This window comes from Lampris incognitus, chromosome 3 (genome assembly GCF_029633865.1).
Source record: "Lampris incognitus isolate fLamInc1 chromosome 3, fLamInc1.hap2, whole genome shotgun sequence".
Taxonomy (NCBI): Eukaryota; Metazoa; Chordata; class Actinopteri; order Lampriformes; family Lampridae; genus Lampris; species Lampris incognitus.
Window position 1 is genome coordinate 46,216,187 of NC_079213.1, and position 66,175 is coordinate 46,282,361.

A 66,175-nucleotide genomic window follows, 5' to 3' on the forward strand; every position below is an offset into this window, starting at 1 on the left:
GAGTGTGTTCAGTCAAAGGGAAGAGTGTGTGTTGTCAAAGGGAAGAGTATGCATTGTCAAAAGTAATAGTGTGTGCTGTCAAAGGGAAGAGTGTGTTCAGTCAAAGGGAAGAGTGTGTGTTGTCAAAGGGAAGAGTGTGTTCAGTCAAAGGGAAGAGTGTGTGTTGTCAAAGGGAAGAGTATGCATTGTCAAAAGTAATAGTGTGTGCTGTCAAAGGGAAGAGTGTGTTCAGTCAAAGGGAAGAGTGTGTGTTGTCAAAGGGAAGAGTGTGGGTTGTCAAAGGGAAGAGTGTGTTGTCAAAGGCAAGAGTGTGTGTTGTCAAAGGGAAGACTGTGCCGTCAAAGGGAAGAGTGTGCGTTGTGAAATTGAACAGTGTGCTTTATCAAAGGGAAGAGTGTGTGCTGTCAAACGGAAGAGCTTGTGTTGTCAAAGGCAAGAGTGGGTGTTGTAAAAACAAAGATTGTGGGTTGTCAAAGGGAAGCGTGTGTGTTTTCAAAGGGAAGAGTGTGGGTTGTCATAGCTAAGAGTGCTTGCTGTAAATGGGAAGATGGTGTTGTTCAAGGGAAGAGTTTGTGTTGTGAAAGGGAAGAGTGTGTGTTTTTGAAGGGAAGAGTGTGTGCTGTCAAAGGGAAGAGTGTGTGTTGTCAAAGGGAAGAGTGAGTGTTGTCAAAGAAAAGCATGAGTGTTGTAAAAGGGAAGAGTGTGTGGTGTGAATGGGAAGAGTGTGTTGTCCAAAGGAAAAATATGTGCGTTATCAAAGGGAAGAGTGTGCTGTCAAAGGGAAGAGTGTGTTCAGTCAAAGGGAAGAGTATGTGTTTTCAAAGGGAAGAGTATGTGTTGTCAAAGGGAAGAGTATGTGTTGTCAAAGTCAAGAGTGTGTTGTCAAAGGGAAGAGTGTGTTGTCAAAGGGAATAGTGTGTGCTGTCAAAGGGAAGAGTGTGTGTTGTCAAAGGCAAGAGTGTGTGTTGTATAAGGGAAGAGTGTGTGGTGTCAATTGGAAGAGTGGGTGTTGTAAAAGGGAAGAGTGTGTTTTGTCAAAAGCAAGAGTTGGTTTTGTAAAAGGGAAGAATGTGTGGTTTCAAATGGAAGTGTGTGTTGTCAAAGGAAAGAGTGTGTGTTGTCCAAGGCAAGAGTGTGTGTTGTCAAAGGGAAGAGTGTGTGTTGTCAAAGGGAAGACTGTGCCGTCAAAGGGAAGAGTGCGCGTTGTCAAATTGAACAGTGTGCTTTATCAAAGGGAAGAGTGTGTGCTGTCAAACGGAAGAGTGTGTGTTGTCAAAGGCAAAAGTGTGTGTTGTCAAAGGGAAGAGTGTGTGTTGTCAAAGGCAAGAGTGTGTGTTGTCAAAGGGAAGAGTGTGCTTTGTCAAATGGAATAGTGTGTGTTGTAAAACCTAAGAGTGTGCTTTGTCAAAGGGAAGAGTGTGCATTTTCAAAGGGAAGAGTGTGTGCTGTCTAAGGAAAGAGTATGTGTTATCAAAGGCAAGAGTGTGTGTTGTCAAAGGGAAGATTGTGGGTTGTCAAAGGGAAGCGTGTGTGTTTTCAAAGGGAAGAGTGTGGGTTGTCGTAGCTAAGAGTGCGTGCTGTAAATGGGAAGACGGTGTTGTTAAAGGGAAGATTTTTGTGTTGTGAAAGGGAAGAGTGTGTGTTTTTGAAGGGAAGAGTGTGTGCTGTCAAAGGGAAGAGTGTGTGGTGTGAATGGGAAGAGTGTGTTGTCCAAAGGCAAAATGTGTGCGTTGTCAAAGGGAAGAATGTGCTGTCAAAGGGAGAAGTGTGTTCAGTCAAAGGGAAGAGTGTGTTTTCAAAGGGAAGAGTATGTGTTGTCAAAGGGAAGAGTATGCGTTGTCATAGTCAAGAGTGTGTTGTCAAAGGGAATAGTGTGTGCTGTCAAAGGGAAGAGTGTGTGTTGTCAAAGGCAAGAGTGTGTGTTGTATAAGGGAAGAGTGTGTGGTGTCAATTGGAAGAGTGGGTGTTGTAAAAGGGAAGAGTGTGTTTTGTCAAAGGCAAGAGTTAGTTTTGTAAAAGGGAAGAATGTGTGGTTTCAAATGGAAGTGTGTGTTGTCAAAGGCAAGAGTGTGGGTTGTCAAAGGCAAGAGTGTGTGTTGTCAAAGGGAAGAGTGTGTGTGTTGTCAAAGGGAAGACTGTGCCGTCAAAGGGAAGAGTGTGCGTTGTCAAATTGAACATTGTGCTTTATCAAAGGGAAGAGTGTGTGCTGTCAAACGGAAGTGTGTGTTGTCAAAGGCAAGAGTGGGTGTTGTAAAAGTGAAGATTGTGTGGTGGCAAATCGAAGAGTGTGTGTTATCAAAGGGAAGAGTGTTCATTTCCAAAGGGAAATGTGCATTATCAAAGGGAAGAGGGCGTCTTGTCAAAGGGAAGAGTGTGTGTTGTCAAAGGTAAGAATGTGTGTTTTCAAAGGGAAGAGGGCGTGTTGTCAAAGGCAAGAGTGTGTTGTCAAAGGGAATAGTGTGTGCTGTCAAAGGGAAGAGTTTGCGTTGTCAAAGGCAAGAGTGTGTGTTGTATAAGGGAATAGTCTGTGGTGTCAAAAGGAAGAGTGAGTGTTGTAAAAGCGAAGAGGGTGTGTTGTCAAAAGCAAGAGCGGGAGTTGTATAAGGGAAGAGGGTGTGTTGTCAAAGGCAAGAGTGGGTGTTGTAAAAGGGAAGAGTGTGTGGTGTCAAATGGAATAGTGGGTGTTGTAAAACGGAAGACGGTGTGTTGTCAAAGCAAAGAGTGTGCTGTCAAAGGAAAGACTGTGTGCTGTCAAACGAAATAGTGTGTGTTGTCAAAGCGAAGACAGTGTGTTGTCGAAAGGAAGCGTGCGTGCTGTCAATGGGAAGACGGTGTTGTTAAAGGGAAGAGTGTGCATTGTCAAAGGGAAGAGTGAGTGTTGTCAAAGAAAAGCATGAGTGTTGTCAAAGGGAAGAATGTGTGCTGTGAATGGGAAGAGTGTGTTGTCCAAAGGAAAAATGTGTGCGTTGTCAAAGGGAAGAGTGTGCTGTCAAAGGGAAGAGTGTGTTCAGTCAAAGGGAAGAGTGTGTGTTGTCAAAGGGAAGAGTATGCATTGTCAAAAGTAATAGTGTGTGCTGTCAAAGGGAAGAGTGTGTTCAGTCAAAGGGAAGAGTGTGTGTTGTCAAAGGGAAGAGTGTGTTCAGTCAAAGGGAAGAGTGTGTGTTGTCAAAGGGAAGAGTATAAATTGTCAAAAGTAATAGTGTGTGCTGTCAAAGGGAAGAGTGTGTTCAGTCAAAGGGAAGAGTGTGTGTTGTCAAAGGGAAGAGTGGGTGTTATAAAAGGGAAGAGGGTATGTTGTCAAAGGCAAGAGTGGGTTTTGTAAAAGGGAAGAATGTGTGGTGTCAAATGGAAGTGTGTGTTGTCAAAGGAAAGAGTGTGTGTTGTCAAAGGCAAGATTGTGTGTTGTCAAAGGCAAGAGTGTGGGTTGTCAAAGGGAAGAGTGTGTTGTCAAAGGCAAGAGTGTGTGTTGTCAAAGGGAAGACTGTGCCGTCAAAGGGAAGAGTGTGCGTTGTGAAATTGAACAGTGTGCTTTATCAAAGGGAAGAGTGTGTGCTGTCAAACGGAAGAGCTTGTGTTGTCAAAGGCAAGAGTGGGTGTTGTAAAAACAAAGATTGTGGGTTGTCAAAGGGAAGCGTGTGTGTTTTCAAAGGGAAGAGTGTGGGTTGTCATAGCTAAGAGTGTGTGCTGTAAATGGGAAGACGGTGTTGTTAAAGGGAAGAGTTTGTGTTGTGAAAGGGAAGAGTGTGTGTTTTTGAAGGGAAGAGTGTGTGCTGTCAAAGGGAAGAGTGTGTGTTGTCAAAGAAAAGCATGATTGTTGTCAAAGGGAAGAATGTGTGCTGTGAATGGGAAGAGTGTGTTGTCCAAAGGAAAAATGTGTGCGTTGTCAAAGGGAAGAGTGTGCTGTCAAAGGGAAGAGTGTGTTCAGTCAAAGGTAAGAGTGTGTGTTGTCAAAGGGAAGAGTATGCATTGTCAAAAGTAATAGTGTGTGCTGTCAAAAGGAAGAGTGTGTTCAGTCAAAGGGAAGAGTGTGTTCAGTCAAAGAGAAGAGTGTGTGTTGTCAAAGGGAAGAGTATGCATTGTCAAAAGTAATAGTGTGTGCTGTCGAAGGCAAGAGTGTGTTGTCAAAGGGAATAGTGTGTGCTGTCAAAGGGAAGAGTGTGCGTTGTCAAAGGCAAGAGTGTGTGTTGTATAAGGGAATAGTCTGTGGTGTCAAACGGAAGAGTGGGTGTTGTAAAAGAGAAGAGGGTGTGTTGTCAAAAGCAAGAGCGGGAGTTGTATAAGGGAAGAGGGTGTGTTGTCAAAGGCAAGAGTGGGTGTTGTAAAAGGGAAGAGTGTGTGGTGTCAAATGGAATAGTGGGTGTTGTAAAACGGAAGACGGCGTGTTGTCAAAGCAAAGAGTGTGCTGTCAAAGGAAAGACTGTGTGCTGTCAAACGAAATAGTGTGTGTTGTCAAAGCGAAGACAGTGTGTTGTCGAAAGGAAGCGTGCGTGCTGTCAATGGGAAGACGGTGTTGTTAAAGGGAAGAGTGTGCATTGTCAAAGGGAGGAGTGTGTGTTGTTGAAGGGAAGACTGTGTGCTGTCAAAGGGAAGAGTGAGTGTTGTGAAAGAAAAGCATGAGTGTTTTCAAAGGGAAGAATGTGTGCTGTGAATGGGAAGAGTGTGTTGTCCAAAGGAAAAATGTGTGCGTTGTCAAAGGGAAGAGTGTGCTGTCAAAGGGAAGAGTGTTTTCAGTCAAAGGGAAGAGTGTGTGTTGTCAAAGGGAAGAGTGTGGGTTGTCAAAGGGAAGAGTGTGTTGTCAAAGGCAAGAGTGTGTGTTGTCAAAGGGAAGACTGTGCCGTCAAAGGGAAGAGTGTGCGTTGTGAAATTGAACAGTGTGCTTTATCAAAGGGAAGAGTGTGTGCTGTCAAACGGAAGAGCTTGTGTTGTCAAAGGCAAGAGTGGGTGTTGTAAATACAAAGATTGTGGGTTGTCAAAGGGAAGCGTGTGTGTTTTCAAAGGGAAGAGTGTGGGTTGTCATAGCTAAGAGTGCGTGCTGTAAATGGGAAGACGGTGTTGTTAAAGGGAAGAGTTTGTGTTGTGAAAGGGAAGAGTGTGTGTTTATGAAGGGAAGAGTGTGTGCTGTCAAAGGGAAGAGTGTGTGTTGTCAAAGGGAAGATTGAGTGTTGTCAAAGAAAAGCATGAGTGTTGTAAAAGGGAAGAGTGTGTAGTGTGAATGGGAAGAGTGTGTTGTCCAAGGGAAAAATATGTGCGTTGTCAAAGGGAAGAGTATGCTGTCAAAGGGAAGAGTGTATTCAGTCAAAGGGAAGAGTATGTGTTTTCAAAGGGAAGAGTATGTGTTGTCAAAGGGAAGAGTATGCGTTGTCAAAGTCAAGAGTGTGTTGTCAAAGGGAAGAGTGTGTTGTCAAAGGGAATAGTGTGTGCTGTCAAAGGGAAGAGTGTGTGTTGTCAAAGGCAAGAGTGTGTGTTGTATAAAGGAAGAGTGTGTGGTGTCAATTGGAAGAGTGGGTGTTGTAAAAGGGAAGAGTGTGTTTTGTCAAAGGCAAGAGTTGGTTTTGTAAAAGGGAAGAATGTGTGGTTTAAAATGGAAGTGTGTGTTGTCAAAGGAAAGAGTGTGTGTTGTCAAAGGCAAGAGTGTGTGTTGTCAAAGGGAAGAGTGTGTGTTGTCAAAGGGAAGACTGTGCCGTCAAAGGGAAGAGTGTGCGTTGTCAAATTGAACAGTGTGCGTTGTCAAAGGGAAGAGTGTGCTGTCAAAGGGAACAGTGTGTTCAGTCAAAGGGAAGAGTGTGTGTTGTCAAAGGGAAGAGTATGCATTGTCAAAAGTAATAGTGTGTGCTGTCAAAGGGAAGAGTGTGTTGTCAAAGGGAAGAGTGTGTTCAGTCAAAGGGAAGAGTATGCATTGTCAAAAGTAATAGTGTGTGCTGTCAAAGGGAAGAGTGTGTTCAGTCAAAGGGAAGACTGTGTGTTGTCAAAGGGAAGAGTGGGTGTTATAAAAGGGAAGAGGGTGTGTTGTCAAAGGCAAGAGTGGGTTTTGTAAAAGGGAAGAATGTGTGGTGTCAAATGGAAGTGTGTGTTGTCAAAGGAAAGAGTGTGTGTTGTCAAAGGCAAGATTGTGTGTTGTCAAAGGGAAGAGTGTGGGTTGTCAAAGGGAAGAGTGTGTGTTGTCAAAGGCAAGAGTGAGTGTTGTCAAAGGAAAGAGTGTGTGTTGTCCAAGGCAAGAGTGTGTGTTGTCAAAGGGAAGAGTGTGTGTTGTCAAAGGGAAGACTGTGCCGTCAAAGGGAAGAGTGTGCGTTGTCAAATTGAACAGTGTGCGTTGTCAAAGGGAAGAGTGTGCTGTCAAAGGGAAGAGTGTGTTCAGTCAAAGGGAAGAGTGTGTGTTGTCAAAGGGAAGAGTATGCATTGTCAAAAGTAATAGTGTGTGCTGTCAAAGGGAAGAGTGTGTTGTCAAAGGGAAGAGTGTGTTCAGTCAAAGGGAAGAGTGTGTGTTGTCAAAGGGAAGAGTATAAATTGTCAAAAGTAATAGTGTGTGCTGTCAAAGGGAAGAGTGTGTTCAGTCAAAGGGAAGACTGTGTGTTGTCAAAGGGAAGAGTGGGTGTTATAAAAGGGAAGAGGGTGTGTTGTCAAAGGCAAGAGTGGGTTTTGTAAAAGGGAAGAATGTGTGGTGTCAAATGGAAGTGTGTGTTGTCAAAGGAAAGAGTGTGTGTTGTCAAAGGCAAGATTGTGTGTTGTCAAAGGGAAGAGTGTGGGTTGTCAAAGGGAAGAGTGTGTTGTCAAAGGCAAGAGTGTGTGTTGTCAAAGGGAAGACTGTGCCGTCAAAGGGAAGAGTGTGCGTTGTGAAATTGAACAGTGTGCTTTATCAAAGGGAAGAGTGTGTGCTGTCAAACGGAAGAGCTTGTGTTGTCAAAGGCAAGAGTGGGTGTTGTAAAAACAAAGATTGTGGGTTGTCAAAGGGAAGCGTGTGTGTTTTCAAAGGGAAGAGTGTGGGTTGTCATAGCTAAGAGTGCTTGCTGTAAATGGGAAGATGGTGTTGTTCAAGGGAAGAGTTTGTGTTGTGAAAGGGAAGAGTGTGTGTTTTTGAAGGGAAGAGTGTGTGCTGTCAAAGGGAAGAGTGTGTGTTGTCAAAGGGAAGAGTGAGTGTTGTCAAAGAAAAGCATGAGTGTTGTAAAAGGGAAGAGTGTGTGGTGTGAATGGGAAGAGTGTGTTGTCCAAAGGAAAAATATGTGCGTTATCAAAGGGAAGAGTGTGCTGTCAAAGGGAAGAGTGTGTTCAGTCAAAGGGAAGAGTATGTGTTTTCAAAGGGAAGAGTATGTGTTGTCAAAGGGAAGAGTATGTGTTGTCAAAGTCAAGAGTGTGTTGTCAAAGGGAAGAGTGTGTTGTCAAAGGGAATAGTGTGTGCTGTCAAAGGGAAGAGTGTGTGTTGTCAAAGGCAAGAGTGTGTGTTGTATAAGGGAAGAGTGTGTGGTGTCAATTGGAAGAGTGGGTGTTGTAAAAGGGAAGAGTGTGTTTTGTCAAAAGCAAGAGTTGGTTTTGTAAAAGGGAAGAATGTGTGGTTTCAAATGGAAGTGTGTGTTGTCAAAGGAAAGAGTGTGTGTTGTCCAAGGCAAGAGTGTGTGTTGTCAAAGGGAAGAGTGTGTGTTGTCAAAGGGAAGACTGTGCCGTCAAAGGGAAGAGTGCGCGTTGTCAAATTGAACAGTGTGCTTTATCAAAGGGAAGAGTGTGTGCTGTCAAACGGAAGAGTGTGTGTTGTCAAAGGCAAAAGTGTGTGTTGTCAAAGGGAAGAGTGTGTGTTGTCAAAGGCAAGAGTGTGTGTTGTCAAAGGGAAGAGTGTGCTTTGTCAAATGGAATAGTGTGTGTTGTAAAACCTAAGAGTGTGCTTTGTCAAAGGGAAGAGTGTGCATTTTCAAAGGGAAGAGTGTGTGCTGTCTAAGGAAAGAGTATGTGTTATCAAAGGCAAGAGTGTGTGTTGTCAAAGGGAAGATTGTGGGTTGTCAAAGGGAAGCGTGTGTGTTTTCAAAGGGAAGAGTGTGGGTTGTCGTAGCTAAGAGTGCGTGCTGTAAATGGGAAGACGGTGTTGTTAAAGGGAAGATTTTTGTGTTGTGAAAGGGAAGAGTGTGTGTTTTTGAAGGGAAGAGTGTGTGCTGTAAAAGGGAAGAGTGTGTGGTGTGAATGGGAAGAGTGTGTTGTCCAAAGGCAAAATGTGTGCGTTGTCAAAGGGAAGAATGTGCTGTCAAAGGGAGAAGTGTGTTCAGTCAAAGGGAAGAGTGTGTTTTCAAAGGGAAGAGTATGTGTTGTCAAAGGGAAGAGTATGCGTTGTCATAGTCAAGAGTGTGTTGTCAAAGGGAATAGTGTGTGCTGTCAAAGGGAAGAGTGTGTGTTGTCAAAGGCAAGAGTGTGTGTTTATGAAGGGAAGAGTGTGTGCTGTCAAAGGGAAGAGTGTGTGTTGTCAAAGGGAAGATTGAGTGTTGTCAAAGAAAAGCATGAGTGTTGTAAAAGGGAAGAGTGTGTAGTGTGAATGGGAAGAGTGTGTTGTCCAAGGGAAAAATATGTGCGTTGTCAAAGGGAAGAGTATGCTGTCAAAGGGAAGAGTGTATTCAGTCAAAGGGAAGAGTATGTGTTTTCAAAGGGAAGAGTATGTGTTGTCAAAGGGAAGAGTATGCGTTGTCAAAGTCAAGAGTGTGTTGTCAAAGGGAAGAGTGTGTTGTCAAAGGGAATAGTGTGTGCTGTCAAAGGGAAGAGTGTGTGTTGTCAAAGGCAAGAGTGTGTGTTGTATAAAGGAAGAGTGTGTGGTGTCAATTGGAAGAGTGGGTGTTGTAAAAGGGAAGAGTGTGTTTTGTCAAAGGCAAGAGTTGGTTTTGTAAAAGGGAAGAATGTGGGGTTTAAAATGGAAGTGTGTGTTGTCAAAGGAAAGAGTGTGTGTTGTCAAAGGCAAGAGTGTGTGTTGTCAAAGGGAAGAGTGTGTGTTGTCAAAGGGAAGACTGTGCCGTCAAAGGGAAGAGTGTGCGTTGTCAAATTGAACAGTGTGCGTTGTCAAAGGGAAGAGTGTGCTGTCAAAGGGAAGAGTGTGTTCAGTCAAAGGGAAGAGTGTGTGTTGTCAAAGGGAAGAGTATGCATTGTCAAAAGTAATAGTGTGTGCTGTCAAAAGGAAGAGTGTGTTCAGTCAAAGGGAAGAGTGTGTGTTGTCAAAGGGAAGAGTGTGTTCAGTCAAAGAGAAGAGTGTGTGTTGTCAAAGGGAAGAGTATGCATTGTCAAAAGTAATAGTGTGTGCTGTCGAAGGCAAGAGTGTGTTGTCAAAGGGAATAGTGTGTGCTGTCAAAGGGAAGAGTGTGCGTTGTCAAAGGCAAGAGTGTGTGTTGTATAAGGGAATAGTCTGTGGTGTCAAACGGAAGAGTGGGTGTTGTAAAAGAGAAGAGGGTGTGTTGTCAAAAGCAAGAGCGGGAGTTGTATAAGGGAAGAGGGTGTGTTGTCAAAGGCAAGAGTGGGTGTTGTAAAAGGGAAGAGTGTGTGGTGTCAAATGGAATAGTTGGTGTTGTAAAACGGAAGACGGTGTGTTGTCAAAGCAAAGAGTGTGCTGTCAAAGGAAAGACTGTGTGCTGTCAAACGAAATAGTGTGTGTTGTCAAAGCGAAGACAGTGTGTTGTCGAAAGGAAGCGTGCGTGCTGTCAATGGGAAGACGGTGTTGTTAAAGGGAAGAGTGTGCATTGTCAAAGGGAGGAGTGTGTGTTGTTGAAGGGAAGACTGTGTGCTGTCAAAGGGAAGAGTGAGTGTTGTCAAAGAAAAGTATGAGTGTTTTCAAAGGGAAGAATGTGTGCTGTGAATGGGAAGAGTGTGTTGTCCAAAGGAAAAATGTGTGCGTTGTCAAAGGGAAGAGTGTGCTGTCAAAGGGAAGAGTGTGTTCAGTCAAAGGGAAGAGTGTGTGTTGTCAAAGGGAAGAGTATGCATTGTCAAAAGTAATAGTGTGTGCTGTCAAAGGGAAGAGTGTGTGTTGTCAAAAGGAAGAGTGTGTTCAGTCAAAGGGAAGAGTGTGTTCAGTCAAAGGGAAGAGTGTGTGTTGTCAAAGGGAAGAGTATGCATTGTCAAAAGTAATAGTGTGTGCTGTCAAAGGGAAGAGTGTGTTCAGTCAAAGGGAAGAGTGTGTGTTGTCAAAGGGAAGAGTGGGTGTTATAAAAGGGAAGAGGGTGTGTTGTCAAAGGCAAGAGTGGGTTTTGTAAAAGGGAAGAATGTGTGGTGTCAAATGGAAGTGTGTGTTGTCAAAGGAGTGTGGGTTGTCAAAGGGAAGAGTGTGTTGTCAAAGGCAAGAGTGTGTGTTGTCAAAGGGAAGACTGTGCCGTCAAAGGGAAGAGTGTGCGTTGTGAAATTGAACAGTGTGCTTTATCAAAGGGAAGAGTGTGTGCTGTCAAACGGAAGAGTGTGTGTTGTCAAAGGGAAGAGTGAGTGTTGTCAAAGAAAAGCATGAGTGTTGTCAAAGGGAAGAATGTGTGCTGTGAATGGGAAGAGTGTGTTGTCCAAAGGAAAAATGTGTGCGTTGTCAAAGGGATGAGTGTGCTGTCAAAGGGAAGAGTGTGTTCAGTCAAAGGGAAGAGTGTGTGTTGTCAAAGGGAAGAGTATGCATTGTCAAAAGTAATAGTGTGTGCTGTCAAAGGGAAGAGTGGGTGTTATAAAAGGGAAGAGTGTCTGTTGTCAAAGGCAAGAGTGGGTTTTGTAAAAGGGAAGAATGTGTGGTGTCAAATGGAAGTGTGTGTTGTCAAAGGAAAGAGTGTGTGTTGTCAAAGGCAAGATTGTGTGTTGTCAAAGGGAAGAGTGTGGGTTGTCAAAGGGAAGAGTGTGTTGTCAAAGGCAAGAGTGTGTGTTGTCAAAGGGAAGACTGTGCCGTCAAAGGGAAGAGTGTGCGTTGTGAAATTGAACAGTGTGCTTTATCAAAGGGAAGAGTGTGTGCTGTCAAACGGAAGAGCTTGTGTTGTCAAAGGCAAGAGTGGGTGTTGTAAAAACAAAGATTGTGGGTTGTCAAAGGGAAGCGTGTGTGTTTTCAAAGGGAAGAGTGTGGGTTGTCATAGCTAAGAGTGCGTGCTGTAAATGGGAAGACGGTGTTGTTAAAGGGAAGAGTTTGTGTTGTGAAAGGGAAGAGTGTGTGTTTATGAAGGGAAGAGTGTGTGCTGTCAAAGGGAAGAGTGTGTGTTGTCAAAGGGAAGATTGAGTGTTGTCAAAGAAAAGCATGAGTGTTGTAAAAGGGAAGAGTGTGTAGTGTGAATGGGAAGAGTGTGTTGACCAAGGGAAAAATATGTGCGTTGTCAAAGGGTAGAGTGTGCTGTCAAAGGGAAGAGTGTGTTCAGTCAAAGGGAAGAGTATGTGTTTTCAAAGGGAAGAGTATGTGTTGTCAAAGGGAAGAGTATGCGTTGTCAAAGTCAAGAGTGTGTTGTCAAAGGGAAGAGTGTGTTGTCAAAGGGAATAGTGTGTGCTGTCAAAGGGAAGAGTGTGTGTTGTCAAAGGCAAGAGTGTGTGTTGTATAAAGGAAGAGTGTGTGGTGTCAATTGGAAGAGTGGGTGTTGTAAAAGGGAAGAGTGTGTTTTGTCAAAGGCAAGAGTTGGTTTTGTAAAAGGGAAGAATGTGTGGTTTAAAATGGAAGTGTGTGTTGTCAAAGGAAAGAGTGTGTGTTGTCAAAGGCAAGAGTGTGTGTTGTCAAAGGGAAGAGTGAGTGTTGTCAAAGGGAAGACTGTGCCGTCAAAGGGAAGAGTGTGCGTTGTCAAATTGAACATTGTGCGTTGTCAAAGGGAAGAGTGTGTTCAGTCAAAGGGAAGAGTGTGTGTTGTCAAAGGGAAGAGTATGCATTGTCAAAAGTAATAGTGTGTGCTGTCAAAGGGAAGAGTGTGTTGTCAAAGGGAAGAGTGTGTTCAGTCAAAGGGAAGAGTGTGTGTTGTCAAAGGGAAGAGTATGCATTGTCAAAAGTAATAGTGTGTGCTGTCAAAGGGAAGAGTGTGTTCAGTCAAAGGGAAGAGTGTGTGTTGTCAAAGGGAAGAGTATGCATTGTCAAAAGTAATAGTGTGTGCTGTCAAAGGGAAGAGTGTGTTCAGTCAAAGGGAAGAGTGTGTGTTGTCAAAGGGAAGAGTGGGTGTTATAAAAGGGAAGAGGGTGTGTTGTCAAAGGCAAGAGTGGGTTTTGTAAAAGGGAAGAATGTGTGGTGTCAAATGGAAGTGTGTGTTGTCAAAGGAAAGAGTGTGTGTTGTCAAAGGCAAGATTGTGTGTTGTCAAAGGGAAGAGTGTGGGTTGTCAAAGGGAAGAGTGTGTTGTCAAAGGCAAGAGTGAGTGTTGTCAAAGAAAAGCATGAGTGTTGTAAAAGGGAAGAGTGTGTGGTGTGAATGGGAAGAGTGTGTTGTCCAAAGGAAAAATATGTGCGTTATCAAAGGTAAGAGTGTGCTGTCAAAGGGAAGAGTGTGTTCAGTCAAAGGGAAGAGTGTGTGTTGTCAAAGGGAAGAGTATGTGTTGTCAAAGTCAAGCGTGTGTTGTCAAAGGGAAGAGTGTGTTGTCAAAGGGAATAGTGTGTGCTGTCAAAGGGAAGAGTGTGTGTTGTCAAAGGCAAGAGTGTGTGTTGTATAAGGGAAGAGTGTGTGGTGTCAATTGGAAGAGTGGGTGTTGTAAAAGGGAAGAGTGTGTTTTGTCAAAAGCAAGAGTTGGTTTTGTAAAAGGGAAGAATGTTTGGTTTCAAATGGAAGTGTGTGTTGTCAAAGGAAAGAGTGTGTGTTGTCAAAGGCAAGAGTGTGTGTTGTCAAAGGGAAGAGTGTGTGTTGTCAAAGGGAAGACTGTGCCGTCAAAGGGAAGAGTGTGCGTTGTCAAATTGAACAGTGTGCTTTATCAAAGGGAAGAGTGTGTGCTGTCAAACGGAAGAGTGTGTGTTGTCAAAGGCAAGAGTGGGTGTTGTAAAAGCGAAGATTGTGTGGTGGCAAATCGAAGAGTGTGTGTTATCAAAGGGAAGAGTATGCATTTCCAAAGGGAAATGTGCATTATCAAAGGGAAGAGGGCGTCTTGTCAAAGGGAAGAGTGTCTGTTGTCAAAGGCAATAATGTGTGTTTTCAAACGGAAGAGGGCGTGTTGTCAAAGGCAAGAGTCTGTGTTGTCAAAGGGAAGAGTGTATGTTGTCAAAGGGAAGAGTGTGCGTTGTCAAATGAAATATTGTGTGTTGTAAAACGTAAGAGTGTGACTTGTCAAAAGGAAGAGTGTGCGTTATCAAAGGGAAGAGTGTGTGTTGTCAAAGGGAAGAGTGTGCGTTGTCAAAGGCAAGAGTGTGTGGTGTTTCAGGGAAGAGAGTGTGGTGTCAAATGGAAGAGTGGGTGTTGTAAAAGGGAAGGGTGTGCGTTGTCAAAGGCAAGAGTGTGTTGTCAAAGGGAATAGTGTGTGCTGTCAAAGGGAAGAGTGTGCGTTGTCAAAGGCAAGAGTGTGTGTTGTATAAAGGAACAGTCTGTGGTGTCAAACGGAAGAGTGGGTGTTGTATAAGGGAAGAGGGTGTGTTGTCAAAGGCAAGACTGGGTGTTGCAAAAGGGAAGAGTGTGTGGTGTCAAATGGAAGAGTGGGTGTTGTAAAACGGAAGAGGGTGTGTTGTCAAAGCAAAGAGTGTGCTGTCAAAGGAAAGACTGTGTGCTGTCAAACGAAATAGTGTGTGTTGTCAAAGCGAAAAGAGTGTGTTGTCGAAAGGAAGCGTGCGTGCTGTCAATGGGAAGACGGTGTTGTTAAAGGGAAGAGTGTGCATTGTCAAAGGGAGGAGTGTGTGTTGTTGAAGGGAAGACTGTGTGCTGTCAAAGGGAAGAGTGTGTGTTGTCAAAGGGAAGACTGTGCCGTCAAAGGGAAGAGTGTGCGTTGTCAAATTGAACAGTGTGCTTAATCAAAGGGAGGAGTGTGTGTTTTTGAAGGGAAGACTGTATGTTGTCAAAGGCAAGAGTGTGTGTTGTCAAAGGGAAGAGTGTGTTGTCAAAGGCAAGAGTGTGTGTTGTCAAAGGAAAGACTGTGCCGTCAAAGGGAAGAGTGTGCGTTGTCAAATTGAACAGTGTGCTTTATCAAAGGGAAGAGTGTGTGCTGTCAAACGGAAGAGTGTGTGTTGTCAAAGGCAAGAGTGTGCGTTGTCAAAGGGAAGAGTGTGTGTTGTCAAAGGCAAGAGTGTGTGTTGTCAAAGGGATGACTGTGCCGTCAAAGGGAAGAGTGTGCGTTGTCAAATTGAACAGTGTGCTTTATCAAAGGGTGGAGTTTTTTTTTTTTTTGAAGGGAAGACTGTGTGTTGTCAAAGGCAAGAGTGTGTGTTGTCAAAGGGAAGAGGTTGTTGTCAAAGGCAAGAGTGAGGGTTGTCAAAGGGAAGACTGTGCCGTCAAAGGGAAGAGTGTGCGTTGTCAAATTGAACAGTGTGCTTTATCAAAGGGAAGAGTGTGTGTTGTCAAAGGCAAGAGTGTGTGTTGTCAAAGGGAAGAGTGTGCTTTGTCAAATGGAATAGTGTGTGTTGTAAAACGTAAGAGTGTGCTTTGTCAAAGGGAAGAGTGTGCATTTTCAAAGGGAAGAGTGTGTGCTGTCTAAGGAAAGAGTGTGTGTTATCAAAGGCAAGAGTGTGCATTTTCAAAGGGAAGAGTGTGTGTTGTCAAAGGGAAGATTGTGGGTTGTCAAAGGGAAGAGTGGGTGTTGTAAAAGGGAAGGGTGTGCGTTGTCAAAGGCAAGAGTGTGTTGTCAAAGGGAATAGTGTGTGCTGTCAAAGGGAAGAGTGTGCGTTGTCAAAGGCAAGATTGTGTGTTGTATAAGGGAACAGTCTGTGGTGTCAAACGGAAGAGTGGGTGTTGTATAAGGGAAGAGGGTGTGTTGTAAAAGGCAAGACTGGGTGTTGTAAAAGGGAAGAGTGTGTGGTGTCAAATGGAAGAAAGGGTGTTGTAAAACGGAAGAGGGTGTGTTGTCAAAGCAAAGAGTGTGCTGTCAAAGGAAAGACTTGTGCTGTCAAACGAAATAGTGTGTGTTGTCAAAGCGAAGAGAGTGTGTTGTCGAAAGGAAGCGTGCGTGCTGTCAATGGGAATACGGTGTTGTTAAAGGGAAGAGTGTGCATTGTCAAAGGGAGGAGTGTGTGTTGTTGAAGGGAGGACTGTTTGCTGTCAAAGGGAAGAGTGTGTGTTGTCAAAGGGAAGAGTGTGTTGTCAAAGGGAAGAGTGTGTTCAGTCAAAGGGAAGAGTGTGTGTTGTCAAAGGGAAGAGTATGCATTGTCAAAAGTAATAGTGTGTGCTGTCAAAGGGAAGAGTGTGTTCAGTCAAAGGGAAGAGTGTGTGTTGTCAAAGGGAAGAGTATGCATTGTCAAAAGTAATAGTGTGTGCTGTCAAAGGGAAGAGTGTGTTCAGTCAAAGGGAAGAGTGTGTGTTGTCAAAGGGAAGAGTGGGTGTTATAAAAGGGAAGAGGGTGTGTTGTCAAAGGCAAGAGTGGGTTTTGTAAAAGGGAAGAATGTGTGGTGTCAAATGGAAGTGTGTGTTGTCAAAGGAAAGAGTGTGTGTTGTCAAAGGCAAGATTGTGTGTTGTCAAAGGGAAGAGTGTGGGTTGTCAAAGGGAAGAGTGTGTTGTCAAAGGCAAGAGTGAGTGTTGTCAAAGAAAAGCATGAGTGTTGTAAAAGGGAAGAGTGTGTGGTGTGAATGGGAAGAGTGTGTTGTCCAAAGGAAAAATATGTGCGTTATCAAAGGGAAGAGTGTGCTGTCAAAGGGAAGAGTGTGTTCAGTCAAAGGGAAGAGTGTGTGTTGTCAAAGGGAAGAGTATGTGTTGTCAAAGTCAAGCGTGTGTTGTCAAAGGGAAGAGTGTGTTGTCAAAGGGAATAGTGTGTGCTGTCAAAGGGAAGAGTGTGTGTTGTCAAAGGCAAGAGTGTGTGTTGTATAAGGGAAGAGTGTGTGGTGTCAATTGGAAGAGTGGGTGTTGTAAAAGGGAAGGGTGTGCGTTGTCAAAGGCAAGAGTGTGTTGTCAAAGGGAATAGTGTGTGCTGTCAAAGGGAAGAGTGTGCGTTGTCAAAGGCAAGAGTGTGTGTTGTATAAAGGAACAGTCTGTGGTGTCAAACGGAAGAGTGGGTGTTGTATAAGGGAAGAGGGTGTGTTGTCAAAGGCAAGACTGGGTGTTGCAAAAGGGAAGAGTGTGTGGTGTCAAATGGAAGAGTGGGTGTTGTAAAACAGAAGAGGGTGTACTGTCAAAGCAAAGAGTGTGCTGTCAAAGGAAAGACTGTGTGCTGTCAAACGAAATAGTGTGTGTTGTCAAAGCGAAAAGAGTGTGCTGTCGAAAGGAAGCGTGCGTGCTGTCAATGGGAAGACGGTGTTGTTAAAGGGAAGAGTGTGCATTGTCAAAGGGAGGAGTGTGTGTTGTTGAAGGGAAGACTGTGTGCTGTCAAAGGGAAGAGTGTGTGTTGTCAAAGGGAAGACTGTGCCGTCAAAGGGAAGAGTGTGCGTTGTCAAATTGAACAGTGTGCTTAATCAAAGGGAGGAGTGTGTGTTTTTGAAGGGAAGACTGTGTGTTGTCAAAGGCAAGAGTGTGTGTTGTCAAAGGGAAGTGTGTGTTGTCAAAGGCAAGAGTGTGTGTTGTATAAAGGAAGAGTGTGTGGTGTCAATTGGAAGAGTGGGTGTTGTAAAAGGGAAGAGTGTGTTTTGTCAAAGGCAAGAGTTGGTTTTGTAAAAGGGAAGAATGTGTGGTTTAAAATGGAAGTGTGTGTTGTCAAAGGAAAGAGTGTGTGTTGTCAAAGGCAAGAGTGTGTGTTGTCAAAGGGAAGAGTGTGTGTTGTCAAAGGGAAGACTGTGCCGTCAAAGGGAAGAGTGTGCGTTGTCAAATTGAACATTGTGCGTTGTCAAAGGGAAGAGTGTGCTGTCAAAGGGAAGAGTGTGTTCAGTCAAAGGGAAGAGTGTGTGTTGTCAAAGGGAAGAGTATGCATTGTCAAAAGTAATAGTGTGTGCTGTCAAAGGGAAGAGTGTGTTGTCAAAGGGAAGAGTGTGTTCAGTCAAAGGGAAGAGTGTGTGTTGTCAAAGGGAAGAGTATGCATTGTCAAAAGTAATAGTGTGTGCTGTCAAAGGGAAGAGTGTGTTCAGTCAAAGGGAAGAGTGTGTGTTGTCAAAGGGAAGAGTATGCATTGTCAAAAGTAATAGTGTGTGCTGTCAAAGGGAAGAGTGTGTTCAGTCAAAGGGAAGAGTGTGTGTTGTCAAAGGGAAGAGTGGGTGTTATAAAAGGGAAGAGGGTGTGTTGTCAAAGGCAAGAGTGGGTTTTGTAAAAGGGAAGAATGTGTGGTGTCAAATGGAAGTGTGTGTTGTCAAAGGAAAGAGTGTGTGTTGTCAAAGGCAAGATTGTGTGTTGTCAAAGGGAAGAGTGTGGGTTGTCAAAGGGAAGAGTGTGTTGTCAAAGGCAAGAGTGAGTGTTGTCAAAGAAAAGCATGAGTGTTGTAAAAGGGAAGAGTGTGTGGTGTGAATGGGAAGAGTGTGTTGTCCAAAGGAAAAATATGTGCGTTATCAAAGGTAAGAGTGTGCTGTCAAAGGGAAGAGTGTGTTCAGTCAAAGGGAAGAGTGTGTGTTGTCAAAGGGAAGAGTATGTGTTGTCAAAGTCAAGCGTGTGTTGTCAAAGGGAAGAGTGTGTTGTCAAAGGGAATAGTGTGTGCTGTCAAAGGGAAGAGTGTGTGTTGTCAATGGCAAGAGTGTGTGTTGTATAAGGGAAGAGTGTGTGGTGTCAATTGGAAGAGTGGGTGTTGTAAAAGGGAAGAGTGTGTTTTGTCAAAAGCAAGAGTTGGTTTTGTAAAAGGGAAGAATGTTTGGTTTCAAATGGAAGTGTGTGTTGTCAAAGGAAAGAGTGTGTGTTGTCAAAGGCAAGAGTGTGTGTTGTCAAAGGGAAGAGTGTGTGTTGTCAAAGGGAAGACTGTGCCGTCAAAGGGAAGAGTGTGCGTTGTCAAATTGAACAGTGTGCTTTATCAAAGGGAAGAGTGTGTGCTGTCAAACGGAAGAGTGTGTGTTGTCAAAGGCAAGAGTGGGTGTTGTAAAAGCGAAGATTGTGTGGTGGCAAATCGAAGAGTGTGTGTTATCAAAGGGAAGAGTATGCATTTCCAAAGGGAAATGTGCATTATCAAAGGGAAGAGGGCGTCTTGTCAAAGGGAAGAGTGTCTGTTGTCAAAGGCAATAATGTGTGTTTTCAAACGGAAGAGGGCGTGTTGTCAAAGGCAAGAGTCTGTGTTGTCAAAGGGAAGAGTGTATGTTGTCAAAGGGAAGAGTGTGCGTTGTCAAATGAAATATTGTGTGTTGTAAAACGTAAGAGTGTGACTTGTCAAAAGGAAGAGTGTGCGTTATCAAAGGGAAGAGTGTGTGTTGTCAAAGGGAAGAGTGTGCGTTGTCAAAGGCAAGAGTGTGTGGTGTTTCAGGGAAGAGAGTGTGGTGTCAAATGGAAGAGTGGGTGTTGTAAAAGGGAAGGGTGTGCGTTGTCAAAGGCAAGAGTGTGTTGTCAAAGGGAATAGTGTGTGCTGTCAAAGGGAAGAGTGTGCGTTGTCAAAGGCAAGAGTGTGTGTTGTATAAAGGAACAGTCTGTGGTGTCAAACGGAAGAGTGGGTGTTGTATAAGGGAAGAGGGTGTGTTGTCAAAGGCAAGACTGGGTGTTGCAAAAGGGAAGAGTGTGTGGTGTCAAATGGAAGAGTGGGTGTTGTAAAACGGAAGAGGGTGTGTTGTCAAAGCAAAGAGTGTGCTGTCAAAGGAAAGACTGTGTGCTGTCAAACGAAATAGTGTGTGTTGTCAAAGCGAAAAGAGTGTGTTGTCGAAAGGAAGCGTGCGTGCTGTCAATGGGAAGACGGTGTTGTTAAAGGGAAGAGTGTGCATTGTCAAAGGGAGGAGTGTGTGTTGTTGAAGGGAGGACTGTGTGCTGTCAAAGGGAAGAGTGTGTGTTGTCAAAGGGAAGAGTGTGTGTTGTCAAAGGCAAGAGTGTGTGTTGTCAAAGGGAAGACTGTGCCGACAAAGGGAAGAGTGTGCGTTGTCAAATTGAACAGTGTGCTTTATCAAAGGGAGGAGTGTGTGTTTTTGAAGGGAAGACTGTGTGTTGTCAAAGGCAAGAGTGTGTGTTGTCAAAGGCAAGAGTGTGTGTTGTCAAAGGCAAGAGTGTGTGTTGTCAAAGGGAAGAGTGTGTGTTGTCAAAGGCAAGAGTGTGCTTTGTCAAAGGGAAGAGTGTGCATTTTCAAAGGGAAGAGTGTGTGCTGTCTAAGGAAAGAGTGTGTGTTATAAAAGGCAAGAGTGTGTGTTGTCAAAGGGAAGATTGTGGGTTGTCAAAGGGAAGAGTGGGTGTTGTAAAAGGGAAGGGTGTGCGTTGTCAAAGGCAAGAGTGTGTTGTCAAAGGGAATAGTGTGTGCTGTCAAAGGGAAGAGTGTGCGTTGTCAAAGGCAAGAGTGTGTGTTGTATAAGGGAACAGTCTGTGGTGTCAAACGGAAGAGTGGGTGTTGTATAAGGGAAGAGGGTGTGTTGTCAAAGGCAAGACTGGGTGTTGTAAAAGGGAAGAGTGTGTGGTGTCAAATGGAAGAGTGGGTGTTTTAAAACGGAAGAGGGTGTGTTGTCAAAGCAAAGAGTGTGCTGTCAAAGGAAAGACTGTGTGCTGTCAAACGAAATAGTGTGTGTTGTCAAAGCGAAGAGAGTGTGTTGTCGAAAGGAAACGTGCGTGCTGTCAATGGGAAGACGGTGTTGTTAAAGGGAAGAGTGTGCATTGTCAAAGGGAGGAGTGTGTGTTGAAGGGAAGACTGTGTGCTGTCAAAGGTAAGAGTTTGTGTTGTCAAAGGGAAGAGTGTGTTGTCAAAGGCAAGAGTGTGTGTTGTCAAAGGGAAGACTGTGCCGTCAAAGGGAAGAGTGTGCGTTGTCAAATTGAACAGTGTGCTTTATCAAAGGGAGGAGTGTGTGTTTTTGAAGGGAAGACTGTGTGTTGTCAAAGGCAAGAGTGTGTGTTGTCAAAGGGAAGAGTGTGTTGTCAAAGGCAAGAGCGTGTGTTGTCAAAGGGAAGAGTGTGTGTTGTCAAAGGGAAGAGTGTGCTTTGTCAAATGGAATAGTGTGTGTTGTAAAACGTAAGAGTGTGCTTTGTCAAAGGGAAGAGTGTGCGTTGTCAAAGGGAAGAGTGTGTGTTGTCAAAGGCAAGAGTGTGTGTTGTCAAAGGGATGACTGTGCCGTCAAAGGGAAGAGTGTGCGTTGTCAAATTGAACAGTGTGCTTTATCAAAGGGTGGAGTTTTTTTTTTTTTGAAGGGAAGACTGTGTGTTGTCAAAGGCAAGAGTGTGTGTTGTCAAAGGGAAGAGGTTGTTGTCAAAGGCAAGAGTGAGGGTTGTCAAAGGGAAGACTGTGCCGTCAAAGGGAAGAGTGTGCGTTGTCAAATTGAACAGTGTGCTTTATCAAAGGGAAGAGTGTGTGTTGTCAAAGGCAAGAGTGTGTGTTGTCAAAGGGAAGAGTGTGCTTTGTCAAATGGAATAGTGTGTGTTGTAAAACGTAAGAGTGTGCTTTGTCAAAGGGAAGAGTGTGCATTTTCAAAGGGAAGAGTGTGTGCTGTCTAAGGAAAGAGTGTGTGTTATCAAAGGCAAGAGTGTGCATTTTCAAAGGGAAGAGTGTGTGTTGTCAAAGGGAAGATTGTGGGTTGTCAAAGGGAAGAGTGGGTGTTGTAAAAGGGAAGGGTGTGCGTTGTCAAAGGCAAGAGTGTGTTGTCAAAGGGAATAGTGTGTGCTGTCAAAGGGAAGAGTGTGCGTTGTCAAAGGCAAGATTGTGTGTTGTATAAGGGAACAGTCTGTGGTGTCAAACGGAAGAGTGGGTGTTGTATAAGGGAAGAGGGTGTGTTGTAAAAGGCAAGACTGGGTGTTGTAAAAGGGAAGAGTGTGTGGTGTCAAATGGAAGAAAGGGTGTTGTAAAACGGAAGAGGGTGTGTTGTCAAAGCAAAGAGTGTGCTGTCAAAGGAAAGACTGTGTGCTGTCAAACGAAATAGTGTGTGTTGTCAAAGCGAAGAGAGTGTGTTGTCGAAAGGAAGCGTGCGTGCTGTCAATGGGAAGACGGTGTTGTTAAAGGGAAGAGTGTGCATTGTCAAAGGGAGGAGTGTGTGTTGTTGAAGGGAGGACTGTGTGCTGTCAAAGGGAAGAGTGTGTGTTGTCAAAGGGAAGAGTGTGTTGTCAAAGGCAAGAGTGTGTGTTGTCAAAGGGAAGACTGTGCCGACAAAGGGAAGAGTGTGCGTTGTCAAATTGAACAGTGTGCTTTATCAAAGGGAGGAGTGTGTGTTTTTGAAGGGAAGACTGTGTGTTGTCAAAGGCAAGAGTGTGTGTTGTCAAAGGCAAGAGTGTGTGTTGTCAAAGGCAAGAGTGTGTGTTGTCAAAGGGAAGAGTGTGTGTTGTCAAAGGCAAGAGTGTGCTTTGTCAAAGGGAAGAGTGTGCATTTTCAAAGGGAAGAGTGTGTGCTGTCTAAGGAAAGAGTGTGTGTTATAAAAGGCAAGAGTGTGTGTTGTCAAAGGGAAGATTGTGGGTTGTCAAAGGGAAGAGTGGGTGTTGTAAAAGGGAAGGGTGTGCGTTGTCAAAGGCAAGAGTGTGTCGTCAAAGGGAATAGTGTGTGCTGTCAAAGGGAAGAGTGTGCGTTGTCAAAGGCAAGAGTGTGTGTTGTATAAGGGAACAGTCTGTGGTGTCAAACGGAAGAGTGGGTGTTGTATAAGGGAAGAGGGTGTGTTGTCAAAGGCAAGACTGGGTGTTGTAAAAGGGAAGAGTGTGTGGTGTCAAATGGAAGAGTGGGTGTTTTAAAACGGAAGAGGGTGTGTTGTCAAAGCAAAGAGTGTGCTGTCAAAGGAAAGACTGTGTGCTGTCAAACGAAATAGTGTGTGTTGTCAAAGCGAAGAGAGTGTGTTGTCGAAAGGAAACGTGCGTGCTGTCAATGGGAAGACGGTGTTGTTAAAGGGAAGAGTGTGCATTGTCAAAGGGAGGAGTGTGTGTTGTTGAAGGGAAGACTGTGTGCTGTCAAAGGTAAGAGTTTGTGTTGTCAAAGGGAAGAGTGTGTTGTCAAAGGCAAGAGTGTGTGTTGTCAAAGGGAAGACTGTGCCGTCAAAGGGAAGAGTGTGCGTTGTCAAATTGAACAGTGTGCTTTATCAAAGGGAGGAGTGTGTGTTTTTGAAGGGAAGACTGTGTGTTGTCAAAGGCAAGAGTGTGTGTTGTCAAAGGGAAGAGTGTGTTGTCAAAGGCAAGAGCGTGTGTTGTCAAAGGGAAGAGTGTGTGTTGTCAAAGGGAAGAGTGTGCTTTGTCAAATGGAATAGTGTGTGTTGTAAAACGTAAGAGTGTGCTTTGTCAAAGGGAAGAGTGTGCATTTTCAAAGGGAAGAGTGTGTGCTGTCTAAGGAAAGAGTGTGTGTTATAAAAGGCAAGAGTGTGTGTTGTCAAAGGGAAGATTGTGGGTTGTCAAAGGGAAGAGTGGGTGTTGTAAAAGGGAAGGGTGTGCGTTGTCAAAGGCAAGAGTGTGTTGTCAAAGGGAATAGTGTGTGCTGTCAAAGGGAAGAGTGTGCGTTGTCAAAGGCAAGAGTGTGTGTTGTATAAGGGAACAGTCTGTGGTGTCAAACGGAAGAGTGGGTGTTGTATAAGGGAAGAGGGTGTGTTGTCAAAGGCAAGACTGGGTGTTGTAAAAGGGAAGAGTGTGTGGTGTCAAATGGAAGAGTGGGTGTTTTAAAACGGAAGAGGGTGTGTTGTCAAAGCAAAGAGTGTGCTGTCAAAGGAAAGACTGTGTGCTGTCAAACGAAATAGTGTGTGTTGTCAAAGCGAAGAGAGTGTGTTGTCGAAAGGAAACGTGCGTGCTGTCAATGGGAAGACGGTGTTGTTAAAGGGAAGAGTGTGCATTGTCAAAGGGAGGAGTGTGTGTTGTTGAAGGGAAGACTGTGTGCTGTCAAAGGTAAGAGTGTGTGTTGTCAAAGGGAAGAGTGTGTTGTCAAAGGCAAGAGTGTGTGTTGTCAAAGGGAAGACTGTGCCGTCAAAGGGAAGAGTGTGCGTTGTCAAATTGAACAGTGTGCTTTATCAAAGGGAGGAGTGTGTGTTTTTGAAGGGAAGACTGTGTGTTGTCAAAGGCAAGAGTGTGTGTTGTCAAAGGGAAGAGTGTGTTGTCAAAGGCAAGAGTGTGTGTTGTCAAAGGGAAGACTGTGCCGTCAAAGGGAAGAGTGTGCGTTGTGAAATTGAACAGTGTGCTTTATCAAAGGGAAGAGTGTGTGCTGTCAAACGGAAGAGTGTGTGTTGTCAAAGGGAAGAGTGAGTGTTGTCAAAGAAAAGCATGAGTGTTGTCAAAGGGAAGAATGTGTGCTGTGAATGGGAAGAGTGTGTTGTCCAAAGGAAAAATGTGTGCGTTGTCAAAGGGAAGAGTGTGCTGTCAAAGGGAAGAGTGTGTTCAGTCAAAGGGAAGAGTGTGTGTTGTCAAAGGGAAGAGTATGCATTGTCAAAAGTAATAGTGTGTGCTGTCAAAGGGAAGAGTGTGTTCAGTCAAAGGGAAGAGTGTGTGTTGTCAAAGGCAAGAGTGTGTGTTGTATAAGGGAAGAGTGTGTGGTGTCAATTGGAAGAGTGGGTGTTGTAAAAGGGAAGAGTGTGTTTTATCAAAGGCAAGAGTTGGTTTTGTAAAAGGGAAGAATGTTTGGTTTCAAATGGAAGTGTGTGTTGTCAAAGGAAAGAGTGTGTGTTGTCAAAGGCAAGAGTGTGTGTTGTCAAAGGGAAGAGTGTGTGTTGTCAAAGGGAAGACTGTGCCGTCAAAGGGAAGAGTGTGCGTTGTCAAATTGAACAGTGTGCTTTATCAAAGGGAAGAGTGTGTGCTGTCAAACGGAAGAGTGTGTGTTGTCAAAGGCAAGAGTGGGTGTTGTAAAAGCGAAGATTGTGTGGTGGCAAATCGAAGAGTGTGTGTTATCAAAGGGAAGAGTATGCATTTCCAAAGGGAAATGTGCATTATCAAAGGGAAGAGGGCGTCTTGTCAAAGGGAAGAGTGTCTGTTGTCAAAGGCAAGAATGTGTGTTTTCAAACGGAAGAGGGCGTGTTGTCAAAGGCAAGAGTGTGTGTTGTCAAAGGGAAGAGTGTATGTTGTCAAAGGGAAGAGTGTGCGTTGTCAAATGAAATATTGTGTGTTGTAAAACGTAAGAGTGTGACTTGTCAAAAGGAAGAGTGTGCGTTATCAAAGGGAAGAGTGTGTGTTGTCAAAGGGAAGAGTGTGTGTTGTCAAAGGGAAGAGTGTGCATTGTCAAAAGTAATAGTGTGTGCTGTCAAAGGGAAGAGTGTGTTCAGTCAAAAGGAAGAGTGTGTGTTGTCAAAGGGAAGAGTGTGTTCAGTCAAAGGGAAGAGTGTGTGTTGTCAAAGGGAAGAGTATGCATTGTCAAAAGTAATAGTGTGTGCTGTCAAAGGGAAGAGTGTGTTCAGTCAAAGGGAAGAGTGTGTGTTGTCAAAGGGAAGAGTATGCATTGTCAAAAGGAATAGTGTGTGTTGTCAAAGGGAAGAGTGGGTGTTATAAAAGGGAAGAATGTGTGGTGTGAAATGGAAGTGTGTGTTGTCAAAGGAAAGAGTGTGTGTTGTCAAAGGCAAGATTGTGTGTTGTCAAAGGGGAAGAGTGTGTGTTGTCAAAGAGAAAGACTGTGCCGTCAAAGGGAAGACTGTGCGTTGTGAAATTGAACTGTGCTTTATCAAAGGGAAGAGTGTGTGCTGTCAAACGGAAGAGCTTGTGTTGTCAAAGGCAAGAGTGGGTATTGTAAAAACAAAGATTGTGGGTTGTCAAATGGAAGCGTGTGTGTTTTCAAAGGGAAGAGTGTGGGTTGTCATAGCTAAGAGTGCCTGCTGTAAATGGGAAGACGGTGTTGTTCAAGGGAAGAGTTTGTGTTGTGAAAGGGAAGAGTGTGTGTTTTTGAAGGGAAGAGTGTGTGCTGTCAAAGGGAAGAGTGTGTGTTGTCAAAGGGAAGAGTGAGTGTTGTCATAGCTAAGAGTGCCTGATGTAAATGGGAAGACGGTGTTGTTCAAGGGAAGAGTTTGTGTTGTGAAAGGGAAGAGTGTGTGTTTTTGAAGGGAAGAGTGTGTGCTGTCAAAGGGAAGAGTGTGTGTTGTCAAAGGGAAGAGTGTGCGTTGTCAAATGAAATATTGTGTGTTGTAAAACGTAAGAGTGTGACTTGTCAAAAGGAAGAGTGTGCGTTATCAAAGGGAAGAGTGTGTGTTGTCAAAGGGAAGAGTGTGTGTTGTCAAAGGGAAGAGTATTCATTGTCAAAAGTAATAGTGTGTGCTGTCAAAGGGAAGAGTGTGTTCAGTCAAAGGGAAGAGTGTGTGTTGTCAAAGGGAAGAGTGTGTTCAGTCAAAGGGAAGAGTGTGTTGTCAAAGGGAAGAGTATGCATTGTCAAAAGTAATAGTGTGTGTTGTCAAAGGGAAGAGTGTGTGTTGTCAAAGGGAAGAGTATGCAATGTCAAAAGTAATAGTGTGTGCTGTCAAAGGGAAGAGTGTGTTCAGTCAAAGGGAAGAGTGTGTGTTGTCAAAGGGAAGAGTGTGTTCAGTCAAAGGGAAGAGTGTGTGTTATCAAAGGCAAGAGTGTGTGTTGTCAAAGGGAAGATTGTGGGTTGTCAAAGGGAAGAGTGGGTGTTGTAAAAGGGAAGGGTGTGCGTTGTCAAAGGCAAGAGTGTGTTGTCAAAGGGAATAGTGTGTGCTGTCAAAGGGAAGAGTGTGCGTTGTCAAAGGCAAGAGTGTGTGTTGTATAAGGGAACAGTCTGTGGTGTTAAACGGAAGAGTGGGTGTTGTATAAGGGAAGAGGGTGTGTTGTAAAAGGCAAGACTGGGTGTTGTAAAAGGGAAGAGTGTGTGGTGTCAAATGGAAGAGTGGGTGTTGTAAAACGGAAGAGGGTGTGTTGTCAAAGCAAAGAGTGTGCTGTCAAAGGGAAGACGGTGTTGTTAAAGGGAAGAGTGTGCATTGTCAAAGGGAGGAGTGTGTGTTGTTGAAGGGAAGACTGTGTGCTGTCAAAGGGAAGAGTGTGTGTTGTCAAAGGGAAGAGTGTGTTGTCAAAGGCAAGAGTGTGTGTTGTCAAAGGGAAGACTGTGCCGTCAAAGGGAAGAGTGTGCGTTGTCAAATTGAACAGTGTGCTTTATCAAAGGGAGGAGTGTGTGTTTTTGAAGGGAATACTGTGTGTTGTCAAAGGCAAGAGTGTGTGTTGTCAAAGGCAAGAGTGTGTGTTGTCAAAAGGAAGAGTGTGTGTTGTAAAACGTAAGAGTGTGCTTTGTCAAAGGGAAGAGTGTGCATTTTCAAAGGGAAGAGTGTGTGCTGTCTAAGGAAAGAGTGTGTGTTATCAAAGGCAAGAGTGTGTGTTGTCAAAGGGAAGATTGTGGGTTGTCAAAGGGAAGAGTGGGTGTTGTAAAAGGGAAGGGTGTGCGTTGTCAAAGGCAAGAGTGTGTTGTCAAAGGGAATAGTGTGTGCTGTCAAAGGGAAGAGTGTGCGTTGTCAAAGGCAAGAGTGTGTGTTGTATAAGGGAACAGTCTGTGGTGTCAAACGGAAGAGTGGGTGTTGTATAAGGGAAGAGGGTGTGTTGTCAAAGGCAAGACTGGGTGTTGTAAAAGGGAAGAGTGTGTGGTGTCAAATGGAAGAGTGGGTGTTGTAAAACGGAAGAGGGTGTGTTGTCAAAGCAAAGAGTGTGCTGTCAAAGGAAAGACTGTGTGCTGTCAAACGAAATAGTGTGTGTTGTCAAAGCGAAGAGAGTGTGTTGTCGAAAGGAAGCGTGCGTGCTGTCAATGGGAAGACGGTGTTGTTAAAGGGAAGAGTGTGCATTGTCAAAGGGAGGAGTGTGTGTTGTTGAAGGTAAGACTGTGTGCTGTCAAAGGGAAGAGTGTGTGTTGTCAAAGGGAAGAGTGTGTTGTCAAAGGCAAGAGTGTGTGTTGTCAAAGGGAAGACTGTGCCGTCAAAGGGAAGAGTGTGCGTTGTCAAATTGAACAGTGTGCTTTATCAAAGGGAGGAGTGTGTGTTTTTGAAGGGAAGACTGTGTGTTGTCAAAGGCAAGAGTGTGTGTTGTCAAAGGCAAGAGTGTGTGTTGTCAAAGGGAAGAGTGTGTGTTGTCAAAGGCAAGAGTGTGTGTTGTCAAAGGGAAGAGTGTGCTTTGTCAAATGGAATAGTGTGTGTTGTAAAACGTAAGAGTGTGCTTTGTCAAAGGGAAGAGTGTGCATTTTCAAAGGGAAGAGTGTGTGCTGTCTAAGGAAAGAGTGTGTGTTATCAAAGGCAAGAGTGTGTGTTGTCAAAGGGAAGATTGTGGGTTGTCAAAGGGAAGAGTGGGTGTTGTAAAAGGGAAGGGTGTGCGTTGTCAAAGGCAAGAGTGTGTTGTCAAAGGGAATAGTGTGTGCTGTCAAAGGGAAGAGTGTGCGTTGTCAAAGGCAAGAGTGTGTGTTGTATAAGGGAACAGTCTCTGGTGTCAAACGGAAGAGTGGGTGTTGTATAAGGGAAGAGGGTGTGTTGTCAAAGGCAAGACTGGGTGTTGTAAAAGGGAAGAGTGTGTGGTGTCAAATGGAAGAGTGGGTGTTGTAAAACGGAAGAGGGTGTGTTGTCAAAGCAAAGAGTGTGCTGTCAAAGGAAAGACTGTGTGCTGTCAAACGAAATAGTGTGTGTTGTCAAAGCGAAGAGAGTGTGTTGTCGAAAGGAAGCGTGCGTGCTGTCAATGGGAAGACGGTGTTGTTAAAGGGAAGAGTGTGCATTGTCAAAGGGAGGAGTGTGTGTTGTTGAAGGGAAGACTGTGTGCTGTCAAAGGTAAGAGTGTGTGTTGTCAAAGGGAAGAGTGTGTTGTCAAAGGCAAGAGTGTGTGTTGTCAAAGGGAAGACTGTGCCGTCAAAGGGAAGAGTGTGCGTTGTCAAAGGGAAGACTGTGCCGTCAAAGGGAAGAGTGTGCGTTGTGAAATTGAACAGTGTGCTTTATCAAAGGGAAGAGTGTGTGCTGTCAAACGGAAGAGTGTGTGTTGTCAAAGGGAAGAGTGAGTGTTGTCAAAGAAAAGCATGAGTGTTGTCAAAGGAAAGAATGTGTGCTGTGAATGGGAAGAGTGTGTTGTCCAAAGGAAAAATGTGTGTGTTGTCAAAGGGAAGAGTGTGCTGTCAAAGGGAAGAGTGTGTTCAGTCAAAGGGAAGAGTGTGTGTTGTCAAAGGGAAGAGTATGCATTGTCAAAAGTAATAGTGTGTGCTGTCAAAGGGAAGAGTGTGTGTTGTCAAAGGGAAGAGTGTGTTCAGTCAAAGGGGAGAGTGTGTGTTGTCAAAGGGAAGAGTATGCATTGTCAAAAGTAATAGTGTGTGCTGTCAAAGGGAAGAGTGTGTTCAGTCAAAGGGAAGAGTGTGTGTTGTCAAAGGGAAGAGTGGGTGTTATAAAAGGGAAGAGGGTGTGTTGTCAAAGGGAAGAGTGGGTTTTGTAAAAGGGAAGAATGTATGGTGTCAAATGGAAGTGTGTGTTGTCAAAGGAAAGAGTGTGTGTTGTCAAAGGCAAGATTGTGTGTTGTCAAAGGGAAGAGTATGCATTGTCAAAGGGAAGAGTGTGCTGTCAAAGGGAAGAGTGTGTGTTGTCAAAGGGAAGACTGTGCCGTCAAAGGGAAGAGTGTGCGTTGTGAAATTGAACAGTGTGCTTTATCAAAGGGAAGAGTGTGTGCTGTCAAACGGAAGAGCTTGTGTTGTCAAAGGCAAGAGTGGGTGTTGTAAAAACAAAGATTGTGGGTTGTCAAAGGGAAGCATGTGTGTTTTCAAAGGGAAGAGTGTGGGTTGTCATAGCTAAGATTGTGTGCTGTAAATGGGAAGACGGTGTTGTTAAAGGGAAGAGTTTGTGTTGTGAAAGGGAAGAGTGTGTGTTTTTGAAGGGAAGAGTGTGTGCTGTCAAAGGGAAGAGTGTGTGTTGTCAAAGGGAAGAGTGAGTGTTGTAAAAGAAAAGCATGAGTGTTGTAAAAGGGAAGAGTGTGTGGTGTGAATGGGAAGAGTGTGTTGTCCAAGGGAAAAATATGTGCGTTGTCAAAGGGAAGAGTGTGCTGTCAAAGGGAAGAGTGTGTTCAGTCAAAGGGAAGAGTATGTGTTTTCAAAGGGAAGAGTATGTGTTGTCAAAGGGAAGAGTATGCGTTGTCAAAGTCAAGAGTGTGTTGTCAAAGTGAAGAGTGTGTTGTCAAAGGGAAGAGTGTGCGTTGTCAAATTGAACAGTGTGCTTTATCAAAGGGAAGAGTGTGTGCTGTCAAACGGAAGAGTGTGTGTTGTCAAAGGCAAGAGTGAGTGTTGTAAAAGCGAAGATTGTGTGGTGGCAAATCGAAGAGTGTCTGTTATCAAAGGGAAGAGTGTGCATTTCCAAAGGGAAATGTGCATTATCAAAGGGAAGAGGGCGTCTTGTCAAAAGGAAGAGTGTGTGCTGTCAAAGGGAAGAGTGTGTGTTGTCAAAGGCAAGAGTGTGTGTTGTATAAGGGAAGAGTGTGTGGTGTCAATTGGAAGAGTGGGTGTTGTAAAAGGGAAGAGTGTGTTTTGTCAAAGGCAAGAGTTGGTTTTGTAAAAGGGAAGAATGTGTGGTTTCAAATGGAAGTGTGTGTTGTCAAAGGAAAGAGTGTGTGTTGTCAAAGGCAAGAGTGTGTGTTGTCAAAGGGAAGAGTGTGTGTTGTCAAAGGGAAGACTGTGCCGTCAAAGGGAAGAGTGTGCGTTGTCAAATTGAACAGTGTGCTTTATCAAAGGGAAGAGTGTGTGCTGTCAAACGGAAGAGTGTGTGTTGTCAAAGGCAAGAGTGGGTGTTGTAAAAGCGAAGATTGTGTGGTGGCAAATCGAAGAGTGTCTGTTATCAAAGGGAAGAGTGTGCATTTCCAAAGGGAAATGTGCATTATCAAAGGGAAGAGGGCATCTTGTTAAAGGGAAGAGTGTGTGTTGTCAAAGGCAAGAATGTGTGTTTTCAAACGGAAGAGGGCGTGTTGTAGGCAAGAGTGTGGTTTGTCAAAGGGAAGAGTGTATTTTGTCAAAGGGAAGAGTGTGCGTTGTCAAATGAAATATTGTGTGTTGTAAAACGTAAGAGTGTGACTTGTCAAAAGGAAGAGTGTGCGTTATCAAAGGGAAGAGTGTGTGTTGTCAAAGGGAAGAGTGTGTGTTGTCAAAGGGAAGAGTGTGCATTGTCAAAAGTAATAGTGTGTGCTGTCAAAGGGAAGAGTGTGTTCAGTCAAAAGGAAGAGTGTGTGTTGTCAAAGGGAAGAGTGTGTTCAGTCAAAGGGAAGAGTGTGTGTTGTCAAAGGGAAGAGTATGCATTGTCAAAAGTAATAGTGTGTGCTGTCAAAGGGAAGAGTGTGTTCAGTCAAAGGGAAGAGTGTGTGTTGTCAAAGGGAAGAGTATGCATTGTCAAAAGGAATGGTGTGTGTTGTCAAAGGGAAGAGTGGGTGTTATAAAAGGGAAGAGGGTGTGTTGTCAAAGGCAAGAGTGGGTTTTGTAAAAGGGAAGAATGTGTGGTGTGAAATGGAAGTGTGTGTTGTCAAAGGAAAGAGTGTGTGTTGTCAAAAGCAAGATTGTGTGTTGTCAAAGGGAAGAGTGTGTGTTGTCAAAGAGAAAGACTGTGCCGTCAAAGGGAAGAGTGTGCGTTGTGAAATTGAACAGTGTGCTTTATCAAAGGGAAGAGTTTGTGCTGTCAAACGGAAGAGCTTGTGTTGTCAAAGGCAAGAGTGGGTATTGTAAAAACAAAGATTGTGGGTTGTCAAATGGAAGCGTGTGTGTTTTAAAAGGGAAGAGTGTGGGTTGTCATAGCTAAGAGTGCCTGCTGTAAATGGAAAGACGGTGTTGTTCAAGGGAAGAGTTTGTGTTGTGAAAGGGAAGAGTGTGTGTTTTTGAAGGGAAGAGTGTGTGCTGTCAAAGGGAAGAGTGTGTGTTGTCAAAGGGAAGAGTGAGTGTTGTCAAAGAAAAGCATGAGTGTTGTAAAAGGGAAGAGTGTGGGTTGTCATAGCTAAGAGTGCCTGATGTAAATGGGAAGACGGTGTTGTTCAAGGGAAGAGTTTGTGTTGTGAAAGGGAAGAGTGTGTGTTTTTGAAGGGAAGAGTGTGCGTTATCAAAGGGAAGAGTGTGTGTTGTCAAAGGGAAGAGTGTGTGTTGTCAAAGGGAAGAGTATGCATTGTCAAAAGTAATAGTGTGTGCTGTCAAAGGGAAGAGTCTGTTCAGTCAAAGGGAAGAATGTGTGTTGTCAAAGGGAAGAGTGTGTTCAGTCAAAGGGAAGAGTGTGTGTTGTCAAAGGGAAGAGTATGCATTGTCAAAAGTAATAGTGTCTGTTGTCAAAGGGAAGAGTGTGTGTTGTCAAAGGGAAGAGTATGCATTGTCAAAAGTAATAGTGTGTGCTGTCAAAGGGAAGAGTGTGTTCAGTCAAAGGGAAGAGTGTGTGTTGTCAAAGGGAAGAGTGTGTTCAGTCAAAGGGAAGAGTGTGTGTTATCAAAGGCAAGAGTGTGTGTTGTCAAAGGGAAGATTGTGGGTTGTCAAAGGGAAGAGTGGGTGTTGTAAAAGGGAAGGGTGTGCGTTGTCAAAGGCAAGAGTGTGTTGTCAAAGGGAATAGTGTGTGCTGTCAAAGGGAAGAGTGTGCGTTGTCAAAGGCAAGAGTGTGTGTTGTATAAGGGAACAGTCTGTGGTGTTAAACGGAAGAGTGGGTGTTGTATAAGGGAAGAGGGTGTGTTGTAAAAGGCAAGACTGGGTGTTGTAAAAGGGAAGAGTGTGTGGTGTCAAATGGAAGAGTGGGTGTTGTAAAACGGAAGAGGGTGTGTTGTCAAAGCAAAGAGTGTGCTGTCAAAGGGAAGACGGTGTTGTTAAAGGGAAGAGTGTGCATTGTCAAAGGGAGGAGTGTGTGTTGTTGAAGGGAAGACTGTGTGCTGTCAAAGGGAAGAGTGTGTGTTGTCAAAGGGAAGAGTGTGTTGTCAAAGGCAAGAGTGTGCAAGAGTGTGTGTTGTCAAAGGGAAGACTGTGCCGTCAAAGGGAAGAGTGTGCGTTGTCAAATTGAACAGTGTGCTTTATCAAAGGGAGGAGTGTGTGTTTTTGAAGGGAATACTGTGTGTTGTCAAAGGCAAGAGTGTGTGTTGTCAAAGGCAAGAGTGTGTGTTGTCAAAAGGAAGAGTGTGTGTTGTAAAACGTAAGAGTGTGCTTTGTCAAAGGGAAGAGTGTGCATTTTCAAAGGGAAGAGTGTGTGCTGTCTAAGGAAAGAGTGTGTGTTATCAACGGCAAGAGTGTGTGTTGTCAAAGGGAAGATTGTGGGTTGTCAAAGGGAAGAGTGGGTGTTGTAAAAGGGAAGGGTGTGCGTTGTCAAAGGCAAGAGTGTGTTGTCAAAGGGAATAGTGTGTGCTGTCAAAGGGAAGAGTGTGCGTTGTCAAAGGCAAGAGTGTGTGTTGTATAAGGGAACAGTCTGTGGTGTCAAACGGAAGAGTGGGTGTTGTATAAGGGAAGAGGGTGTGTTGTCAAAGGCAAGACTGGGTGTTGTAAAAGGGAAGAGTGTGTGGTGTCAAATGGAAGAGTGGGTGTTGTAAAACGGAAGAGGGTGTGTTGTCAAAGCAAAGAGTGTGCTGTCAAAGGAAAGACTGTGTGCTGTCAAACGAAATAGTGTGTGTTGTCAAAGCGAAGAGAGTGTGTTGTCGAAAGGAAGCGTGCGTGCTGTCAATGGGAAGACGGTGTTGTTAAAGGGAAGAGTGTGCATTGTCAAAGGGAGGAGTGTGTGTTGTTGAAGGGAAGACTGTGTGCTGTCAAAGGTAAGAGTGTGTGTTGTCAAAGGGAAGAGTGTGTTGTCAAAGGCAAGAGTGTGTGTTGTCAAAGGGAAGACTGTGCCGTCAAAGGGAAGAGTGTGCGTTGTCAAAGGGAAGACTGTGCCGTCAAAGGGAAGAGTGTGCGTTGTGAAATTGAACAGTGTGCTTTATCAAAGGGAAGAGTGTGTGCTGTCAAACGGAAGAGTGTGTGTTGTCAAAGGGAAGAGTGAGTGTTGTCAAAGAAAAGCATGAGTGTTGTCAAAGGAAAGAATGTGTGCTGTGAATGGGAAGAGTGTGTTGTCCAAAGGAAAAATGTGTGTGTTGTCAAAGGGAAGAGTGTGCTGTCAAAGGGAAGAGTGTGTTCAGTCAAAGGGAAGAGTGTGTGTTGTCAAAGGGAAGAGTATGCATTGTCAAAAGTAATAGTGTGTGCTGTCAAAGGGAAGAGTGTGTGTTGTCAAAGGGAAGAGTGTGTTCAGTCAAAGGGGAGAGTGTGTGTTGTCAAAGGGAAGAGTATGCATTGTCAAAAGTAATAGTGTGTGCTGTCAAAGGCAAGAGTGTGTTCAGTCAAAGGGAAGAGTGTGTGTTGTCAAAGGGAAGAGTGGGTGTTATAAAAGGGAAGAGGGTGTGTTGTCAAAGGGAAGAGTGGGTTTTGTAAAAGGGAAGAATGTATGGTGTCAAATGGAAGTGTGTGTTGTCAAAGGAAAGAGTGTGTGTTGTCAAAGGCAAGATTGTTTGTTGTCAAAGGGAAGAGTATGCATTGTCAAAAGTAATAGTGTGTGCTGTCAAAGGGAAGAGTGTGTTCAGTCAAAGGGAAGAGTGTGTGTTGTCAAAGGCAAGAATGTGTGTTTTCAAACGGAAGAGGGCCAGTTGTAGGCAAGAGTGTGGGTTGTCAAAGGGAAGAGTGTATTTTGTCAAAGGGAAGAGTGTGCGTTGTCAAATGAAATATTGTGTGTTGTAAAACGTAAGAGTGTGACTTGTCAAAAGGAAGAGTGTGCGTTATCAAAGGGAAGAGTGTGTGTTGTCAAAGGGAAGAGTGTGTGTTGTCAAAGGGAAGAGTGTGCATTGTCAAAAGTAATAGTGTGTGCTGTCAAAGGGAAGAGTGTGTTCAGTCAAAAGGAAGAGTGTGTGTTGTCAAAGGGAAGAGTGTGTTCAGTCAAAGGGAAGAGTGTGTGTTGTCAAAGGGAAGAGTATGCATTGTCAAAAGTAATAGTGTGTGCTGTCAAAGGGAAGAGTGTGTTCAGTCAAAGGGAAGAGTGTGTGTTGTCAAAGGGAAGAGTATGCATTGTCAAAAGGAATAGTGTGTGTTGTCAAAGGGAAGAGTGGGTGTTATAAAAGGGAAGAGGGTGTGTTGTCAAAGGCAAGAGTGGGTTTTGTAAAAGGGAAGAATGTGTGGTGTGAAATGGAAGTGTGTGTTGTCAAAGGAAAGAGTGTGTGTTGTCAAAGGCAAGAGTGTGTGTTGTCAAAGAGAAAGACTGTGCCGTCAAAGGGAAGAGTGTGCGTTGTGAAATTGAACAGTGTGCTTTATCAAAGGGAAGAGTGTGTGCTGTCAAACGGAAGAGCTTGTGTTGTCAAAGGCAAGAGTGGGTATTGTAAAAACAAAGATTGTGGGTTGTCAAATGGAAGCGTGTGTGTTTTCAAAGGGAAGAGTTTGGGTTGTCATAGCTAAGAGTGCCTGCTGTAAATGGGAAGACGGTGTTGTTCAAGGGAAGAGTTTGTGTTGTGAAAGGGAAGAGTGTGTGTTTTTGAAGGGAAGAGTGTGTGCTGTCAAAGGGAAGAGTGTGTGTTGTCAAAGGGAAGAGTGAGTGTTGTCAAAGAAAAGCATGAGTGTTGTAAAAGGGAAGAGTGTGGGTTGTCATAGCTAAGAGTGCCTGATGTAAATGGGAAGACGGTGTTGTTCAAGGGAAGAGTTTGTGTTGTGAAAGGGAAGAGTGTGTGTTTTTGAAGGGAAGAGTGTGTGCTGTCAAAGGGAAGAGTGTGTGTTGTCAAAGGGAAGAGTGTGCGTTGTCAAATGAAATATTGTGTGTTGTAAAACGTAAGAGTGTGACTTGTCAAAAGGAAGAGTGTGCGTTATCAAAGGGAAGAGTGTGTGTTGTCAAAGGGAAGAGTGTGTTGTCAAAGGGAAGAGTATGCATTGTCAAAAGTAATAGTGTGTGCTGTCAAAGGGAAGAGTGTGTTCAGTCAAAGGGAAGAGTGTGTGTTGTCAAAGGGAAGAGTGTGTTCAGTCAAAGGGAAGAGTGTGTGTTGTCAAAGGGAAGAGTATGCATTGTCAAAAGTAATAGTGTGTGCTGTCAAAGGGAAGAGTGTGTTCAGTCAAAGGGAAGAGTGTGTGTTGTCAAAGGGAAGAGTGGGTGTTATAAAAGGGAAGAGGGTGTGTTGTCAAAGGCAAGAGTGGGTTTTGTAAAAGGGAAGAATGTATGGTGTCAAATGGAAGTGTTTGTTGTCAAAGGAAAGAGTGTGTGTTGTCAAAGGCAAGATTGTGTGTTGTCAAAGGGAAGAGTGTGGGTTGTCAAAGGGAAGAGTGTGTTGTCAAAGGCAAGAGTGTGTGTTGTCAAAGGGAAGACTGTGCCGTCAAAGGGAAGAGTGTGCGTTGTGAAATTGAACAGTGTGCTTTATCAAAGGGAAGAGTGTGTGCTGTCAAACGGAAGAGCTTGTGTTGTCAAAGGCAAGAGTGGGTGTTGTAAAAACAAAGATTGTGGGTTGTCAAAGGGAAGCGTGTGTGTTTTCAAAGGGAAGAGTGTGGGTTGTCATAGCTAAGATTGTGTGCTGTAAATGGGAAGACGGTGTTGTTAAAGGGAAGAGTTTGTGTTGTGAAAGGGAAGAGTGTGTGTTTTTGAAGGGAAGAGTGTGTGCTGTCAAAGGGAAGAGTGTGTGTTGTCAAAGGGAAGAGTGAGTGTTGTAAAAGAAAAGCATGAGTGTTGTAAAAGGGAAGAGTGTGTGGTGTGAATGGGAAGAGTGTGTTGTCCAAGGGAAAAATATGTGCGTTGTCAAAGGGAAGAGTGTGCTGTCAAAGGGAAGAGTGTGTTCAGTCAAAGGGAAGAGTATGTGTTTTCAAAGGGAAGAGTATGTGTTGTCAAAGGGAAGAGTATGCGTTGTCAAAGTCAAGAGTGTGTTGTCAAAGTGAAGAGTGTGTTGTCAAAAGGAAGAGTGTGCGTTGTCAAATTGAACAGTGTGCTTTATCAAAGGGAAGAGTGTGTGCTGTCAAACGGAAGAGTGTGTGTTGTCAAAGGGAAGAGTGTGCGTTGTAAAAGCGAAGATTGTGTGGTGGCAAATCGAAGAGTGTCTGTTATCAAAGGGAAGAGTGTGCATTTCCAAAGGGAAATGTGCATTATCAAAGGGAAGAGGGCGTCTTGTCAAAAGGAAGAGTGTGTGCTGTCAAAGGGAAGAGTGTGTGTTGTCAAAGGCAAGAGTGTGTGTTGTATAAGGGAAGAGTGTGTGGTTTCAATTGGAAGAGTGGGTGTTGTAAAAGGGAAGAGTGTGTTTTGTCAAAGGCAAGAGTTGGTTTTGTAAAAGGGAAGAATGTGTGGTTTCAAATGGAAGTGTGTGTTGTCAAAGGAAAGAGTGTGTGTTGTCAAAGGCAAGAGTGTGTGTTGTCAAAGGGAAGAGTGTGTGTTGTCAAAGGGAAGACTGTGCCGTCAAAGGGAAGAGTGTGCGTTGTCAAATTGAACAGTGTGCTTTATCAAAGGGAAGAGTGTGTGCTGTCAAACGGAAGAGTGTGTGTTGTCAAAGGCAAGAGTGGGTGTTGTAAAAGCGAAGATTGTGTGGTGGCAAATCGAAGAGTGTCTGTTATCAAAGGAAAGAGTGTGCATTTCCAAAGGGAAATGTGCATTATCAAAGGGAAGAGGGCATCTTGTCAAAGGGAAGAGTGTGTGTTGTCAAAGGCAAGAATGTGTGTTTTCAAACGGAAGAGGGCGTGTTGTAGGCAAGAGTGTGGGTTGTCAAAGGGAAGAGTGTATTTTGTCAAAGGGAAGAGTGTGCGTTGTCAAATGAAATATTGTGTGTTGTAAAACGTAAGAGTGTGACTTGTCAAAAGGAAGAGTGTGCGTTATCAAAGGGAAGAGTGTGTGTTGTCAAAGGGAAGAGTGTGTGTTGTCAAAGGGAAGAGTGTGCATTGTCAAAAGTAATAGTGTGTGCTGTCAAAGGGAAGAGTGTGTTCAGTCAAAAGGAAGAGTGTGTGTTGTCAAAGGGTAGAGTGTGTTCAGTCAAAGGGAAGAGTGTGTGTTGTCAAAGGGAAGAGTATGCATTGTCAAAAGTAATAGTGTGTGCTGTCAAAGGGAAGAGTGTGTTCAGTCAAAGGGAAGAGTGTGTGTTGTCAAAGGGAAGAGTATGCATTGTCAAAAGGAATAGTGTGTGTTGTCAAAGGGAAGAGTGGGTGTTATAAAAGGGAAGAGGGTGTGTTGTCAAAGGCAAGAGTGGGTTTTGTAAAAGGGAAGATTGTGTGGTGGCAAATCGAAGAGTGTCTGTTATCAAAGGAAAGAGTGTGCATTTCCAAAGGGAAATGTGCATTATCAAAGGGAAGAGGGCATCTTGTCAAAGGGAAGAGTGTGTGTTGTCAAAGGCAAGAATGTGTGTTTTCAAACGGAAGAGGGCGTGTTGTAGGCAAGAGTGTGGGTTGTCAAAGGGAAGAGTGTATTTTGTCAAAGGGAAGAGTGTGCGTTGTCAAATGAAATATTGTGTGTTGTAAAACGTAAGAGTGTGACTTGTCAAAAGGAAGAGTGTGCGTTATCAAAGGGAAGAGTGTGTGTTGTCAAAGGGAAGAGTGTGTGTTGTCAAAGGGAAGAGTATGCATTGTCAAAAGTAATAGTGTGTGCTGTCAAAGGGAAGAGTGTGTTCAGTCAAAGGGAAGAGTGTGTGTTGTCAAAGGGAAGAGTATGCATTGTCAAAAGGAATAGTGTGTGTTGTCAAAGGGAAGAGTGGGTGTTATAAAAGGGAAGAGGGTGTGTTGTCAAAGGCAAGAGTGGGTTTTGTAAAAGGGAAGAATGTGTGATGTGAAATGGAAGTGTGTGTTGTCAAAGGAAAGAGTGTGTGTTGTCAAAGGCAAGATTGTGTGTTGTCAAAGGGAAGAGTGTGTGTTGTCAAAGAGAAAGACTGTGCCGTCAAAGGGAAGAGTGTGACTTGTCAAAAGGAAGAGTGTGCGTTATCAAAGGGAAGAGTGTGTGTTGTCAAAGGGAAGAGTGTGTGTTGTCAAAGGGAAGAGTATGCATTGTCAAAAGTAATAGTGTGTGCTGTCAAAGGGAAGAGTATGTTCAGTCAAAGGGAAGAGTGTGTGTTGTCAAAGGGAAGAGTGTGTTCAGTCAAAGGTAAGAGTGTGTGCTGTCAAAGGGAAGAGTATGCATTGTCAAAAGTAATAGTGTGTGTTGTCAAAGGGAAGAGTGTGTGTTGTCAAAGGGAAGAGTATGCATTGTCAAAAGTAATAGTGTGTGCTGTCAAAGGGAAGAGTGTGTTCAGTCAAAGGGAAGAGTGTGTGTTGTCAAAGGGAAGAGTGTGTTCAGTCAAAGGGAAGAGTGTGTGTTATCAAAGGCAAGAGTGTGTGTTGTCAAAGGGAAGATTGTGGGTTGTCAAAGGGAAGAGTGGGTGTTGTAAAAGGGAAGGGTGTGCGTTGTCAAAGGCAAGAGTGTGTTGTCAAAGGGAATAGTGTGTGCTGTCAAAGGGAAGAGTGTGCGTTGTCAAAGGCAAGAGTGTGTGTTGTATAAGGGAACAGTCTGTGGTGTTAAACGGAAGAGTGGGTGTTGTATAAGGGAAGAGGGTGTGTTGTAAAAGGCAAGACTGGGTGTTGTAAAAGGGAAGAGTGTGTGGTGTCAAATGGAAGAGTGGGTGTTGTAAAACGGAAGAGGGTGTGTTGTCAAAGCAAAGAGTGTGCTGTCAAAGGGAAGACGGTGTTGTTAAAGGGAAGAGTGTGCATTGTCAAAGGGAGGAGTGTGTGTTGTTGAAGGGAAGACTGTGTGCTGTCAAAGGGAAGAGTGTGTGTTGTCAAAGGGAAGAGTGTGTTGTCAAAGGCAAGAGTGTGTGTTGTCAAAGGGAAGACTGTGCCGTCAAAGGGAAGAGTGTGCATTGTCAAATTGAACAGTGTGCTTTATCAAAGGGAGGAGTGTGTGTTTTTGAAGGGAATACTGTGTGTTGTCAAAGGCAAGAGTGTGTGTTGTCAAAGGCAAGAGTGTGTGTTGTCAAAAGGAAGAGTGTGTGTTGTAAAACGTAAGAGTGTGCTTTGTCAAAGGGAAAAGTGTGCATTTTCAAAGGGAAGAGTGTGTGCTGTCTAAGGAAAGAGTGTGTGTTATCAAAGGCAAGAGTGTGTGTTGTCAAAGGGAAGATTGTGGGTTGTCAAAGGGAAGAGTGGGTGTTGTAAAAGGGAAGGGTGTGCGTTGTCAAAGGCAAGAGTGTGTTGTCAAAGGGAATAGTGTGTGCTGTCAAAGGGAAGAGTGTGCGTTGTCAAAGGCAAGAGTGTGTGTTGTATAAGGGAACAGTCTGTGGTGTCAAACGGAAGAGTGGGTGTTGTATAAGGGAAGAGGGTGTGTTGTCAAAGGCAAGACTGGGTGTTGTAAAAGGGAAGAGTGTGTGGTGTCAAATGGAAGAGTGGGTGTTGTAAAACGGAAGAGGGTGTGTTGTCAAAGCAAAGAGTGTGCTGTCAAAGGAAAGACTGTGTGCTGTCAAACGAAATAGTGTGTGTTGTCAAAGCGAAGAGAGTGTGTTGTCGAAAGGAAGCGTGCGTGCTGTCAATGGGAAGACAGTGTTGTTAAAGGGAAGAGTGTGCATTGTCAAAGGGAGGAGTGTGTGTTGTTGAAGGGAAGACTGTGTGCTGTCAAAGGTAAGAGTGTGTGTTGTCAAAGGGAAGAGTGTGTTGTCAAAGGCAAGAGTGTGTGATGTCAAAGGGAAGACTGTGCCGTCAAAGGGAAGACTGTGCGTTGTCAAATTGAACAGTGTGCTTTATCAAAGGGAGGAGTGTGTGTTTTTGAAGGGAAGACTGTGTTCAGTCAAAGGGAAGAGTGTGTGTTGTCAAAGGGAAGAGTATGCATTGTCAAAAGTAATAGTGTGTGCTGTCAAAGGGAAGAGTGTGTTCAGTCAAAGGGAAGAGTGTGTGTTGTCAAAGGGAAGAGTATGCATTGTCAAAAGGAATAGTGTGTGTTGTCAAAGGGAAGAGTGGGTGTTATAAAAGGGAAGAGGGTGTGTTGTCAAAGGCAAGAGTGGGTTTTGTAAAAGGGAAGAATGTGTGATGTGAAATGGAAGTGTGTGTTGTCAAAGGAAAGAGTGTGTGTTGTCAAAGGCAATATTGTGTGTTGTCAAAGGGAAGAGTGTGTGTTGTCAAATAGAAAGACTGTGCCGTCAAAGGGAAGAGTGTGACTTGTCAAAAGGAAGAGTGTGCGTTATCAAAGGGAAGAGTGTGTGTTGTCAAAGGGAAGAGTGTGTGTTGTCAAAGGGAAGAGTATGCATTGTCAAAAGTAATAGTGTGTGCTGTCAAAGGGAAGAGTATGTTCAGTCAAAGGGAAGAGTGTGTGTTGTCAAAGGGAAGAGTGTGTTCAGTCAAAGGTAAGAGTGTGTGTTGTCAAAGGGAAGAGTATGCATTGTCAAAAGTAATAGTGTGTGTTGTCAAAGGGAAGAGTGTGTGTTGTCAAAGGGAAGAGTATGCATTGTCAAAAGTAATAGTGTGTGCTGTCAAAGGGAAGAGTGTGTTCAGTCAAAGGGAAGAGTGTGTGTTGTCAAAGGGAAGAGTGTGTTCAGTCAAAGGGAAGAGTGTGTGTTATCAAAGGCAAGAGTGTGTGTTGTCAAAGGGAAGATTGTGGGTTGTCAAAGGGAAGAGTGGGTGTTGTAAAAGGGAAGGGTGTGCGTTGTCAAAGGCAAGAGTGTGTTGTCAAAGGGAATAGTGTGTGCTGTCAAAGGGAAGAGTGTGCGTTGTCAAAGGCAAGAGTGTGTGTTGTATAAGGGAACAGTCTGTGGTGTTAAACGGAAGAGTGGGTGTTGTATAAGGGAAGAGGGTGTGTTGTAAAAGGCAAGACTGGGTGTTGTAAAAGGGAAGAGTGTGTGGTGTCAAATGGAAGAGTGGGTGTTGTAAAACGGAAGAGGGTGTGTTGTCAAAGCAAAGAGTGTGCTGTCAAAGGGAAGACGGTGTTGTTAAAGGGAAGAGTGTGCATTGTCAAAGGGAGGAGTGTGTGTTGTTGAAGGGAAGACTGTGTGCTGTCAAAGGGAAGAGTGTGTGTTGTCAAAGGGAAGAGTGTGTTGTCAAAGGCAAGAGTGTGTGTTGTCAAAGGGAAGACTGTGCCGTCAAAGGGAAGAGTGTGCATTGTCAAATTGAACAGTGTGCTTTATCAAAGGGAGGAGTGTGTGTTTTTGAAGGGAATACTGTGTGTTGTCAAAGGCAAGAGTGTGTGTTGTCAAAGGCAAGAGTGTGTGTTGTCAAAAGGAAGAGTGTGTGTTGTAAAACGTAAGAGTGTGCTTTGTCAAAGGGAAAAGTGTGCATTTTCAAAGGGAAGAGTGTGTGCTGTCTAAGGAAAGAGTGTGTGTTATCAAAGGCAAGAGTGTGTGTTGTCAAAGGGAAGATTGTGGGTTGTCAAAGGGAAGAGTGGGTGTTGTAAAAGGGAAGGGTGTGCGTTGTCAAAGGCAAGAGTGTGTTGTCAAAGGGAATAGTGTGTGCTGTCAAAGGGAAGAGTGTGCGTTGTCAAAGGCAAGAGTGTGTGTTGTATAAGGGAACAGTCTGTGGTGTCAAACGGAAGAGTGGGTGTTGTATAAGGGAAGAGGGTGTGTTGTCAAAGGCAAGACTGGGTGTTGTAAAAGGGAAGAGTGTGTGGTGTCAAATGGAAGAGTGGGTGTTGTAAAACGGAAGAGGGTGTGTTGTCAAAGCAAAGAGTGTGCTGTCAAAGGAAAGACTGTGTGCTGTCAAACGAAATAGTGTGTGTTGTCAAAGCGAAGAGAGTGTGTTGTCGAAAGGAAGCGTGCGTGCTGTCAATGGGAAGACGGTGTTGTTAAAGGGAAGAGTGTGCATTGTCAAAGGGAGGAGTGTGTGTTGTTGAAGGGAAGACTGTGTGCTGTCAAAGGTAAGAGTGTGTGTTGTCAAAGGGAAGAGTGTGTTGTCAAAGGCAAGAGTGTGTGATGTCAAAGGGAAGACTGTGCCGTCAAAGGGAAGAGTGTGCGTTGTCAAATTGAACAGTGTGCTTTATCAAAGGGAGGAGTGTGTGTTGTCAAAGGGAAGAGTGTGTGTTGTCAAAGGCAAGAGTGTGTGTTGTCAAAGGGAAGAGTTTGCTGTCAAAGGCAAGAGTGTGTGTTGTCAAAGGGAAGACTGTGCCGTCAAAGGGAAGAGTGTGCGTTGTGAATGGGAAGAGTGTGTTGTCCAAGGGAAAAATATGTGCGTTGTCAAAGGGAAGAGTGTGCTGTCAAAGGGAAGAGTGTGTTCAGTCAAAGGGAAGAGTATGTGTTTTCAAAGGGAAGAGTATGTGTTGTCAAAGGGAAGAGTATGCGTTGTCAAAGTCAAGAGTGTGTTGTCAAAGTGAAGAGTGTGTTGTCAAAGGGAATAGTGTGTGCTGTCAAAGGGAAGAGTGTGTGTTGTCAAAGGCAAGAGTGTGTGTTGTATAAGGGAAGAGTGTGTGGTGTCAATTGGAAGAGTGGGTGTTGTAAAAGGGAAGAGTGTGTTTTGTCAAAGGCAAGAGTTGGTTTTGTAAAAGGGAAGAATGTGTGGTTTCAAATGGAAGTGTGTGTTGTCAAAGGAAAGAGTGTGTGTTGTCAAAGGCAAGAGTGTGTGTTGTCAAAGGGAAGAGTGTGTGTTGTCAAAGGGAAGACTGTGCCGTCAAAGGGAAGAGTGTGCGTTGTCAAACTGAACAGTGTGCTTTATCAAAGGGAAGAGTGTGTGCTGTCAAACGGAAGAGTGTGTGTTGTCAAAGGCAAGAGTGGGTGTTGTCAAAAGGAAGAGTGTGTGTTGTAAAACGTAAGAGTGTGCTTTGTCAAAGGGAAGAGTGTGCATTTTCAAAGGGAAGAGTGTGTGCTGTCTAAGGAAAGAGTGTGTGTTATCAAAGGCAAGAGTGTGTGTTGTCAAAGGGAAGATTGTGGGTTGTCAAAGGGAAGAGTGGGTGTTGTAAAAGGGAAGGGTGTGCGTTGTCAAAGGCAAGAGTGTGTTGTCAAAGGGAATAGTGTGTGCTGTCAAAGGGAAGAGTGTGCGTTGTCAAAGGCAAGAGTGTGTGTTGTATAAGGGAACAGTCTGTGGTGTCAAACGGAAGAGTGGGTGTTGTATAAGGGAAGAGGGTGTGTTGTCAAAGGCAAGACTGGGTGTTGTAAAAGGGAAGAGTGTGTGGTGTCAAATGGAAGAGTGGGTGTTGTAAAACGGAAGAGGGTGTGTTGTCAAAGCAAAGAGTGTGCTGTCAAAGGAAAGACTGTGTGCTGTCAAACGAAATAGTGTGTGTTGTCAAAGCGAAGAGAGTGTGTTGTCGAAAGGAAGCGTGCGTGCTGTCAATGGGAAGACGGTGTTGTTAAAGGGAAGAGTGTGCATTGTCAAAGGGAGGAGTGTGTGTTGTTGAAGGTAAGACTGTGTGCTGTCAAAGGTAAGAGTGTGTGTTGTCAAAGGGAAGAGTGTGTTGTCAAAGGCAAGAGTGTGTGTTGTCAAAGGGAAGACTGTGCCGTCAAAGGGAAGAGTGTGCGTTGTCAAATTGAACAGTGTGCTTTATCAAAGGGAGGAGTGTGTGTTTTTGAAGGGAAGACTGTGTGTTGTCAAAGGCAAGAGTGTGTGTTGTCAAAGGGAAGAGTGTGTTGTCAAAGGCAAGAGTGTGTGTTGTCAAAGGGAAGACTGTGCCGTCAAAGGGAAGAGTGTGCGTTGTGAATGGGAAGAGTGTGTTGTCCAAGGGAAAAATATGTGCGTTGTCAAAGGGAAGAGTGTGCTGTCAAAGGGAAGAGTGTGTTCAGTCAAAGGGAAGAGTATGTGTTTTCAAAGGGAAGAGTATGTGTTGTCAAAGGGAAGAGTATGCGTTGTCAAAGTCAAGAGTGTGTTGTCAAAGTGAAGAGTGTGTTGTCAAAGGGAATAGTGTGTGCTGTCAAAGGGAAGAGTGTGTGTTGTCAAAGGCAAGAGTGTGTGTTGTATAAGGGAAGAGTGTGTGGTGTCAATTGGAAGAGTGGGTGTTGTAAAAGGGAAGAGTGTGTTTTGTCAAAGGCAAGAGTTGGTTTTGTAAAAGGGAAGAATGTGTGGTTTCAAATGGAAGTGTGTGTTGTCAAAGGAAAGAGTGTGTGTTGTCAAAGGCAAGAGTGTGTGTTGTCAAAGGGAAGAGTGTGTGTTGTCAAAGGGAAGACTGTGCCGTCAAAGGGAAGAGTGTGCGTTGTCAAACTGAACAGTGTGCTTTATCAAAGGGAAGAGTGTGTGCTGTCAAACGGAAGAGTGTGTGTTGTCAAAGGCAAGAGTGGGTGTTGTAAAAGCGAAGATTGTGTGGTGGCAAATCGAAGAGTGTCTGTTATCAAAGGGAAGAGTGTGCATTTCCAAAGGGAAATGTGCATTATCAAAGGGAAGAGGGCGTCTTGTCAAAGGGAAGAGTGTGTGTTGTCAAAGGCAAGAATGTGTGTTTTCAAACGGAAGAGGGCGTGTTGTAGGCAAGAGTGTGGGTTGTCAAAGGGAAGAGTGTATTTTGTCAAAGGGAAGAGTGTGCGTTGTCAAATGAAATATTGTGTGTTGTAAAACGTAAGAGTGTGACTTGTCAAAAGGAAGAGTGTGCGTTATCAAAGGGAAGAGTGTGTGTTGTCAAAGGGAAGAGTGTGTGTTGTCAAAGGGAAGAGTATGCATTGTCAAAAGTAATAGTGTGTGCTGTCAAAGGGAAGAGTGTGTTCAGTCAAAGGGAAGAGTGTGTGTTGTCAAAGGGAAGAGTGTGTTCAGTCAAAGGGAAGAGTGTGTGTTGTCAAAGGGAAGAGTATGCATTGTCAAAAGTAATAGTGTGTGTTGTCAAAGGGAAGAGTGTGTGTTGTCAAAGGGAAGAGTATGCATTGTCAAAAGTAATAGTGTGTGCTGTCAAAGGGAAGAGTGTGTTCAGTCAAAGGGAAGAGTGTGTGTTGTCAAAGGGAAGAGTGTGTTCAGTCAAAGGGAAGAGTGTGGGTTGTCAAAGGGAAGAGTGGGTGTTGTAAAAGGGAAGGGTGTGCGTTGTCAAAGGCAAGAGTGTGTTGTCAAAGGGAATAGTGTGTGCTGTCAAAGGGAAGAGTGTGCGTTGTCAAAGGCAAGAGTGTGTGTTGTAAAAGGGAACAGTCTGTGGTGTTAAACGGAAGAGTGGGTGTTGTATAAGGGAAGAGGGTTTGTTGTAAAAGGCAAGACTGGGTGTTGTAAAAGGGAAGAGTGTGTGGTGTCAAATGGAAGAGTGGGTGTTGTAAAACGGAAGATGGGTGTGTTGTCAAAGCAAAGAGTGTGCTGTCAAAGGAAAGACTGTGTGCTGTCAAACGAAATAGTGTGTGTTGTCAAAGCGAAGAGAGTGTGTTGTCGAAAGGAAGCGTGCGTGCTGTCAATGGGAAGACGGTGTTGTTAAAGGGAAGAGTGTTCATTGTCAAAGGGAGGAGTGTGTGTTGTTGAAGGTAAGACTGTGTGCTGTTAAAGGGAAGAGTGTGTGTTGTCAAAGGGAAGAGTGTGTTGTCAAAGGCAAGAGTGTGTGTTGTCAAAGGGAAGACTGTGCCGTCAAAGGGAAGAGTGTGCGTTGTCAAATTGAACAGTGTGCTTTATCAAAGGGAGGAGTGTGTGTTTTTGAAGGGAAGACTGTGTGTTGTCAAAGGCAAGAGTGTGTGTTGTCAAAGGCAAGAGTGTGTGTTGTCAAAGGGAAGAGTGTGTGTTGTCAAAGGCAAGAGTGTGTGTTGTCAAAGGGAAGAGTGTGCTTTGTCAAATGGAATAGTGTGTGTTGTAAAACGTAAGAGTGTGCTTTGTCAAAGGGAAGAGTGTGCATTTTCAAAGGGAAGAGTGTGTGCTGTCTAAGGAAAGAGTGTGTGTTATCAAAGGCAAGAGTGTGTGTTGTCAAAGGGAAGATTGTGGGTTGTCAAAGGGAAGAGTGGGTGTTGTAAAAGGGAAGGGTGTGCGTTGTCAAAGGCAAGAGCGTGTTGTCAAAGGGAATAGTGTGTGCTGTCAAAAGGAAGAGTGTGCGTTGTCAAAGGCAAGAGTGTGTGTTGTATAAGGGAACAGTCTGTGGTGTCAAACGGAAGAGTGGGTGTTGTATAAGGGAAGAGGGTGTGTTGTCAAAGGCAAGACTGGGTGTTGTAAAAGGGAAGAGTGTGTGGTGTCAAATGGAAAAAAGGGTGTTGTAAAACGGAAGAGGGTGTGTTGTCAAAGCAAAGAGTGTGCTGTCAAAGGAAAGACTGTGTGCTGTCAAACGAAATAGTGTGTGTTGTCAAAGCGAAGAGAGTGTGTTGTCGAAAGGAAGTGTGCGTGCTGTCAATGGGAAGACGGTGTTGTTAAAGGGAAGAGTGTGCATTGTCAAAGGGAGGAGTGTGTGTTGTTGAAGGGAAGACTGTGTGCTGTTAAAGGTAAGAGTGTGTGTTGTCAAAGGGAAGAGTGTGTTGTCAAAGGCAAGAGTGTGTGTTGTGAAAGGGAAGACTGTGCCGTCAAAGGGAAGAGTGTGCGTTGTCAAATTGAACAGTGTGCTTTATCAAAGGGAGGAGTGTGTGTTTTTGAAGGGAAGACTGTGTGTTGTCAAAGGCAAGAGTGTGTGTTGTCAAAGGGAAGAGTGTGTTGTCAAAGGCAAGATTGTGTGTTGTCAAAGGGAAGACTGTGCCGTCAAAGGGAAGAGTTTGCGTTGTGAATGGGAAGAGTGTGTTGTCCAAGGGAAAAATATGTGCGTTGTCAAAGGGAAGAGTGTGCTGTCAAAGGGAAGAGTGTGTTCAGTCAAAGGGAAGAGTATGTGTTTTCAAAGGGAAGAGTATGTGTTGTCAAAGGGAAGAGTATGCGTTGTCAAAGTCAAGAGTGTGTTGTCAAAGTGAAGAGTGTGTTGTCAAAGGGAATAGTGTGTGCTGTCAAAGGAAGAGTGTGTGTTGTCAAAGGCAAGAGTGTGTGTTGTATAAGGGAAGAGTGTGTGGTGTCAATTGGAAGAGTGTGTGCTGTCAAAGGGAAGAGTGTGTTCAGTCAAAGGGAAGAGTGTGTGTTGTCAAAGGGAAGAGTGTGTTCAGTCAAAGGGAAGAGTGTGTGTTATCAAAGGCAAGAGTGTGTGTTGTCAAAGGGAAGATTGTGGGTTGTCAAAGGGAAGAGTGGGTGTTGTAAAAGGGAAGGGTGTGCGTTGTCAAAGGCAAGAGTGTGTTGTCAAAGGGAATAGTGTGTGCTGTCAAAGGGAAGAGTGTGCGTTGTCAAAGGCAAGAGTGTGTGTTGTATAAGGGAACAGTCTGTGGTGTTAAACGGAAGAGTGGGTGTTGTATAAGGGAAGAGGGTGTGTTGTAAAAGGCAAGACTGGGTGTTGTAAAAGGGAAGAGTGTGTGGTGTCAAATGGAAGAGTGGGTGTTGTAAAACGGAAGAGGGTGTGTTGTCAAAGCAAAGAGTGTGCTGTCAAAGGGAAGACGGTGTTGTTAAAGGGAAGAGTGTGCATTGTCAAAGGGAGGAGTGTGTGTTGTTGAAGGGAAGACTGTGTGCTGTCAAAGGGAAGAGTGTGTGTTGTCAAAGGGAAGAGTGTGTTGTCAAAGGCAAGAGTGTGTGTTGTCAAAGGGAAGACTGTGCCGTCAAAGGGAAGAGTGTGCATTGTCAAATTGAACAGTGTGCTTTATCAAAGGGAGGAGTGTGTGTTTTTGAAGGGAATACTGTGTGTTGTCAAAGGCAAGAGTGTGTGTTGTCAAAGGCAAGAGTGTGTGTTGTCAAAAGGAAGAGTGTGTGTTGTAAAACGTAAGAGTGTGCTTTGTCAAAGGGAAGAGTGTGCATTTTCAAAGGGAAGAGTGTGTGCTGTCTAAGGAAAGAGTGTGTGTTATCAAAGGCAAGAGTGTGTGTTGTCAAAGGGAAGATTGTGGGTTGTCAAAGGGAAGAGTGGGTGTTGTAAAAGGGAAGGGTGTGCGTTGTCAAAGGCAAGAGTGTGTTGTCAAAGGGAATAGTGTGTGCTGTCAAAGGGAAGAGTGTGCGTTGTCAAAGGCAAGAGTGTGTGTTGTATAAGGGAACAGTCTGTGGTGTCAAACGGAAGAGTGGGTGTTGTATAAGGGAAGAGGGTGTGTTGTCAAAGGCAAGACTGGGTGTTGTAAAAGGGAAGAGTGTGTGGTGTCAAATGGAAGAGTGGGTGTTGTAAAACGGAAGAGGGTGTGTTGTCAAAGCAAAGAGTGTGCTGTCAAAGGAAAGACTGTGTGCTGTCAAACGAAATAGTGTGTGTTGTCAAAGCGAAGAGAGTGTGTTGTCGAAAGGAAGCGTGCGTGCTGTCAATGGGAAGACGGTGTTGTTAAAGGGAAGAGTGTGCATTGTCAAAGGGAGGAGTGTGTGTTGTTGAAGGGAAGACTGTGTGCTGTCAAAGGTAAGAGTGTGTGTTGTCAAAGGGAAGAGTGTGTTGTCAAAGGCAAGAGTGTGTGATGTCAAAGGGAAGACTGTGCCGTCAAAGGGAAGAGTGTGCGTTGTCAAATTGAACAGTGTGCTTTATCAAAGGGAGGAGTGTGTGTTTTTGAAGGGAAGACTGTGTTCAGTCAAAGGGAAGAGTGTGTGTTGTCAAAGGGAAGAGTATGCATTGTCAAAAGTAATAGTGTGTGCTGTCAAAGGGAAGAGTGTGTTCAGTCAAAGGGAAGAGTGTGTGTTGTCAAAGGGAAGAGTATGCATTGTCAAAAGGAATAGTGTGTGTTGTCAAAGGGAAGAGTGGGTGTTATAAAAGGGAAGAGGGTGTGTTGTCAAAGGCAAGAGTGGGTTTTGTAAAAGGGAAGAATGTGTGATGTGAAATGGAAGTGTGTGTTGTCAAAGGAAAGAGTGTGTGTTGTCAAAGGCAAGATTGTGTGTTGTCAAAGGGAAGAGTGTGTGTTGTCAAATAGAAAGACTGTGCCGTCAAAGGGAAGAGTGTGACTTGTCAAAAGGAAGAGTGTGCGTTATCAAAGGGAAGAGTGTGTGTTGTCAAAGGGAAGAGTGTGTGTTGTCAAAGGGAAGAGTATGCATTGTCAAAAGTAATAGTGTGTGCTGTCAAAGGGAAGAGTATGTTCAGTCAAAGGGAAGAGTGTGTGTTGTCAAAGGGAAGAGTGTGTTCAGTCAAAGGTAAGAGTGTGTGTTGTCAAAGGGAAGAGTATGCATTGTCAAAAGTAATAGTGTGTGTTGTCAAAGGGAAGAGTGTGTGTTGTCAAAGGGAAGAGTATGCATTGTCAAAAGTAATAGTGTGTGCTGTCAAAGGGAAGAGTGTGTTCAGTCAAAGGGAAGAGTGTGTGTTGTCAAAGGGAAGAGTGTGTTCAGTCAAAGGGAAGAGTGTGTGTTATCAAAGGCAAGAGTGTGTGTTGTCAAAGGGAAGATTGTGGGTTGTCAAAGGGAAGAGTGGGTGTTGTAAAAGGGAAGGGTGTGCGTTGTCAAAGGCAAGAGTGTGTTGTCAAAGGGAATAGTGTGTGCTGTCAAAGGGAAGAGTGTGCGTTGTCAAAGGCAAGAGTGTGTGTTGTATAAGGGAACAGTCTGTGGTGTTAAACGGAAGAGTGGGTGTTGTATAAGGGAAGAGGGTGTGTTGTAAAAGGCAAGACTGGGTGTTGTAAAAGGGAAGAGTGTGTGGTGTCAAATGGAAGAGTGGGTGTTGTAAAACGGAAGAGGGTGTGTTGTCAAAGCAAAGAGTGTGCTGTCAAAGGGAAGACGGTGTTGTTAAAGGGAAGAGTGTGCATTGTCAAAGGGAGGAGTGTGTGTTGTTGAAGGGAAGACTGTGTGCTGTCAAAGGGAAGAGTGTGTGTTGTCAAAGGGAAGAGTGTGTTGTCAAAGGCAAGAGTGTGTGTTGTCAAAGGGAAGACTGTGCCGTCAAAGGGAAGAGTGTGCATTGTCAAATTGAACAGTGTGCTTTATCAAAGGGAGGAGTGTGTGTTTTTGAAGGGAATACTGTGTGTTGTCAAAGGCAAGAGTGTGTGTTGTCAAAGGCAAGAGTGTGTGTTGTCAAAAGGAAGAGTGTGTGTTGTAAAACGTAAGAGTGTGCTTTGTCAAAGGGAAAAGTGTGCATTTTCAAAGGGAAGAGTGTGTGCTGTCTAAGGAAAGAGTGTGTGTTATCAAAGGCAAGAGTGTGTGTTGTCAAAGGGAAGATTGTGGGTTGTCAAAGGGAAGAGTGGGTGTTGTAAAAGGGAAGGGTGTGCGTTGTCAAAGGCAAGAGTGTGTTGTCAAAGGGAATAGTGTGTGCTGTCAAAGGGAAGAGTGTGCGTTGTCAAAGGCAAGAGTGTGTGTTGTATAAGGGAACAGTCTGTGGTGTCAAACGGAAGAGTGGGTGTTGTATAAGGGAAGAGGGTGTGTTGTCAAAGGCAAGACTGGGTGTTGTAAAAGGGAAGAGTGTGTGGTGTCAAATGGAAAAGTGGGTGTTGTAAAACGGAAGAGGGTGTGTTGTCAAAGCAAAGAGTGTGCTGTCAAAGGAAAGACTGTGTGCTGTCAAACGAAATAGTGTGTGTTGTCAAAGCGAAGAGAGTGTGTTGTCGAAAGGAAGCGTGCGTGCTGTCAATGGGAAGACGGTGTTGTTAAAGGGAAGAGTGTGCATTGTCAAAGGGAGGAGTGTGTGTTGTTGAAGGGAAGACTGTGTGCTGTCAAAGGTAAGAGTGTGTGTTGTCAAAGGGAAGAGTGTGTTGTCAAAGGCAAGAGTGTGTGATGTCAAAGGGAAGACTGTGCCGTCAAAGGGAAGAGTGTGCGTTGTCAAATTGAACAGTGTGCTTTATCAAAGGGAGGAGTGTGTGTTGTCAAAGGGAAGAGTGTGTGTTGTCAAAGGCAAGAGTGTGTGTTGTCAAAGGGAAGAGTTTGCTGTCAAAGGCAAGAGTGTGTGTTGTCAAAGGGAAGACTGTGCCGTCAAAGGGAAGAGTGTGCGTTGTGAATGGGAAGAGTGTGTTGTCCAAGGGAAAAATATGTGCGTTGTCAAAGGGAAGAGTGTGCTGTCAAAGGGAAGAGTGTGTTCAGTCAAAGGGAAGAGTATGTGTTTTCAAAGGGAAGAGTATGTGTTGTCAAAGGGAAGAGTATGCGTTGTCAAAGTCAAGAGTGTGTTGTCAAAGTGAAGAGTGTGTTGTCAAAGGGAATAGTGTGTGCTGTCAAAGGGAAGAGTGTGTGTTGTCAAAGGCAAGAGTGTGTGTTGTATAAGGGAAGAGTGTGTGGTGTCAATTGGAAGAGTGGGTGTTGTAAAAGGGAAGAGTGTGTTTTGTCAAAGGCAAGAGTTGGTTTTGTAAAAGGGAAGAATGTGTGGTTTCAAATGGAAGTGTGTGTTGTCAAAGGAAAGAGTGTGTGTTGTCAAAGGCAAGAGTGTGTGTTGTCAAAGGGAAGAGTGTGTGTTGTCAAAGGGAAGACTGTGCCGTCAAAGGGAAGAGTGTGCGTTGTCAAACTGAACAGTGTGCTTTATCAAAGGGAAGAGTGTGTGCTGTCAAACGGAAGAGTGTGTGTTGTCAAAGGCAAGAGTGGGTGTTGTCAAAAGGAAGAGTGTGTGTTGTAAAACGTAAGAGTGTGCTTTGTCAAAGGGAAGAGTGTGCATTTTCAAAGGGAAGAGTGTGTGCTGTCTAAGGAAAGAGTGTGTGTTATCAAAGGCAAGAGTGTGTGTTGTCAAAGGGAAGATTGTGGGTTGTCAAAGGGAAGAGTGGGTGTTGTAAAAGGGAAGGGTGTGCGTTGTCAAAGGCAAGAGTGTGTTGTCAAAGGGAATAGTGTGTGCTGTCAAAGGGAAGAGTGTGCGTTGTCAAAGGCAAGAGTGTGTGTTGTATAAGGGAACAGTCTGTGGTGTCAAACGGAAGAGTGGGTGTTGTATAAGGGAAGAGGGTGTGTTGTCAAAGGCAAGACTGGGTGTTGTAAAAGGGAAGAGTGTGTGGTGTCAAATGGAAGAGTGGGTGTTGTAAAACGGAAGAGGGTGTGTTGTCAAAGCAAAGAGTGTGCTGTCAAAGGAAAGACTGTGTGCTGTCAAACGAAATAGTGTGTGTTGTCAAAGCGAAGAGAGTGTGTTGTCGAAAGGAAGCGTGCGTGCTGTCAATGGGAAGACGGTGTTGTTAAAGGGAAGAGTGTTCATTGTCAAAGGGAGGAGTGTGTGTTGTTGAAGGTAAGACTGTGTGCTGTCAAAGGTAAGAGTGTGTGTTGTCAAAGGGAAGAGTGTGTTGTCAAAGGCAAGAGTGTGTGTTGTCAAAGGGAAGACTGTGCCGTCAAAGGGAAGAGTGTGCGTTGTCAAATTGAACAGTGTGCTTTATCAAAGGGAGGAGTGTGTGTTTTTGAAGGGAAGACTGTGTGTTGTCAAAGGCAAGAGTGTGTGTTGTCAAAGGCAAGAGTGTGTGTTGTCAAAGGGAAGAGTGTGTGTTGTCAAAGGCAAGAGTGTGTGTTGTCAAAGGGAAGAGTGTGCTTTGTCAAATGGAATAGTGTGTGTTGTAAAACGTAAGAGTGTGCTTTGTCAAAGGGAAGAGTGTGCATTTTCAAAGGGAAGAGTGTGTGCTGTCTAAGGAAAGAGTGTGTGTTATCAAAGGCAAGAGTGTGTGTTGTCAAAGGGAAGATTGTGGGTTGTCAAAGGGAAGAGTGGGTGTTGTAAAAGGGAAGGGTGTGCGTTGTCAAAGGCAAGAGCGTGTTGTCAAAGGGAATAGTGTGTGCTGTCAAAGGGAAGAGTGTGCGTTGTCAAAGGCAAGAGTGTGTGTTGTATAAGGGAACAGTCTGTGGTGTCAAACGGAAGAGTGGGTGTTGTATAAGGGAAGAGGGTGTGTTGTCAAAGGCAAGACTGGGTGTTGTAAAAGGGAAGAGTGTGTGGTGTCAAATGGAAAAAAGGGTGTTGTAAAACGGAAGAGGGTGTGTTGTCAAAGCAAAGAGTGTGCTGTCAAAGGAAAGACTGTGTGCTGTCAAACGAAATAGTGTGTGTTGTCAAAGCGAAGAGAGTGTGTTGTCGAAAGGAAGTGTGCGTGCTGTCAATGGGAAGACGGTGTTGTTAAAGGGAAGAGTGTGCATTGTCAAAGGGAGGAGTGTGTGTTGTTGAAGGGAAGACTGTGTGCTGTCAAAGGTAAGAGTGTGTGTTGTCAAAGGGAAGAGTGTGTTGTCAAAGGCAAGAGTGTGTGTTGTGAAAGGGAAGACTGTGCCGTCAAAGGGAAGAGTGTGCGTTGTCAAATTGAACAGTGTGCTTTATCAAAGGGAGGAGTGTGTGTTTTTGAAGGGAAGACTGTGTGTTGTCAAAGGCAAGAGTGTGTGTTGTCAAAGGGAAGAGTGTGTTGTCAAAGGCAAGATTGTGTGTTGTCAAAGGGAAGACTGTGCCGTCAAAGGGAAGAGTTTGCGTTGTGAATGGGAAGAGTGTGTTGTCCAAGGGAAAAATATGTGCGTTGTCAAAGGGAAGAGTGTGCTGTCAAAGGGAAGAGTGTGTTCAGTCAAAGGGAAGAGTATGTGTTTTCAAAGGGAAGAGTATGTGTTGTCAAAGGGAAGAGTATGCGTTGTCAAAGTCAAGAGTGTGTTGTCAAAGTGAAGAGTGTGTTGTCAAAGGGAAGACTGTGTGCTGTCAAAGGGAAGAGTGTGTGTTGTCAAAGGCAAGAGTGTGTGTTGTATAAGGGAAGAGTGTGTGGTGTCAATTGGAAGAGTGGGTGTTGTAAAAGGGAAGAGTGTGTTTTGTCAAAGGCAAGAGTTGGTTTTGTAAAAGGGAAGAATGTGTGGTTTCAAATGGAAGTGTGTGTTGTCAAAGGAAAGAGTGTGTGTTGTCAAAGGCAAGAGTGTGTGTTGTCAAAGGGAAGAGTGTGTGTTGTCAAAGGGAATACTGTGCCGTCAAAGGGAAGAGTGTGCGTTGTCAAATTGAACAGTGTGCTTTATCAAAGGGAAGAGTTTGTGCTGTCAAATGGAAGAGTGTGTGTTGTCAAAGGGAAGAGTGTGCATTTCCAAAGGGAAATGTGCATTATCAAAGGGAAGAGGGCATCTTGTCAAAGGGAAGAGTGTGTGTTGTCAAAGGCAAGAATGTGTGTTTTCAAACAGAAGAGGGCGTGTTGTAGGCAAGAGTGTGGGTTGTCAAAGGGAAGAGTGTATTTTGTCAAAGGGAAGAGTGTGCGTTGTCAAATGAAATATTGTGTGTTGTAAAACGTAAGAGTGTGACTTGTCAAAAGGAAGAGTGTGCGTTATCAAAGGGAAGAGTGTGTGTTGTCAAAGGGAAGAGTGTGTGTTGTCAAAGGGAAGAGTGTGCATTGTCAAAAGTAATAGTGTGTGCTGTCAAAGGGAAGAGTGTGTTCAGTCAAAAGGAAGAGTGTGTGTTGTCAAATGGAAGAGTGTGTTCAGTCAAAGGGAAGAGTGTGTGTTGTCAAAGGGAAGAGTATGCATTGTCAAAAGTAATAGTGTGTGCTGTCAAAGGGAAGAGTGTGTTCAGTCAAAGGGAAGAGTGTGGGTTGTCAAAGGGAAGAGTGGGAGTTGTAAAAGGGAAGGGTGTGCGTTGTCAAAGGCAAGAGTGTGTTGTCAAAGGGAATAGTGTGTGCTGTCAAAGGGAAGAGTGTGCGTTGTCAAAGGCAAGAGTGTGTGTTGTATAAGGGAAGAGTGTGTGGTGTCAAACGGAAGAGTGGGTGTTGTATAAGGGAAGAGGGTGTGTTGTCAAAGGCAAGACTGGGTGTTGTAAAAGGGAAGAGTGTGTGGTGTCAAATGGAAAAGTGGGTGTTGTAAAACGGAAGAGGGTGTGTTGTCAAAGCGAAGAGAGTGTGTTGTCGAAAGGAAGTGTGCGTGCTGTCAATGGGAAGACGGTGTTGTTAAAGGGAAGAGTGTGCATTGTCAAAGGGAGGAGTGTGTGTTGTTGAAGGGAAGACTGTGTGCTGTCAAAGGTAAGAGTGTGTGTTGTCAAAGGGAAGAGTGTGTTGTCAAAGGCAAGAGTGTGTGTTGTCAAAGGGAAGACTGTGCCGTCAAAGGGAAGAGTGTGCGTTGTCAAATTGAACAGTGTGCTTTATCAAAGGGAGGAGTGTGTGTTTTTGAAGGGAAGACTGTGTGTTGTCAAAGGCAAGAGTGTGTGTTGTCAAAGGGAAGAGTGTGTTGTCAAAGGCAAGAGTGTGTGTTGTCAAAGGGAAGACTGTGCCGTCAAAGGGAAGAGTGTGCGTTGTGAATGGGAAGAGTGTGTTGTCCAAGGGAAAAATATGTGCGTTGTCAAAGGGAAGAGTGTGCTGTCAAAGGGAAGAGTGTTCAGTCAAAGGGAAGAGTATGTGTTTTCAAAGGGAAGAGTATGTGTTGTCAAAGGGAAGAGTATGCGTTGTCAAAGTCAAGAGTGTGTTGTCAAAGTGAAGAGTGTGTTCAGTCAAAGGGAAGAGTGTGGGTTGTCAAAGGGAAGAGTGGGAGTTGTAAAAGGGAAGGGTGTGCGTTGTCAAAGGCAAGAGTGTGTTGTCAAAGGGAATAGTGTGTGCTGTCAAAGGGAAGAGTGTGCGTTGTCAAAGGCAAGAGTGTGTGTTGTATAAGGGAACAGTCTGTGGTGTCAAACGGAAGAGTGGGTGTTGTATAAGGGAAGAGGGTGTGTTGTCAAAGGCAAGACTGGGTGTTGTAAAAGGGAAGAGTGTGTGGTGTCAAATGGAAAAGTGGGTGTTGTAAAACGGAAGAGGGTGTGTTGTCAAAGCAAAGAGTGTGCTGTCAAAGGAAAGACTGTGTGCTGTCAAACGAAATAGTGTGTGTTGTCAAAGCGAAGAGAGTGTGTTGTCGAAAGGAAGTGTGCGTGCTGTCAATGGGAAGACGGTGTTGTTAAAGGGAAGAGTGTGCATTGTCAAAGGGAGGAGTGTGTGTTGTTGAAGGGAAGACTGTGTGCTGTCAAAGGTAAGAGTGTGTGTTGTCAAAGGGAAGAGTGTGTTGTCAAAGGCAAGAGTGTGTGTTGTCAAAGGGAAGACTGTGCCGTCAAAGGGAAGAGTGTGCGTTGTCAAATTGAACAGTGTGCTTTATCAAAGGGAGGAGTGTGTGTTTTTGAAGGGAAGACTGTGTGTTGTCAAAGGCAAGAGTGTGTGTTGTCAAAGGGAAGAGTGTGTTGTCAAAGGCAAGAGTGTGTGTTGTCAAAGGGAAGACTGTGTGTTGTCAAAGGGAAGAGTATGCATTGTCAAAAGTAATAGTGTGTGCTGTCAAAGGGAAGAGTGTGTTCAGTCAAAGGGAAGAGTGTGGGTTGTCAAAGGGAAGAGTGGGAGTTGTAAAAGGGAAGGGTGTGCGTTGTCAAAGGCAAGAGTGTGTTGTCAAAGGGAATAGTGTGTGCTGTCAAAGGGAAGAGTGTGCGTTGTCAAAGGCAAGAGTGTGTGTTGTATAAGGGAACAGTCTGTGGTGTCAAACGGAAGAGTGGGTGTTGTATAAGGGAAGAGGGTGTGTTGTCAAAGGCAAGACTGGGTGTTGTAAAAGGGAAGAGTTTGTGGTGTCAAATGGAAAAGTGGGTGTTGTAAAACGGAAGAGGGTGTGTTGTCAAAGCGAAGAGAGTGTGTTGTCGAAAGGAAGTGTGCGTGCTGTCAATGGGAAGACGGTGTTGTTAAAGGGAAGAGTGTGCATTGTCAAAGGGAGGAGTGTGTGTTGTTGAAGGGAAGACTGTGTGCTGTCAAAGGTAAGAGTGTGTGTTGTCAAAGGGAAGAGTGTGTTGTCAAAGGCAAGAGTGTGTGTTGTCAAAGGGAAGACTGTGCCGTCAAAGGGAAGAGTGTGCGTTGTCAAATTGAACAGTGTGCTTTATCAAAGGGAGGAGTGTGTGTTTTTGAAGGGAAGACTGTGTGTTGTCAAAGGCAAGAGTGTGTGTTGTCAAAGGGAAGAGTGTGTTGTCAAAGGCAAGAGTGTGTGTTGTCAAAGGGAAGACTGTGCCGTCAAAGGGAAGAGTGTGCGTTGTGAATGGGAAGAGTGTGTTGTCCAAGGGAAAAATATGTGCGTTGTCAAAGGGAAGAGTGTGCTGTCAAAGGGAAGAGTGTGTTCAGTCAAAGGGAAGAGTATGTGTTTTCAAAGGGAAGAGTATGTGTTGTCAAAGGGAAGAGTATGCGTTGTCAAAGTCAAGAGTGTGTTGTCAAAGTGAAGAGTGTGTTCAGTCAAAGGGAAGAGTGTGGGTTGTCAAAGGGAAGAGTGGGAGTTGTAAAAGGGAAGGGTGTGCGTTGTCAAAGGCAAGAGTGTGTTGTCAAAGGGAATAGTGTGTGCTGTCAAAGGGAAGAGTGTGCGTTGTCAAAGGCAAGAGTGTGTGTTGTATAAGGGAACAGTCTGTGGTGTCAAACGGAAGAGTGGGTGTTGTATAAGGGAAGAGGTTGTGTTGTCAAAGGCAAGACTGGGTGTTGTAAAAGGGAAGAGTGTGTGGTGTCAAATGGAAAAGTGGGTGTTGTAAAACGGAAGAGGGTGTGTTGTCAAAGCAAAGAGTGTGCTGTCAAAGGAAAGACTGTGTGCTGTCAAACGAAATAGTGTGTGTTGTCAAAGCGAAGAGAGTGTGTTGTCGAAAGGAAGTGTGCGTGCTGTCAATGGGAAGACGGTGTTGTTAAAGGGAAGAGTGTGCATTGTCAAAGGGAGGAGTGTGTGTTGTTGAAGGGAAGACTGTGTGCTGTCAAAGGTAAGAGTGTGTGTTGTCAAAGGGAAGAGTGTGTTGTCAAAGGCAAGAGTGTGTGTTGTCAAAGGGAAGACTGTGCCGTCAAAGGGAAGAGTGTGCGTTGTCAAATTGAACAGTGTGCTTTATCAAAGGGAGGAGTGTGTGTTTTTGAAGGGAAGACTGTGTGTTGTCAAAGGCAAGAGTGTGTGTTGTCAAAGGGAAGAGTGTGTTGTCAAAGGCAAGAGTGTGTGTTGTCAAAGGGAAGACTGTGCCGTCAAAGGGAAGAGTGTGCGTTGTGAATGGGAAGAGTGTGTTGTCCAAGGGAAAAATATGTGCGTTGTCAAAGGGAAGAGTGTGCTGTCAAAGGGAAGAGTGTGTTCAGTCAAAGGGAAGAGTATGTGTTTTCAAAGGGAAGAGTATGTGTTGTCAAAGGGAAGAGTATGCGTTGTCAAAGTCAAGAGTGTGTTGTCAAAGTGAAGAGTGTGTTGTCAAAGGGAATAGTGTGTGCTGTCAAAGGGAAGAGTGTGTGTTGTCAAAGGCAAGAGTGTGTGTTGTATAAGGGAAGAGTGTGTGGTGTCAATTGGAAGAGTGGGTGTTGTAAAAGGGAAGAGTGTGTTTTGTCAAAGGCAAGAGTTGGTTTTGTAAAAGGGAAGAATGTGTGGTTTCAAATGGAAGTGTGTGTGTTGTCAAAGGGAAGAGTATGCATTGTCAAAAGTAATAGTGTGTGCTGTCAAAGGGAAGAGTGTGTTCAGTCAAAGGGAAGAGTGTGTGTTGTCAAAGGGAAGAGTGTGTTCAGTCAAAGGGAAGAGTGTGTGTTGTCAAAGGGAAGAGTGTGTTCAGTCAAAGGGAAGAGTGTGTGTTATCAAAGGCAAGAGTGTGTGTTGTCAAAGGGAAGATTGTGGGTTGTCAAAGGGAAGAGTGGGAGTTGTAAAAGGGAAGGGTGTGCGTTGTCAAAGGCAAGAGTGTGTTGTCAAAGGGAATAGTGTGTGCTGTCAAAGGGAAGAGTGTGCGTTGTCAAAGGCAAGAGTGTGTGTTGTATAAGGGAACAGTCTGTGGTGTCAAACGGAAGAGTGGGTGTTGTATAAGGGAAGAGGGTGTGTTGTCAAAGGCAAGACTGGGTGTTGTAAAAGGGAAGAGTTTGTGGTGTCAAATGGAAAAGTGGGTGTTGTAAAACGGAAGAGGGTGTGTTGTCAAAGCGAAGAGAGTGTGTTGTCGAAAGGAAGTGTGCGTGCTGTCAATGGGAAGACGGTGTTGTTAAAGGGAAGAGTGTGCATTGTCAAAGGGAGGAGTGTGTGTTGTTGAAGGGAAGACTGTGTGCTGTCAAAGGTAAGAGTGTGTGTTGTCAAAGGGAAGAGTGTGTTGTCAAAGGCAAGAGTGTGTGTTGTCAAAGGGAAGACTGTGCCGTCAAAGGGAAGAGTGTGCGTTGTCAAATTGAACAGTGTGCTTTATCAAAGGGAGGAGTGTGTGTTTTTGAAGGGAAGACTGTGTGTTGTCAAAGGCAAGAGTGTGTGTTGTCAAAGGGAAGAGTGTGTTGTCAAAGGCAAGAGTGTGTGTTGTCAAAGGGAAGACTGTGCCGTCAAAGGGAAGAGTGTGCGTTGTGAATGGGAAGAGTGTGTTGTCCAAGGGAAAAATATGTGCGTTGTCAAAGGGAAGAGTGTGCTGTCAAAGGGAAGAGTGTGTTCAGTCAAAGGGAAGAGTATGTGTTTTCAAAGGGAAGAGTATGTGTTGTCAAAGGGAAGAGTATGCGTTGTCAAAGTCAAGAGTGTGTTGTCAAAGTGAAGAGTGTGTTCAGTCAAAGGGAAGAGTGTGGGTTGTCAAAGGGAAGAGTGGGAGTTGTAAAAGGGAAGGGTGTGCGTTGTCAAAGGCAAGAGTGTGTTGTCAAAGGGAATAGTGTGTGCTGTCAAAGGGAAGAGTGTGCGTTGTCAAAGGCAAGAGTGTGTGTTGTATAAGGGAACAGTCTGTGGTGTCAAACGGAAGAGTGGGTGTTGTATAAGGGAAGAGGTTGTGTTGTCAAAGGCAAGACTGGGTGTTGTAAAAGGGAAGAGTGTGTGGTGTCAAATGGAAAAGTGGGTGTTGTAAAACGGAAGAGGGTGTGTTGTCAAAGCAAAGAGTGTGCTGTCAAAGGAAAGACTGTGTGCTGTCAAACGAAATAGTGTGTGTTGTCAAAGCGAAGAGAGTGTGTTGTCGAAAGGAAGTGTGCGTGCTGTCAATGGGAAGACGGTGTTGTTAAAGGGAAGAGTGTGCATTGTCAAAGGGAGGAGTGTGTGTTGTTGAAGGGAAGACTGTGTGCTGTCAAAGGTAAGAGTGTGTGTTGTCAAAGGGAAGAGTGTGTTGTCAAAGGCAAGAGTGTGTGTTGTCAAAGGGAAGACTGTGCCGTCAAAGGGAAGAGTGTGCGTTGTCAAATTGAACAGTGTGCTTTATCAAAGGGAGGAGTGTGTGTTTTTGAAGGGAAGACTGTGTGTTGTCAAAGGCAAGAGTGTGTGTTGTCAAAGGGAAGAGTGTGTTGTCAAAGGCAAGAGTGTGTGTTGTCAAAGGGAAGACTGTGCCGTCAAAGGGAAGAGTGTGCGTTGTGAATGGGAAGAGTGTGTTGTCCAAGGGAAAAATATGTGCGTTGTCAAAGGGAAGAGTGTGCTGTCAAAGGGAAGAGTGTGTTCAGTCAAAGGGAAGAGTATGTGTTTTCAAAGGGAAGAGTATGTGTTGTCAAAGGGAAGAGTATGCGTTGTCAAAGTCAAGAGTGTGTTGTCAAAGTGAAGAGTGTGTTGTCAAAGGGAATAGTGTGTGCTGTCAAAGGGAAGAGTGTGTGTTGTCAAAGGCAAGAGTGTGTGTTGTATAAGGGAAGAGTGTGTGGTGTCAATTGGAAGAGTGGGTGTTGTAAAAGGGAAGAGTGTGTTTTGTCAAAGGCAAGAGTTGGTTTTGTAAAAGGGAAGAATGTGTGGTTTCAAATGGAAGTGTGTGTGTTGTCAAAGGGAAGAGTATGCATTGTCAAAAGTAATAGTGTGTGCTGTCAAAGGGAAGAGTGTGTTCAGTCAAAGGGAAGAGTGTGTGTTGTCAAAGGGAAGAGTGTGTTCAGTCAAAGGGAAGAGTGTGTGTTATCAAAGGCAAGAGTGTGTGTTGTCAAAGGGAAGATTGTGGGTTGTCAAAGGGAAGAGTGGGTGTTGTAAAAGGGAAGGGTGTGCGTTGTCAAAGGCAAGAGTGTGTTGTAAAAGGGAATAGTGTGTGCTGTCAAAGGGAAGAGTGTGCGTTGTCAAAGGCAAGAGTGTGTGTTGTATAAGGGAACAGTCTGTGGCGTTAAACGGAAGAGTGGGTGTTGTATAAGGGAAGAGGGTGTGTTGTAAAAGGCAAGACTGGGTGTTGTAAAAGGGAAGAGTGTGTGGTGTCAAATGGAAGAGTGGGTGTTGTAAAACGGAAGAGGGTGTGTTGTCAAAGCAAAGAGTGTGCTGTCAAAGGGAAGACGGTGTTGTTAAAGGGAAGAGTGTGCATTGTCAAAGGGAGGAGTGTGTGTTGTTGAAGGGAAGACTGTGTGCTGTCAAAGGGAAGAGTGTGTGTTGTCAAAGGGAAGAGTGTGTTGTCAAAGGCAAGAGTGTGTGTTGTCAAAGGGAAGACTGTGCCGTCAAAGGGAAGAGTGTGCGTTGTCAAATTGAACAGTGTGCTTTATCAAAGGGAGGAGTGTGTGTTTTTGAAGGGAATACTGTGTGTTGTCAAAGGCAAGAGTGTGTGTTGTCAAAGGCAAGAGTGTGTGTTGTCAAAAGGAAGAGTGTGTGTTGTAAAACGTAAGAGTGTGCTTTGTCAAAGGGAAGAGTGTGCATTTTCAAAGGGAAGAGTGTGTGCTGTCTAAGGAAAGAGTGTGTGTTATCAAAGGCAAGAGTGTGTGTTGTCAAAGGGAAGATTGTGGGTTGTCAAAGGGAAGAGTGGGTGTTGTAAAAGGGAAGGGTGTGCGTTGTCAAAGGCAAGAGTGTGTTGTCAAAGGGAATAGTGTGTGCTGTCAAAGGGAAGAGTGTGCGTTGTCAAAGGCAAGAGTGTGTGTTGTATAAGGGAACAGTCTGTGGTGTCAAACGGAAGAGTGGGTGTTGTATAAGGGAAGAGGGTGTGTTGTCAAAGGCAAGACTGGGTGTTGTAAAAGGGAAGAGTGTGTGGTGTCAAATGGAAGAGTGGGTGTTGTAAAACGGAAGAGCGTGTGTTGTCAAAGCAAAGAGTGTGCTGTCAAAGGAAAGACTGTGTGCTGTCAAACGAAATAGTGTGTGTTGTCAAAGCGAAGAGAGTGTGTTGTCGAAAGGAAGCGTGCGTGCTGTCAATGGGAAGACGGTGTTGTTAAAGGGAAGAGTGTGCCTTGTCAAAGGGAGGAGTGTGTGTTGTTGAAGGGAAGACTGTGTGCTGTCAAAGGTAAGAGTGTGTGTTGTCAAAGGGAAGAGTGTGTTGTCAAAGGCAAGAGTGTGTGTTGTCAAAGGGAAGACTGTGCCGTCAAAGGGAAGAGTGTGCGTTGTCAAATTGAACAGTGTGCTTTATCAAAGGGAGGAGTGTGTGTTTTTGAAGGGAAGACTGTGTGTTGTCAAAGGCAAGAGTGTGTGTTGTCAAAGGGAAGAGTGTGTTGTCAAAGGCAAGATTGTGTGTTGTCAAAGGGAAGACTGTGCCGTCAAAGGGAAGAGTGTGCGTTGTGAATGGGAAGAGTGTGTTGTCCAAGGGAAAAATATGTGCGTTGTCAAAGGGAAGAGTGTGCTGTCAAAGGGAAGAGTGTGTTCAGTCAAAGGGAAGAGTATGTGTTTTCAAAGGGAAGAGTATGTGTTGTCAAAGGGAAGAGTATGCGTTGTCAAAGTCAAGAGTGTGTTGTCAAAGTGAAGAGTGTGTTGTCAAAGGGAATAGTGTGTGCTGTCAAAGGGAAGAGTGTGTGTTGTCAAAGGCAAGAGTGTGTGTTGTATAAGGGAAGAGTGTGTGGTGTCAATTGGAAGAGTGGGTGTTGTAAAAGGGAAGAGTGTGTTTTGTCAAAGGCAAGAGTTGGTTTTGTAAAAGGGAAGAATGTGTGGTTTCAAATGGAAGTGTGTGTGTTGTCAAAGGGAAGAGTATGCATTGTCAAAAGTAATAGTGTGTGCTGTCAAAGGGAAGAGTGTGTTCAGTCAAAGGGAAGAGTGTGTGTTATCAAAGGCAAGAGTGTGTGTTGTCAAAGGGAAGATTGTGGGTTGTCAAAGGGAAGAGTGGGTGTTGTAAAAGGGAAGGGTGTGCGTTGTCAAAGGCAAGAGTGTGTTGTAAAAGGGAATAGTGTGTGCTGTCAAAGGGAAGAGTGTGCGTTGTCAAAGGCAAGAGTGTGTGTTGTATAAGGGAACAGTCTGTGGTGTTAAACGGAAGAGTGGGTGTTGTATAAGGGAAGAGGGTGTGTTGTAAAAGGCAAGACTGGGTGTTGTAAAAGGGAAGAGTGTGTGGTGTCAAATGGAAGAGTGGGTGTTGTAAAACGGAAGAGGGTGTGTTGTCAAAGCAAAGAGTGTGCTGTCAAAGGGAAGACGGTGTTGTTAAAGGGAAGAGTGTGCATTGTCAAAGGGAGGAGTGTGTGTTGTTGAAGGGAAGACTGTGTGCTGTCAAAGGGAAGAGTGTGTGTTGTCAAAGGGAAGAGTGTGTTGTCAAAGGCAAGAGTGTGTGTTGTCAAAGGGAAGACTGTGCCGTCAAAGGGAAGAGTGTGCGTTGTCAAATTGAACAGTGTGCTTTATCAAAGGGAGGAGTGTGTGTTTTTGAAGGGAATACTGTGTGTTGTCAAAGGCAAGAGTGTGTGTTGTCAAAGGCAAGAGTGTGTGTTGTCAAAAGGAAGAGTGTGTGTTGTAAAACGTAAGAGTGTGCTTTGTCAAAGGGAAGAGTGTGCATTTTCAAAGGGAAGAGTGTGTGCTGTCTAAGGAAAGAGTGTGTGTTATCAAAGGCAAGAGTGTGTGTTGTCAAAGGGAAGATTGTGGGTTGTCAAAGGGAAGAGTGGGTGTTGTAAAAGGGAAGGGTGTGCGTTGTCAAAGGCAAGAGTGTGTTGTCAAAGGGAATAGTGTGTGCTGTCAAAGGGAAGAGTGTGCGTTGTCAAAGGCAAGAGTGTGTGTTGTATAAGGGAACAGTCTGTGGTGTCAAACGGAAGAGTGGGTGTTGTATAAGGGAAGAGGGTGTGTTGTCAAAGGCAAGACTGGGTGTTGTAAAAGGGAAGAGTGTGTGGTGTCAAATGGAAGAGTGGGTGTTGTAAAACGGAAGAGGGTGTGTTGTCAAAGCAAAGAGTGTGCTGTCAAAGGAAAGACTGTGTGCTGTCAAACGAAATAGTGTGTGTTGTCAAAGCGAAGAGAGTGTGTTGTCGAAAGGAAGCGTGCGTGCTGTCAATGGGAAGACGGTGTTGTTAAAGGGAAGAGTGTGCCTTGTCAAAGGGAGGAGTGTGTGTTGTTGAAGGGAAGACTGTGTGCTGTCAAAGGTAAGAGTGTGTGTTGTCAAAGGGAAGAGTGTGTTGTCAAAGGCAAGAGTGTGTGTTGTCAAAGGGAAGACTGTGCCGTCAAAGGGAAGAGTGTGCGTTGTCAAATTGAACAGTGTGCTTTATCAAAGGGAGGAGTGTGTGTTTTTGAAGGGAAGACTGTGTGTTGTCAAAGGCAAGAGTGTGTGTTGTCAAAGGGAAGAGTGTGTTGTCAAAGGCAAGATTGTGTGTTGTCAAAGGGAAGAGTGTGTTGTCAAAGGGAATAGTGTGTGCTGTCAAACGGAAGAGTGTGTGTTGTCAAAGGCAAGAGTGTGTGTTGTATAAGGGAAGAGTGTGTGGTGTCAATTGGAAGAGTGGGTGTTGTAAAAGGGAAGAGTGTGTTTTGTCAAAGGCAAGAGTTGGTTTTGTAAAAGGGAAGAATGTGTGGTTTCAAATGGAAGTGTGTGTTGTCAAAGGAAAGAGTGTGTGTTGTCAAAGGCAAGAGTGTGTGTTGTCAAAGGGAAGAGTGTGTGTTGTCAAAGGGAAGACTGTGCCGTCAAAGGGAAGAGTGTGCGTTGTCAAACTGAACAGTGTGTTTTATCAAAGGGAAGAGTGTGTGCTGTCAAACGGAAGAGTGTGTGTTGTCAAAGGCAAGAGTGGGTGTTGTAAAAGCGAAGATTGTGTGGTGGCAAATCGAAGAGTGTCTGTTATCAAAGGGAAGAGTGTGCATTTCCAAAGGGAAATGTGCATTATCAAAGGGAAGAGGGCGTCTTGTCAAAGGGAAGAGTGTGTGTTGTCAAAGGCAAGAATGTGTGTTTTCAAACGGAAGAGGGCATGTTGTAGGCAAGAGTGTGGGTTGTCAAAGGGAAGAGTGTATTTTGTCAAAGGGAAGAGTGTGCGTTGTCAAATGAAATATTGTGTGTTGTAAAACGTAAGAGTGTGACTTGTCAAAAGGAAGAGTGTGCGTTATCAAAGGGAAGAGTGTGTGTTGTCAAAGGGAAGAGTGTGTGTTGTCAAAGGGAAGAGTATGCATTGTCAAAAGTAATAGTGTGTGCTGTCAAAGGGAAGAGTGTGTTCAGTCAAAGGGAAGAGTGTGTGTTGTCAAAGGGAAGAGTGTGTTCAGTCAAAGGGAAGAGTGTGTGTTGTCAAAGGGAAGAGTATGCATTGTCAAAAGTAATAGTGTGTGTTGTCAAAGGGAAGAGTGTGTTCAGTCAAAGGGAAGAGTGTGTGTTGTCAAAGGGAAGAGTATGCATTGTCAAAAGTAATAGTGTGTGCTGTCAAAGGGAAGAGTGTGTTCAGTCAAAGGGAAGAGTGTGTGTTGTCAAAGGGAAGAGTGTGTTCAGTCAAAGGGAAGAGTGTGTGTTATCAAAGACAAGAGTGTGTGTTGTCAAAGGGAAGATTGTGGGTTGTCAAAGGGAAGAGTGGGTGTTGTAAAAGGGAAGGGTGTGCGTTGTCAAAGGCAAGAGTGTGTTGTCAAAGGGAATAGTGTGTGCTGTCAAAGGGAAGAGTGTGCGTTGTCAAAGGCAAGAGTGTGTGTTGTAAAAGGGAACAGTCTGTGGTGTTAAACGGAAGAGTGGGTGTTGTATACGGGAAGAGGGTGTGTTGTAAAAGGCAAGACTGGGTGTTGTAAAAGGGAAGAGTGTGTGGTGTCAAAGGGAAGAGTGGGTGTTGTAAAACGGAAGAGGGTGTGTTGTCAAAGCAAAGAGTGTGCTGTCAAAGGAAAGACTGTGTGCTGTCAAACGAAATAGTGTGTGTTGTCAAAGCGAAGAGAGTGTGTTGTCGAAAGGAAGCGTGCGTGCTGTCAATGGGAAGACGGTGTTGTTAAAGGGAAGAGTGTGCATTGTCAAAGGGAGGAGTGTGTGTTGTTGAAGGTAAGACTGTGTGCTGTTAAAGGGAAGAGTGTGTGTTGTCAAAGGGAAGAGTGTGTTGTCAAAGGCAAGAGTGTGTGTTGTCAAAGGGAAGACTGTGCCGTCAAAGGGAAGAGTGTGCGTTGTCAAATTGAACAGTGTGCTTTATCAAAGGGAGGAGTGTGTGTTTTTGAAGGGAAGACTGTGTGTTGTCAAAGGCAAGAGTGTGTGTTGTCAAAGGCAAGAGTGTGTGTTGTCAAAGGGAAGAGTGTGTGTTGTCAAAGGCAAGAGTGTGTGTTGTCAAAGGGAAGAGTGTGCTTTGTCAAATGGAATAGTGTGTGTTGTAAAACGTAAGAGTGTGCTTTGTCAAAGGGAAGAGTGTGCATTTTCAAAGGGAAGAGTGTGTGCTGTCTAAGGAAAGAGTGTGTGTTATCAAAGGCAAGAGTGTGTGTTGTCAAAGGGAAGATTGTGGGTTGTCAAAGGGAAGAGTGTGTGTTGTCAAAGGGAAGAGTGTGTTCAGTCAAAGGGAAGAGTGTGTGTTATCAAAGGCAAGAGTGTTAGTTGTCAAAGGGAAGATTGTGGGTTGTCAAAGGGAAGAGTGGGTGTTGTAAAAGGGAAGGGTGTGCGTTGTCAAAGGCAAGAGTGTGTTGTCAAAGGGAATAGTGTGTGCTGTCAAAGGGAAGAGTGTGCGTTGTCAAAGGCAAGAGTGTGTGTTGTATAAGGGAACAGTCTGTGGTGTTAAACGGAAGAGTGGGTGTTGTATAAGGGAAGAGGGTGTGTTGTAAAAGGCAAGACTGGGTGTTGTAAAAGGGAAGAGT